Source organism: Lissotriton vulgaris, unplaced genomic scaffold (assembly GCF_964263255.1).
Source record: "Lissotriton vulgaris unplaced genomic scaffold, aLisVul1.2 SCAFFOLD_2582, whole genome shotgun sequence".
In the NCBI taxonomy this organism is placed as follows: Eukaryota; Metazoa; Chordata; class Amphibia; order Caudata; family Salamandridae; genus Lissotriton; species Lissotriton vulgaris.
The window spans coordinates 3502-75590 of record NW_028254948.1 but is presented as its reverse complement, the minus strand read 5'-3'; the positions used below and the strand labels follow the sequence as shown (position 1 = coordinate 75590).

General features: G+C 46.8%; 1 protein-coding gene across 1 annotated transcript; it reads right to left on the bottom strand.

The window, feature by feature from the left end:
• Positions 1 to 36164: 36164 nt before the first annotated feature.
• Positions 36165 to 65154, bottom strand: LOC147659364 (ferredoxin-fold anticodon-binding domain-containing protein 1-like). Its single transcript, XM_086951798.1, has 3 exons — positions 64944 to 65154; positions 38298 to 38456; positions 36165 to 37581 (listed from the first exon to the last, which is right to left on the bottom strand). The coding sequence occupies exons 1-3, from the start codon at positions 65027 to 65029 to the stop codon at positions 36369 to 36371; spliced, it is 1458 nt and encodes a 485-aa protein (XP_086807924.1). The 5' UTR covers positions 65030 to 65154; the 3' UTR covers positions 36165 to 36368.
• Between the last annotated feature and the right edge of the window lie 6935 nt (positions 65155 to 72089).

Genomic DNA, 72089 nt, shown 5'->3' with positions numbered 1-72089 from the left:
CACAAATTACAGGTAAGATAAGCGTTTGGATGGGAGGTAGTAAAATGCAGTATTAGGAGGAGAGGCGAGAGAGTGACAGTGGTACTACTAGTAAACTCCTAGGACTCTTGATTTAGGAAACTCTGTGACAGGCATTTAACTTTGGAAAACATTTGGCCAATTACAGGTTGCTTTTGCTTTGCAGAAAATCCACGCCGGGAAACTCCAATTGGGGCCCTGCTGCAGAACGCTTTAGGACACTGTGAATTCCAGGTGGAGACAGCCCTCAACAAACACAAATTACAGGTAAGATAAGCGTTTGGATGGGAGGTAGTAAAATGCAGTATTAGGAGGAGAGGCGAGAGAGTGACAGTGGTACTACTAGTAAACTCCTAGGACTCTTGATTTAGGAAACTCTGTGACAGGCATTTAACTTTGGAAAACATTTGGCCAATTACAGGTTGCTTTTGCTTTGCAGAAAATCCACGCCGGGAAACTCCAGTTGGGGCCCTGCTGCAGAACGCTTTAGGACACTGTGAATTCCAGGTGGAGACAGCCCTCAACAAACACAAATTACAGGTAAGATAAGCGTTTGGATGGGAGGTAGTAAAATGCAGTATTAGGAGGAGAGGCGAGAGAGTGACAGTGGTACTACTAGTAAACTCCTAGGACTCTTGATTTAGGAAACTCTGTGACAGGCATTTAACTTTGGAAAACATTTTGCCAATTACAGGTTGCTTTTGTTTTGCAGAAAATCCACGCCGGGAAACTCCAGTTGGGGCCCTGCGGCAGAACGCTTTAGGACACTGTGAATTCCAGGTGGAGACAGCACTCAAACACAAATTACAGGTAAGATAAGCGTTTGGATGGGAGGTAGTAAAATGCAGTATTCGGAGGAGAGGCGAGAGAGTGACAGTGGTACTACTAGTAAACTCCTAGGACTCTTGATTTAGGAAACTCTGTGACAGGCATTTACTTTGGAAAACATTTGGCCAATTACACGTGAATCAACACGATGACAGTGTTCCGTAAAACAAACTTACTGCAAAACCACCACCCACCAGGCTCAAAAGTAGTAAAAAACAGCTATGCTCAGATAAAGTTTGAAAAAGTATATTTTTATATCCCTAACAAAATAAACTCCCGCAAGACCCTCCCTAACGCCAACAAATAAATAGTCCATCAAAAGTCCCCAAAAACCCCAACTCCCAATTCCCACCCCCCAAAAGTCTCTAAAAAAGGGGCAAGGGACACTCTACGGATGCAGGTTGTTGAATTTGGCCTCCAGGGCATCAAACTTCTCCTGGATGATGGCTTGATCTAAACGGAGGCCCTCCACCAGATTATGATACTCCTTCCATCTCTGGACCTCCGCCTCTAGGTTGGACACTCTGCGGAGTGCAAGGCGCAAGCGAGCCTTTACAGTACTGTGAGGAGGTGCAGCCTTTGCTGCTCGGCGGTGGCGTCTTCCAGCACGGCTCCGGTTGGCTGGAGCACTGCGCTTACCGGCAGAACGTGGGGTCACGGAGGAGGATGCAGAAGATGTTACACTGGAGTGCGTGTCGTCCCCCTCCATTTCCACCAGCCGGCGATATTGCGCAACAGTGGCATCCAGCCTCCGTTGCCGGGCAAGTACAGCCCGCATACTCCTGCTCGGTTTTGATGTTTTAGTATTACCAACTATAAGAAGAAAGAAAAACATAATCTATAACGAATGCTCTTTAAGAATATGATTAACACAAAATGATTCAGCAGGAAGTTGTGTCACAGTACAACTAGCAACTAGCCAGCGCAGTACAAAACTATTGAGGCCAGTATCATGGGCGTCCGCATGGAGGGGCAAGGGGGGGCGCTTGAATCACCATTTCCCTTCCCACAACTCACTTGTATCCTTGGTTTGGTGCTCTTTCATATGAAAGAGATCTGGCAGAAGTGAGTGACTTTTCCTCTGAGCCGTTAACCACACCAGCAACCGTATCATCTGCACCAGGCCCAGGCGATATGTCTCTATCTCTCTCTCTGTCTCCCTCTTTCTGTCTCCCTGTGTCTCCCTCTACCTCGCTGTCTCTCTCTCTGTCTCCCTCCCTCACCCTCCCTCTGGCTCCCTCCCTCTCTCTCTCCTTCTGTCTTCCTCTCTCTCTGCCTCTATCTGTCTGTCGGTCCCAGCCTGCTGTAATTACCATATTGTAATTTGTCACTGGTCCAGCACTGGATACACATCAGATGCTATCTAAGAGTCAGATAGTACCATGATCCAGCTTACCTGTACTCCACACCACCGCTGCCTGCTTCCTCACAGTCTGATTGTCCACTTGCGCCGCATCCTCCCCAGAGTCGTCCTCAGACTCCGAGTCGATGACGATCACGTCCGAGCTGGCCCAGCCACCAGCTGTTCCACCTAAAAAATATATTTAAGACTGTTAGATTACACCACTCACTAGTATTTGGTCTAGGAATGAAGAAATTTGAAAACAGAAAAAATAATTGACTGTCTACTCTAGTCTAAAGTAAAAATGTCCCTCCTTCCAGGGAAGGCTGTTGTCTTGCTGCACTTTTTTGTCACAATTGATGAATGCTTGCTTAATTTTAACACACATCTTTTTTCTCTGAACAGACAGACGCTGGACTTCTACGGACAAGAGCAACATCAACAAAACCAGGTGAAAGCTCGGCTTGACCACAAGACATGTGTTCCATTACTCATCAACTCAGCACCAAGCACTTTTCCTTTTCCAGCTAACTTTATTTTAATATATGTGTTTACTTTTACTTTTTTTAATAAAGCTTTTAAACTTGAATAGACTCTGTGGTTTTTGGTCCTCCAAGCTAGAGTGACTGAGCGAAAGGTTTTGTAATTTTTGCAAGGAGGAGTCCGTGCCGCGGACACTACCAAGTTTATACTATAGTATACAGTGTGCCAAACACGCCACTCTGAAATATTATTACTCTGGTCTTTGGTGTCCATAGTAAGGTTTGTGGAGAATTGTCCCTGCAACAGTAGTATTATTGATTTTGCTCCTATCTAAACACTGTTTCGAAAAATTTAAATTAGGAACGCTTGGACAACAATAGGTCCTCTATATTTAAATGAAAACTTACTGGGGCCAGCAAAGGAGCACTCGCCGCCCTGGCCTGCATCATCCTCCTCCTTTGGAGCCACTGCATCCGCTGTTTCTGTCCGCTTGCCCCTGGGCGGACCTGACGTACAACATGAAAGAAAGAACAGAAAAAATTGATGATTGCTGCTTGTCGATGTCCTTGTCAACCAAATCAAACATTTAGAAAGAACAAGAACCAACTATTTTAGCCAAAAAGAGGGCTACAAAGGAAGGACTGCACCTGAGCCTCTACTCAGTCATTTAGGACAATGATGCGTCACTGAAACCCTGCGCTTGCATGAAGCAGGCTTACGGCTTGACGCAGCATTGCTGGAGCTGCGCCATCGTTGCAACGCAACTCCATCAATGAGCCGCCTTTACGGCACCGATGCGTAACGCTTCGGTGACGTTTTGGCACCATGGCGTGCCGCATTGAAAATACGGCGCACCATGGGTGGTGCTGGCGTGCCTCACACTTTGCAGGGATGCACAGGTAATTGCTAATCTGACACTTAGGGGCATACTTACGAGTTCTGGGCTGCACACCTCCAGAGGTGCACCAGAACAAAATGCGTAACTCAAAACTAACCTTGCGTCACGGCAGATGCGCCGCAATTACAATGCGGCAAACCCTGGCGCAAGGGTAGGCAGATGCGTGATGCATCTCGTGACGAAAGAGGGGCGCATCTCTAGAGTCGCGTCGCAGGCGCGATGCAACTATAGCAATGCTCAGGGATGCCCAATACTCAACATACCGCATCAGTCCTTACGCCTGCTTCAAGCAAGCAGGCATAAAGAATTGACGTAGCAGCGTCGCGGAAGTGCCTGCGTTAAATCTTGTAGATTTCACGCAGGCACTTTTGCGAGGCGCACATCTGCCTGACCGCCACCCCCCCCTCCCCCTGCGTGGGAACGCACCCATTGTGGCGCAGGCCCAGGTCTTAACGTGGCGCATCTCCTTAGAAGCATCACGTTGTACATGACTCGCAGGGATGCGCCACGTTTACGTCGCTGTGCGTCAGGTAAGGCAGCGTAAACGTGGCGCAAGGGGCTTGTAAATCTGCCCCTTTGTGTCTAGCATTACGCAGTTCTGTAAAGTACACTCATACATTACTCAGCCCAATTAAATGAACACAAAATAGAAAACAAATAAGCAGTGGCACCGCCACAGAGAAAGAGAGCAGTGCACCTGAAATGCACAGAAGATTTTGAAATATTAATTTAGCTCTCCTATCAATGTAATCAGCAGCATTATTGCTCTTTGTAAAAAAGTTAAAGCAAACATTTGCAATATTAACACACAGAGCAGGAGAAAAAACAGAGTAGTGAGTGATGAAAAAATTGCTACTACTACTCACCAAGCCCGGGGACCTCCACTCCCAGCAGATCGAGCAGGTCGTGCTCCCGCTCCAGAATATCGGTCCAGCGGTGGGTCACCTGATTATAGGTGCGCTGGACCCCCGTGATCTTAAAAAGGGCCCGGCACACCTGCCCCCCACCACTTCCGACGCTCCTGGCTGTTGGTATAACCGGCAGCAATCCTGCCGCCTGCTGCGATGGTCCTCGGGAGACTGCGCTGCACAAAATAAACGAGTGTGCCCACCTCCTCAGGGCTGAAGATCTCCCTGGGCACCACCATTTCCGCCCTCAAGCGGCCACACGGGAGCCGGGCACGGGCTGCGGTGCCCGGCTTGGGCAGCTTGACAGCTGTCTTCACCATGTTCTGGGCAGGTAAGGAGATAAAATGAAAAAGAATAGGAGTAGAGAAGAAGGAAATAAAAGTTTAAAAAGTACTTGAAAAGTAAACAAAAGTAGCCTAAAACACAAAAATATAGACCTAGAAAACAAGAGGGATAGAAAAAAAGTTTAATAGATCAAAAACAAAATAAAATAAGCAAAGGATGGCAGAGATATACAGAATGTTAATGTTAATGTAAGTTGGGATTTGTTAAGCGCTCGTACGCCCGGAGGCTTCATGGCGCTGTAGGAGGGACCAGGCAAGGCAGTCAAAGAATAAAGCAGTGCTATCAGTAGTAAGCTTGAGAAAACAGCCAGGTTTTCAGGGATTGTCTAAAGCTGAGGATGTTATCATTCTGCTTTATATGGAGAGGAAGAGAATTCCAAAGAACAGCAGCTTGGTGGTCGAAACAGCTACCTCCGAGGCGCTTCCTTTTGAATGGAGGTACAATCAGAAGTGATTTATAGGTGGATCGAAGGTGACGGGAGGGGCAGTATTTTTTGAATAGATCTCTGATAAATGAAGGGCCAGAGTCATTCAGGGACCTGAACAGAATACACCCAGCCTTGAAGGCCACACGTTGCTCAACTGGCAACCAATGTAGCTGGTTGAGGCCAGGTCTGATGGATTGCCTCCTGGATATATTCAGAAGGAGCCTGGCGGCTTGGTTCTGAACAAGCTGGAGACGTTTAAGCTCACCAATTTGGAGGCCGAGGTAAAGGCTGTTAGAGAAGTCCAGCCTGGACAGAACCAAGGAGAGGACGATCTGTGTGAGGGCTGCTGAAGAAAAGAAACGAGCAATTTTTTTTTTTTTTTTTTTTTTCTTTTTTCTTCAGTTGAAAGATGCTGGAAGATACCACCGCTCCAACCTGTCTTTTTAGCGAGAGATCCTCGCTGATGAAAATACCTAGGCTTTTAACCACGGAAGACTTAGTAGGAGGCGCTCCCATGTTAGTGGGCCAGAAGTTGGAATTCCAACTAAGTGGGCTCTGTCCGGGCAGGACCAGCTCGGTCTTGCCCGGGTTGAGCTTCAGATGATTGCAGCTCATCCAACTCAATATGTGGGACATAGTTCTTTGGAATTCGCCCACTGAGTCCATGGTGTTGAGAGGGAAGATGAGCTGCAAATCATCCGCGTAGTTAAAGATGGTTACATTAGCATTCCGCAGGGAGTGCAAGAGAGGGCGTAGGTAGACATTAAAAAGAAGGGGAGATAACGAGGAACCTTGTGGTACCCCGCAGGTGGTAGGTATAGTGGGAGCAGAGAAGGAGCCCAGTCTGACCGATTGTGTGCGGCCCGAGATGAAAGAGCGGATCCAGCTCAATGCGGGGCCCCTGAGACCTGCCTGCTCGACACGGTCGACCAAGATGGTGTGGTCGACCGTGTCGAACGCAGCAGAGAGGTCCAGTAGCACAAGCGCCTGATGGATTCCTGCATCTGCATTCCGCCTCAAAGTATTTAACACCGAGAGGATGACCGCCTCGGTGGAGTGGCAAGGACGGAACCCTGCTTGATTCGGTGCCAAATACTCAGATTTTTCCAAGAAGCTGGAGATAGTTTCACAAACATGTGACTCCAGCAGTTTGGCACAGTATGGCAGCAACGATATGGGTCTATAGTTGATGGGATCTAGCGGGTTAGCTCCTGCCTTTTTTATGAGGGGAACGAGAAGAGCTTTTTTCAGGTTGCATGGAACTTTGCCCTGTACGAGTGACCCATTCAATAAAGAAAGTAAGCACCCAGGGAGATTGGTGCCCACTTCTTTCAAGATGTGAGGGGGGCAAATGTCATCAGGGGAGCCAGTTTTAACTTTGGTTAATAGTTTAAGTAACTTGATATTATCTATGAGGGGGTAGGAATCTAAAGTGGCAGGGTTGTACCAAGTGTCAGCAAACAAAAGAGGGGGCTGAGTAGTAGGAATACTTTGCTTGATCATGCGAATTTTATCAAAGAAAAAAGAATTAAGTGTGTTGCAAAGCTCTTGGGTAGGAACCATAGGAAGAGAAGTTCTGTCGCTAGAGCTGAGATTTTCCACAATATTGAACAGCTCTTTTGACTTATTTTGGGCCTTAAGAATTTTATCCGAAAAATAATCAGTTTTGCATTTAAGGATGAGATTTTGGTATTCCCTGCGGGCCTTGCGAAAGTTGGCTCTGTCATGTTCTAAATAGGCTACGCGCCATTTGCGCTCCATTTGACGAACTTTAAGTTTAAGGGCTTTTAGGTGAGGTGTAAACCACCTGTGAGCATCATTGGGGCGAGAGCGGGAAAAGTTAACACAGGGGGCATGAACTTCAGCTGCCTGAAGTAGCCATTCGGAAAAAACCTCTTCTGATTTCTCTATGTCCAGATCGAATGAAGGGCAAGTAGAGGTTAGCAATTGGAGAAAGGCCGGAATGTCAACCTTCTTCCACATTCTTGCCTTCCCACCTTGTTGAGGCAGAGGTTTGCTATTTTTTGCAATGGTCATGGTGAAATTAATCAGAGAATGGTCCGACCAAATGCAAGGCAGGATGGAGTTAACTGCCAAAGAGATGTTTTGAGACCAAATTTGGTCAAGGCTATGACCTTTCTCGTGTGTGGGAAGGTGAATGTGTTGGATGAGATTAAGATCAGAGAGAGTGTCCTTCAATGTGGCTGCCTGAGAGTCAGACTCCACCGAATCCAGCCAGAGATTAAAATCACCCAGCAGTACAATTTTGTCATGGGAAATAATAAGGGGGGCAAGTTGTTCCGATAGGGATGCAGCAAAAGTAGGCATATTTTGAGGGGGGCGATAGATGAGGATCACGAGAAAAGATCCAGTGTCCACATCCATTTTAAAAATTACATTATCTGATCCTGTCAGATCAAAAGATGGTAGGAGAGAGACTTTAAGGTTTTTGCGAATAATCGCAGCGACCCCTCCGCCCCTCTTACCAGCTGGCCTATCGACATGCAGTATATAGTACTCAGCGGGAACTGCCGCCAAGATGTCAGGTAGGGATGCATCATTAAGCCAAGTCTCAGATAGGCATAGAAGGTCTGGTTGTTCGGCCTGAAGCAGAAGAAAGATGTCCAAGTGGTGTTTTACCATGGACCTAGTGTTTAAATATAAACATTTTAAAGTAGTCTGAGGCACATGTGGGGATAAGGGAGTTGACCGTGGTGAGGGCTTACAGGCTTTAGTGAGCATAAAATCAGGTTTTAGAATACCATACATGGCGGCGCGCTTTAAGATGTGAGCGGGCGGGGAGAAGGTAGCGCTGTCAGAGGGTCTTAATGACAGCAGCGATGCTGAGGAGTAAATATATATTTGACCAGGGGGTCTGGCCCCGAGCCCCGGTCTGCCGCGGACGGGCGCAGACGGGCTTGACTTATGCGCGACTTCGGCGCGCATTCGTCGCGCCCGCTGCGCTCGTCCGCTGCGCTCCTGAATACACATTGTTTATATGGCCTGCCTCCCGTGATAGCTAGACCGCTAAGTGTGGTCCGGCTACACCAAAGATGGCGGCACGTCTCACCCTCCACACAAACGGCACCAGCCGCGATGGAACGGGGCGGACAACAGAAAGAACAACAATTCAGGTAATTGGTAACCGCACAATGCTTGGATGATTTAAAAATGATTTAAAATGACAATAGCAATATTCCGTCGCGCTAGCACCTAAAATGCACTAGAGCGAGCAACCGCTTCTGAAGAGTGACTACGCTGCAGAGAATGGTCAGCAGGGTTCACGAGGGCCAGGCTGCTGCCACCAGCCGAGCGTTCTCGAATGGCCCTGGTTCAGGAAGTGTTTTATGGATTGCCTCCAGTGATAGCTAGACCGCTAAGTGTGGTCCGGCTACACCAAAGATGGCGGCACGTCTCACCCTCCACACAAACGGCACCAGCCGCGATGGAACAGGGCGGACAACAGAAAGAACAACAATTCAGGTAATTGGTAACCGCACAATGCTTGGATGATTTAAAAATGATTTAAAATGACAATAGCAATATTCCGTCGCGCTAGCACCTAAAATGCACTAGAGTGAGCAACCGCTTCTGAAGAGTGACTACGCTGCAGAGAATGGTCAGCAGGGTTCACGAGGGCCAGGCTGCTGCCACCAGCCGAGCGTTTCTAAACAGAGGATAGAAACACCATGCCCAGACACATAGGAATGAATGAAAAACAAGATGGCGGCCGATCACGTGAGCGTAAGTAAGTTCGCACGCGATTTCTCTCGCGAACTCGTGCAAACTTGTATTCGCAAGGCGCTCATCGCGCGAGATTACACATAGCGGGCGGAAACGGAAATACGTCACGCAAACAAAATGGCGGCGCCCGTAAACTTTGGGGTAACTCGCACGAGTTCGCGGCTTACACGATCGATTTCGCACGACGCCGCGCCTCGCGAATAGTGCGAAATTACCGAAAAACGAGTTTTGCAAAAGGAAAAGCTATGAGCAGGTGCAAAAGTTCAACCTCATCATTTGTAACCATTCCCTGTAGTGCTTCCTGAAGGGGCCCTCCAGAATTCGGTTAGGTTCCTGTTAAAAAAAAAATTACATTGCAACAAACAGGAAAAGGAAAGGAAAGGGAGCAGACAAGCAGGTGCCAGCCTTCATTAATGTCAGTTGGGGCAGGGCAGGTGTTGTTGTAATTTAATTATGCAAAACTTAAGGCACTTAGCAGGTGTGCTTTACTTTGCCACAATAATGTACACTCACTGGTCAACCAGAGGGTGCTGTGATGACACCGAGGGTGGCATGGGTGTGACAGCCAGCGGGTGGCATGGGTGAACCAGAGTGCCAGTGTTGACAGAAGATGGCAGTGCTTTGTTTGCCCCAATAATGTACACTGGTGAACCAGAGGGTGCTGTGATGACACAGAGGGTGACATGGGTGAGCCAGAGGGTGGCATGGGTGAACAAAGAGAGTGCCAGTGGTGACAGAGGGTGGCAGTGATGAAGAAAGGCTTGCAAACAGGCTGGGCACGTAGAAACAACAAGTTTGCAAAACTGGCGACCTGACAAGTAAGTTCGCAATTTGCGAAATTGCACAAAACCCTCGCGAACTTGCAGAAACCCGTGCGAACACCCAAAAAAAATCCGCAAAATCCGCGAGGATTTTGCGGATTTTCGCAATCCGCGGATTGCGAATCCGCAAAATCCGCCCATGCCTACTCCACATCTCCAACCCTCCCCTGTATCATTCCATTGAGCGGGAGTGGATGCACAATCCATTCTTCCGCAGCTATCTGTGGCATAAAAGGCGTGGGGTGTACCCAATAATATGCATATTGTGCCTGGGCGCTCAAGTAATATACCTCAAAGTCCGGGACATCAAACCCTCCTTTTCCATAAGGCTGCGTTAGGATGGACCACTTCAATCGTGGCTGTTTGCCTCCCCAGAATAATCTAAGGAGTTCCGACCTTAGTGGTTTGAAAAAGTAGGCGCCGGGGTGGTAGGGGACATTCTGAAATAGATACAAGAAGAGTGGGAGCACCACCATCTTCACCAGCGAGGCTCTGCCGGTCATGGAAAGCGGCAGGGACATCCACCGCGTAACATTATCAGCTAGTTTGGAGATGGCCACTCCATAATTGAGTCTAATCGTCTCTTCTCTATTAAGCGAAATCATTATGCCCAGATAGCGAAGATCAGTGTCGCACCACTCCAGGGGATAGTCCAGCTGGAATCTCTCAACAGCCGCCGTGAGTGGGAAGAATTGTGATTTCTTCCAGTTCATGTGCACACCCGATATTCTTCCAAAAACGAGAAGTTCTCGCAGGAGCGGGTTGAGATTCACCTGTGGGTCCTTCACATATAGGGTGATGTCTCCTATCTGCCGCTGAAAGCAATTGAACGCACTATGTTTATACAGCTGTCTAATTCGGCATGCCAGCGGCTCTATCGCTATGGCGAAGAGCAGCGGGGAGAGAGGACAGTCCTGTCTAGTACCCCTCGTTATAGGCATTTGAGGGGAAAGTGTTCCGTTGACAATCACTCTAGCTACTGGCTTGGTGTACAACAATTTCACCCATGCAATAAATATTTTGGGAAACCCCATTCTGCACAATATATCGATTAGGTAGTTCCATTCCACCGAATCAAATGCTTTTGTAGCATCCAGAAATGCTGCGGCAACAGGGAGCTCAGGAGCTATAGTTGGGATCAAGGAAAAAAGCGTGCTAAGGTTATGGGTAGTGGCCCGGCCCGGCACAAAGCCGGACTGGTCCGGAAGTACTATAGTGGGCATAATCAAAGACAACCGCGTCGCCAGCACCGTTGCTATTATTTTTGCGTCACAATTAAGCAGCGATAGGGGTCTGTATGAGTCTGTGTCTAGAGGGTCCTTACCAGGTTTCAGCAGAGACGTAATCGCCACCTCCCTCATTGATCCCGGCAAAATCCCCACCTCCAAAGACTCTTCGAACACCTCCTTAAGCACCGGGGCCATCGTAGCAACATAGCATTTATAGAACTCGACAGGGAGCCCGTCCAATCCCGTCGCCTTTCCATTACTCAAAGACATTATTGCATCTCGTATTTCGCCAACCTCCAGAGGCCCTCCGAGAAATGCTCTATGACCATCGGAAAGCCAGCACAATGCAATGTTGTCTAGAAAGCCCCCAAAGTGTACCTCCCCCGCCTGTTGCGTAGAGTATAACTGTTCATAGTGCTGTAGGAAAGCTTTCTGAATCCCTGTCGAGTCTTGGCATCGTCTACCCTCCTTCGTTTCAATTTCGAGAATACCAGTGCTGAAGCGCTGGTGTCTCGTGATGGCGGCAAGTATTTTACCCGGTCGCTCCCCTTCGCAATACTTCCTAGCCGTCCAGTATTTCCCCCTATATTTCACTTCTCTAGCAGCCTCCTCCTTAAATTCTGACAGTTTGTCTCTAAACTTTTGGCAAACCTCTGGGTCACCACCACTTATCATCTCTCTCTCCAATTCCTTTAATTCTATTTCCAATTTCGCTATGGTCCCAATGATTTCTCGCAGTATCCCACAGCTTTTAGAGATGGTAATCCCTCGAATTGTCACCTTAAACGCTTCCCATATCATCCCCACACTATCAACCGAACCCTTATTCCTGGGAAAGAATGCCTCTATCTCATCTCCCAGCTCCGTCTTGAAAACTGGATCCAATAGTACTGAAGGGAACAATCTCCATGGGGGTCGCATCCTATTGAGACCCGGGATTGTCACAACAACCAGAACCGGACAGTGGTCTGAGTAAGTCCTGGATAGATGTTCCACCTTGTGTAATCCCATGCTAAGTCCCAGCGATAGAAAACAATAATCCAAGCGTGCCCATGTTCGTGCATGTGCCGTAAAGTGTGTGCCTTCTCTACTCTCGGGGTGCGCAAACCTCCAGCTATCCACCAATCCAGCTTCCTCCAGTATGCCCTGCAATATGTCTCTCGCTTGCTTGTTATATTGCCTACTCCCGTCTGACCTATCCGCCCCAGGCCTCAGAGCTATGTTAAAGTCCCCGCCCCATATGATATGTGTGGCTTCTACTGCAAGGACGTGTCCCCAGAGTGTAGTAAAAAAAAACGGGAGTGTCAACATTGGGTGCATAACAGTTCACGATTACAACAGTATCTGACCCAAGCCTACCCCACAGTATCACATACCGCCCTGCAGGGTCCAGTTTCACCCCCAACTCCTGAAATTGAAGCGACTTTTTGACCAACACTGCAGTCCCTCTAGCGTACGACGAATATGATGAAAATTTCCTACCGAGGGCCCAATGACTAGCGAATTTAGGGTCCACCCGTGGGCGGAGATGCGTTTCTTGTAATAAAGCTATTTGCACCTGGTGTCTATCCAAGTATGCCAATACATTTCTACACTTTCTTGCATCGTTAAGACCCCGTACATTCCAGGACAAGATCGATATTTTATCCAGCGCAGTGTCAGCCATTATCCACATTGCAACCCATCATTTCCAACACACCCACGTGCATATCCCGCCGCTCAAGTGAAGTGTATCTCAGCCAAAATACATTATGTAACTGCATCCGCATCCAATCTACATCACAATCACACCCCGTGGTCCCTCCCTCCCCAAATTGACAACATCCAACCACAGCATACCGCCCCCAGTCTGTCCTAGAACGTAGGTCCATAAACAGGAATAGTACTAACAATGCAGGCCGTCTAACATTAGAGTTTACAGCATGCCAACTGCTGACCATCCAGCAGAGCCCCGCTATCCAGCAGAAGCAGGAATGCAGTTGAACGCGAGGCACAAGACCTCCATACGTTAAGACTAAACAAGCAAGGCCTGCTAAGGTACAGCCTCGCCAAAGCCCACGACCCAAATAGGCAGCCATGAGCACAGCAGTTAAAAAAACAAAGAAGCAAAGGAAAGCAGTTCCAAGGGACCATCGCACTTCAATACGAGTGCACCCACCCACCACCCACTGAAGCAACCCCAACCTGCCAGTAACCTCTTCCCCTCCCCCACCCTTAACAAAATCTAAACATCCCAACATTTGCATCAGTGGCAACAAGTTCAATGGAGTATACCCTTCGGGGTGTATCCTAGAAGTGCACATAACCACCCCCCACACCTCGCCTTTGACCTCTATTTCACACACTAGGCGCGGCCCAGGTAGTGGGGGGGGGGTGCATGGAGTACATTACCACCGTAGTCCAGCGTTCGTCCAATGACCTCTGGCAGCACACGATATGTCCATCTCTTAGGCCTCTGTGGGTGTGGCTCTGCACTCCTATGTTGGTTTGAATTTCCTTATTTCATCAATGTTTGATAATGTGGTGGGTGCTACATGCGATACTCCCTCTGAGCATGGGAGGTCCTATAGATACATACACGCGTTGCTTGAGCCCAAGCTTCACTCTCGCATAGCACTCGAGGTTCCTCTTCATACAATGTAAAATAATGTCTCTTCACATATGCTTGAAATGCATTGGGCATATATAATATAAGAAAAAGTCACATGAAAATGAGAAATAAAAAGAGGTTAATGATGAAATAATTAACCCAAAAAAGACAACCAAAGAGAAAAAATAAAGGAGATAAAAACATAAATGATATGTGAAGAGACATTATTTTACATTGTATGAAGAGGAACCTCGAGTGCTATGCGAGAGTGAAGCTTGGGCTCAAGCAACGCGTGTATGCATCTCTTAGGCCTCCTCAGTGGAACCAAAAACAAAAGAAAAGGAAAAAACAACGGGGCCTCGCAAGCACCAGATCAGACTCCATGCCCGCAGTGCTCAGCGTCATTCATCCTCATTGGCCGAGTGGAAATCGTCCTGTCTGCCTTCCCCATTACGCCGTCCCTCCGCACACTCCCTCTTCAGTTGTTTCACAAAATCCTCCACCTGCTGCAGATTGGTAAAGAAATGTTGCTTCGCTTGGTGTGTCACTCTTAATTTAGCTGGGTACAATAGTGCATAGTCTACTTGCAGCGCCCTAAGCTTCTTTTTGACATCGATGAACTTACGCCTCTGCTCCTGTACCACAGGGGTGAAGTCCGGATAAATGGAGAAGTTGACCCCCTCGCAGGATAGTGTGCGGTTGGTGCGAGCTGCCCTAAGAGCTGCGTCTCGATCTCGATAGTTTAGGAGTCGGGCGATGATGGGTCGCGGCGGAGCCCCAGGATTAGGCCTCGGTCCCAGTGACCTATGCGCCCTTTCTACTATATATTGCTTAGAGAATGCCTCCGGGCCGATCGCCGCTAACAGTATCTTCTCCACGTAGGTCTCCATTCGCCCCACATTGGTCGACTCCGGCACTCCCACCACGCGTATATTATTGCGACGACTTCTGGCTTCCAACTCCTCATTCTTCGCAGCTATGATCCGGAGCACATTGTCCATTCTCGCAATTTGCGTCGTGTGGGTGGCCGTCGTGTCATCATGGTCGGATATACGCTGCTCGGCCGCTGTAAGTCGTTCCTCACGGACATCCATTTTTTGCACCACTGCATCCATTCTCGACGACATCTTGTCCACTTTGTCCACTATGGTGGCGAACCCCTGCCTCATTTCTTGCATCATCTGCTGAAAGTCAGGAGCGACGGGTTGGGAGTCAGTGTCAGACACAGCGAGGGCACGGGATCCTCCTGCGTCCTGCGCATTTCGCAGCCCCCTCTTGGCCGCCATCGAGTCAAACGAGAGCTTGGGTTGTTTACTGTCCGGTTTGCCCATGATTGTTCATCAGAAGACTCCAAAAACAATCACTGGCAGACGTCTGCTGCAGTAAGCGATCACCAATCGAAGAATGTGATAGCACAAAAATGCCACCGTCCCCAAGTATTCCTATATGTAGAACGGATGATGGGTCATGCAGCATGCGGGCAACCCCCACGCCAGTAACAGAGCACACAGGGCGCAGTCCAGTTCAGGGGATATCCAGCAGGGAATAGGGTCATCAATACCAGCAGCTGACTCCCTTTCGTTCAGCCCCCACAGGCACTGAAGTAGCCCAGCAGCGCTGCAGCGAGTAAATAGGATCACCAAGATTACTGACTCCCCTCCAACAGCCGGTGCCTCCCGTGGGGACAATAGGGGCCGGCAGAGACACCAGGATAAGGCCACAAGCAGCTCCACAGCGCCTAGCAAACACAGCAGGCAGGAATAGTACCCCGCAGCACCGCCGCCTCACCTCAGGCCGGTAGCAAAGAGAGAGTAAAGAGGACTACCCCACCAGACGTCAGGAGCGACCTCTGCTAGTGCCACAGTTCTCAGGGTAAAGACAGCACTCTCCGCGGGCAGCTCCCCCGGTTTCGTGCACTCCGGAAGGGTCAGCTGTACCGGCACGTCACGGGTCCGTACGTGGGCAGAAGAATCGGCCGACACAACTGTCAGCGCCCGGGACACCAACCCCGGCAATCAAGCGCAGTCCAGTCAGCCTCCAGAAGCAGTGATCAGGGATTGCAGCAGATAGGGGTAAGAGCAGCCAAAACACTCTCTGTCATCCGCCGCGCATAACGGCCGCCATTCCTCACGGCCGCCGGAGTCCAGTCACCGTAGCGTTTCCCACTCGGCAATAGCCACTGCAAAGTACCTCAGCTGCCGCCCAGCACGTGAAGGCGGAAGCTCTGCCAGACGTCCCCCCGCCTCACCAGGGACTGTCCAGTGGCCAGCGCTGTTCCGAGAGGCTCCGCACGGAAGTCTGTGTTGAAGCCCACTCGCCTCGTGGTGCGCCGCGGACTCCCGTAGATCGTCCGTCCCACCAGCGGCACCAGTCACTCCCAGGCCATTCCTCGGTCGGATCTTCCAGCAGTCGTATCTCCGGTTAGGAGCGTCGTGGACGGTCGAGATTTGCACCGAGGGTGCACCAAGATAGGGTCAATCAAAGAGCGTCGTCAGAACGAGCACAGGTGGTGTAAAATCAGGATAAGTGTCGGATATCATCTCAAGGCTGCAGGAGCCTCACATCAGTGCGGCCATACTGCTAGTGCGCCCTTTAGCGCCCTCCAGGGTCGAGATTCCAGCTCTAAAGCCGGCCTGTAGGGTAGTCAATAGTTTTTGCTCCTCCATCCACCCCAGCAATCTGTCCAGGAGGACTCGGCCCATTAGCTTCTGCGAAGTATCCAAGAGACTAATCGGCCGGTAATTTGATGGCACTAAGGGGCAGCCCTTCTTGAAGATTGGGACAATCTCGGCTCCTGCCCAGGTGTCCGGTAACTTGGCTCCCCAAAGGACAGCATTAAATAGAACAGCCAAGTACGGCGCCCAGATTTTTGGCTGGGAGCGGAAGAGATCTCCTGGTAATCTGTCGAGGCCTGGGGCTTTGTTAGGTAGCTGCCTGATGATCGCCGATTCCACCTCTTTAACTGAGATACTCTCGGTGTCTCCAGGGCCCACCCTCGCCCTGGCGTCCCACTGACCTATCGGATAGCCCAAGTCCGAGGCCCCCCGCAGTCGATACTCATGCGGGGGGGCTGGGGTTCGGGACATCCAGAGGGCATCATCTGGCACCAATGTCTCTGCCCCATTTGAATGTTCACTAGTGTCGGTCTCAGGGCTAGTGTAAAGCGCAGCAAAGTGCGCCTCCCAAACTGACGGAGCAATGTTTGGTTGAAGAGCCTCCCCTCCCTCTTTTACACCAGAATTAACTATTGCCCAGAATAATTTGGCGTCTTTTGCTAGTAGGGCACATCTTAGCTCTTCCCACCTGGCTTCTTCCCACTCCCTCTTGCCCCTAGCGAGCTCCTTTTTATATAGCAGTCTGGTTGCCCTAATGTTCACCCTGTCCTTAGATTTGATTGCCGCAAGTAGCTCCTTTTTTTGTTTTTTGCATGCATCATCAAACCAGGGGTGAGATTTTGGGGCTCGCCTTTTAGTTCCACTTACAGGGTAGAACACGTCCCCCAATACCGTAACTACCTGCCTATGTGTCTCCACTGCCGGATACCTGCAAGATGGATCACCCATCTGGGTAATAAGTGGGATTGAAAATTGTTAAATTTTTGCTAGCCGGGATGGTGAATCTGCTAGGTGAGGCCATTTAACCCTTCTTCTATTATTAGACAACATGAGGGGAGGCATCATTGCCGCGGGTTTGGGTTCAGGATTAGTTAAACCAAAGGACCCCGGCTTAAGAGTTAAAACCAGGGCATTGTGGTCGCTATCATGTCTTTGTACGACCCTAAATTCCTTTAGCTTGCTCCAGTTTTTGGCAACCACCATAAGGTAGTCAATGATGGATGTTTGACCTACTCGGTTAAACGTAGCTATGGCTGGGCAATCAGGATCCAATCCCCCATTGCACGCCCGCAAGGATGTTTCAAGGGAGAAGGATTTTATTTGAAGAGCTAAAGGAGTCCATGCCCTAACCGGACTAATATTGGGCTCAGGAATATGCCAAAGTGCGTCAACCCCGTCTTCCTCACCCAGCTTCAGACTACCCAGTGGCTCGAATTGACAATTAAAGTCTCCCCCAAGAATTATTGACATAGAGGGGTCTAACCCCTGGATAAAAGAATTCAGGGCTTTGATTGTTTCCGACTCTTGTCCATTTCTGGATGGTCTGGAGTAAATGTTTATTATTGCTACTTTGGGTTTGCTTACGGGTTTTAATAAGACACACTGTATGTCCAAGGAGTTTGTTTGTATTTGGGTCGCTTGGATACCCAGGTGGGTACCTATCCAGATTGATAACCCACCCAATGGACGGACTCTGCCTGTAGACACTGCCAGGATGTCAAATGTTGCGAAAGATGAGCTGCTGCTCTCGTCCAGTGCCCAGGTCTCTTGCATAAGGCATATGTCATGTGTTGCCATAAAGGCCGCCCACTCTGGAGTTAGTAGCTTATTTTTTAACCCAGCTATATTCCATGAGATCAACTTTAGACATCCTTCTTGTGGATTTTCGGAGCCCTCTCCTTCCCCATTCCCACTGCCGCTAGTCCCCAGCCTCTCTGGAGAATCACTCGTTAAGTCCTCCCTGTCAGTAGATAGTAAAACATTGTCCTCTGTTACCCCAGCCCTTCTAGGAATTTCATCAGTAGCTTGTAGGGGAGGATTTCCCCTTAAACTGAGTCAATCCACCTCTTCCAGTACACTAAACCTATTCCAGTGTGGTTGCAATGGGAATAGGGGACCATATGGAGACATACCCTCCCTCAATACCCCTCCATATGGTGTTCTTTGTGGTGGAGGATTACATCCCCTATTGTAATGTACCCCTCTATGACGTGAAGGCTCCAGACTAGGGGTGGGGTAAAAGTATGAGAGATGCAGTGGGCATATTTGTGTATTTAGACTAGTGAATGGGGCATTGCAGATATACTCTACAGCTGAGGCATCCCTGAAGTTCAGGATTATAACATCCCATGCAATAGTTTTTTGGCCCCTCTCGATACATGCTACTCTTCTGGCCGACATGATTTCACCTGAAATATTCAATGGCAAGGGTCTATTAATTGTAAGCCATTGGATAAATTTGTTTTTTAATTCTGTCTCCCTTTTTCTTTTCCCTTCACTTAGGGGTGGTACTCCTGTAAGTGTGACCACATATGGTTGAGCTGATGTGAGTTACTGGGGTTTTCTCCACACCATTGAAGGCAGACTCTTGCGGCAATTAACGTCTGTTAATTCTGCCTGCTCAGTGGCCTCTCTTAGGCTTGAGTATGGCATGAGAAGTAGCTGGGTTCAGGGCTTGGCTGGGATAGTAAGATGGATTTTTTACCTAGCTAAATGTGAACCAGCCACATTAAGACACCTTATTCAAAGGGAATTATTGGGTCCTCTAAAAGAGTATTCTCCAATTATAAAAAACTTTAGAAAGGCGGTCTCGTTATTGCAATTGGAGGAATCTGCTCTTTTTTCGTTATCTATATATCAGTTAAAAGCCTCCTTAAAATTAGCAACGTGGAAGTTAAGCTTCTCGTTGGATAGGGACCAGATAAGGACAAAGAAAGGTGGTCTGCCGGTGATTAATTCTTATGCTTTTAAAACCATGCAACTTTATGTTTCTTGGAATCTTCCCCACGGCATTCGTCGTTTTTGGTTTTTAATAAGGCAAGATATGTTGCCTCTGAATAACCTTTTATCCAAGTGGTATGGTTCCTCTAACAAGTGTACTCTGTGTAATAGCTCGACCCAAGACCTTTCTCATGTCTTGTTTATTTGCCCGGCTTTGTCAAACTCCCGTCGTAAGTGGGTGAGACCAATTTGCTTAAATCTTGGTATTTTATCTGCTAGTGCCTTTTCTGAAGCTATCCTTAAGCCCCCCAATGAAATGTTTTGTTCAAGAATTTTTAACTTTTTTAAATGCTTTTTGGATCTGTATTAATATGTTTGCTATCTTTACTGTGTAATAATGGATTGTTATGCTGTTGTAAATTTTATGTGGACCTCTCACGAGTTCCAAAACATAAATAAAAAAAAAAACTTGAACTTGGCTGAGCTTCAGGGGGTAAGTGGATCGATGGTAACTGATTTGGGATAGTTCTTGGTGTTGCATTTCTATCTAGTGTTTCACTATTTTTGCTCCCTGTTTCGCCCTTTTTTGTTTTTGCTGTGGCTTTGTCTCTATCATTTACCGAATTTCCTGCTATTTGATGGATTTGGCTCTGAGAGTTAGAACTAGTCTTAGCCTGTGGTGTAACGTGTGTCGCCTTATGAGCGGTTGGTTTGGCTCCTGTAGTGGAGGTCTGTGCTGAAGGGTTTTTGTTTTCGGATACTCTAGCAGTATGATTGTTTTGAGGTAGGGCATCACTAGCAGGAGATATAAAAATGTTCGACTGTTTAGCACTCTCTATTGCTCCTACCCCCTTGGAGTTTATAGTAGAAATAAGTTTGTCAAGTTTTGACACCAAGGGTTTGAGTTGGGTAGCTATGGTCCGCTCCTGGGATGCTTGTAAATCAGCGACCATATTGGTGACCCAGCACGGTATTCCTGGTGTTGAACATGATGGATTAGTGGTCGGGGTCACCAAATCATGGTTAACTGGTTTATTATTACTAGTTTTTTTAAAGCTTGTATCTTTCTTCTTCTTGGGGCATGTTTTTCGTACCTCAGACCTTTTCTCCAGAGAGGAGGAAGTTAGAGTTATTGGGGGATCCTGAGCAGCAATAGAAATCTCCACAGGCATCTGGCTACAGGGCAAATCTACGTATGATGATGACAAGTGGGAACTAGCTTCTAATACATCAGTCACAGTAATAGGAGTGTTCCCTTCTTGGTTTGGAATACATAATGTTGGTGTAATAGATAGCCTCCTCTCCGTATTCTCAATGGCATTTACTACAACACCAATAGTTTGTTGCAGCATCTTGTCAATAGCAGTCTGAGTGGGTAGGGGCTGCGGTTCTGCAGCATGCGGTCTGGTGTGTCGGCGTGTGGCTGGTATCTTAACTCCCCCCCCCCCCCCCCCCCCCGATTATTCATTTTGCAGATAATTGGTATTTGATGTGAAGATGAGTAATGGGGTATACCAGAGTCCTGTGTACAGACGGTGAGTAGTTCCCCCTCGCGTTGGCCTAATGCTTTATTCTACCAATAACAGTAGTTTGACCAAAGGATGTATATCCAGGAGACCAAAAGACCAAAGTACCTTTCTGGATGATGTCTTGCCAGTTTCAATTCTTCGAGGGATGAAAGGGGGGTGGCCAGTCCACCACGGCTCGTCCCGCGAAGTGGGGCGCTGCTCTGCTTTTGTGCGCTTCCTGACGCTGGCGCGGTGTCAGCAGAGCGCGCCGCCTCTGAGGCAGCCGCGAATTGTAGTCCCGGGGCAGCGGCGCGGTTTGGCAGCGTTTGGGTGACTCCTGGCGGTGGCGGCGTCCTCTCCGGTAAGTAGTAGCCCTAAATGACTCCTGGCGGTGGCGGCGTCTTATCAGGTAAGTGGTAGCATTTTTAGGTTGTTTCCAATTGGTGAACTCCTAGCGTCATGACTCCTCCTGCGCTTCCTCGGCGTCAAAGAACGCCTTCTCGACGTCGACCGATAGCGCCTCCTCGACGTCGACCGGTGACGCCTCCTCGACGGCGAACGCCTCCTCGACGGCGAGGATCCCCTCGATGCCGATCTTCTTCTCTTCGCCGACGGCGAACGCCAGTGTCGCTTTGACGGAGAGCGCCGACGCCGGGCTTTTCCATGACGTCGATGACTCGACGATGACGTCGACGATGCTGTCGACAGTGGTCTGTTCAGCTCCTTCGACGTCGAACGTCAACGCCGCTTCTCCCCAGAGTCCCGGGGAGATGGGGAACAGACCGTTGTCCCCCTCGACGCCGCAGTCGACACTGGCAGAGAATGGGGACGCTTGCTGGACTTCCTGCCCCTGGGGAGCCCCCCAGAGGTCTCAGCATGGGCAGATGAAGCATGCCCTGACCCACCTTGTGCCTTCTGACGCCTTTCCTCGAGGCCTTGGAGCCTGATCTTCATCCTCTCTCTCAGGGTCCTGGCAGAGAGGGTCTTGCAGATTTCACACTCCTCTGGGAGGTGAGAAGAGGAGAGGCAGACGATGCACACTCCATGTGGGTCAGATTTGGCCTTTTTTCTGTCACACTCTGGGCAATTGTCAAATAAGCCAGGCATTTTGACAATATAGTGAAGAAAAAGGGCTTAGTACTTAAAAAACAAGCACTACACACAAGAAAAAGTGAAAAATAACCAATTAAACCCTCGAAAGGGAGAGCTCAATGCTCCTGGGTCTTGCTAGCAGGAGCCGGAAAAAAGAACTGAAAGTAAAAGGGACCTGCTGTGCAGTCTGGGATACTGAGAGAGTTCTGGAAAGTGTTCTTAAAGGCTCAGTATCCTGTTTGAGCCACATAATGGCAGCCTATGGGGCTTGTCTGTCCATACCTTCCTCTGTATCATTCCAGAGGCTTTTGCTGGTAGAGGCAAGTTTCTCTGTGGAGGAAACTGGGCAGGCTGTGCTGTTTGTGTGGTGTTTTTGGTGGAATTTCTAGTTGAAGTACTGGACAGTGTAGCCTGTGGATATAGGCTGCATTATCTGTCTTTAAATTCTCTCTTAAGTGTCTTTGCAGTTCTGCAATGTTTTGACAACTTAAGAGATTATTTTTGATTGCTCCGGGGCCCACGCACATGGGCGGGACTATTCACTAGATTATGACTATACACAGAGATCCCCTACTACAGAACCAACACTTTTCAGCATCAACTTAAACTTTGGAGGCGTTACATAGATGACATCTTGGTCATCTGGGAAGGTGACCAGGTATCTGTAGATGTCATCTCCAATTGGTTAAACTCTTGTGATATGAATCTCAAGTTCACTGGTGAAGCTAGTACCATGGCAGTCTCATATTTAGATCTGAGCCTGTATCCCAAGAAGGGTAAAACATATACAAAACTATATCAAAAACCTATGTCACGAAACTCATTGCTCAGCTATCACAGCTTTCATCCGCGTGCTCTATTGACTAACCTTCCGATAGGCCAATTTTTTAGACTGCGCAGAAAAAAAGGTCTTTAACAAATCTTGGCACATTCTGAACACAAGGGCTCTGACCTTGGAGAAGCCACTTTTTGCCCTGAAACGGAGTAGCAACCTCCAGGACTTACTGGTACACACAAGACCGAGAACAACACAACCTCGAGTAAGGCAGAGCATGCTGTGGGGAATACCCCCAGTGAAGGGGAATTTTCCATGTGGCTCATGCTCTGTCTGTCCATTTACCGAACATGTGACCCAACTAGATATGGGCTTAAAAACACCTAGGCACCTCAATACACATACCAACTGTAATACTAGTGGACTGATCTAAATGATCACATGCCCATGTTCATTAAAGTACATTGGGATGGGGCGGAGCTAGCCCGAAACCGAGATGGCTGCTTGAGCCGAGAGCTCCCTCGCTTCTACCACTATCCTGTTAATTATCCTGTCCATAGCAGTGGTCTAAGTGAACCGTTTCCCCGGATTCGTGCCTCGGACTGCCTGGGGCTGCTGCAGCACCTCCAGCCTCTTACTTTGCCTGGAGGTGCTGCGGCGGACCGTTGGGCCTAGACGCGATGGAATCGGTGGCGCGGCGCGGCCTGTTTTGAGCTGCAGGACGAACTGCGAGCCCCCGGGTGGTGCTACAACTAAGCCGCGTCCTTGATTATCTGGAGTGCCCCTGGAGTGATCTGCGACTGCCGTGGGGGACGGGCAGCCCTCGAGCTGAGAGCGGCGGAAAGGCGGGGAGAGTGTGGTGTGCCGCTTGGTGCCTCCGACCGCGCCCGCACTACCCTACGCGAGCGCCCGGCTTCACTTGGGCCTGCGGGACAGCTGCGCGAGATCGGAGCCTGGCGGCCGGCACTGCTGGCTTTGGTGCGTGGCGCCGCCCCCCTGGCGGCTCTATTACATCTCCCGAGCACCCGGGTGACTCTTCGCGGCTATTGACTCCTTGGCTCTGCGAGAATTGACACCCGGTGCTGCTGCCTTGCTACGGCCGGGACGTGGGCGGTGACTGTGAGGAAGGGGGCCCCCTCTGCGTCCCCGCACGAGAGAACTGCGGTGCCGCCCTGACAACCTGGCCCCGGCTACTACGGAGCCACGCTTTGCCATCTGAGCTGCGTCGCTGGCTGACGAGCGTGGTGCATTTCCTCAGGCCACGAGTGGCCTCTGAGTTTTCTGTGACTCTCGCTTGGTGGCGGACGGGAGCCGCGGTGCCGCCATGGGGCGCCCAGATAAAAATCAGCCTTAATTGACCTTTCACAGCAAAAGGTCCAAATCCAGTGACCCCTCATCTGGGACGGAGAAGAGCGGTGATGAGTCAGCTGCGGAGAGCGACCCGCAGATACCGGACATTCGCAGTATATTGCTGGCCATGGAAAAGAACCTGCAAGGCGGGATCACCTCCTTGGGTACAAAGATGGACGCCCTCACGTACAGCATGGATCGGATGGCGGAGCGGTTGGACAAACACGCTGAACGCCTTGACATGCCGCACAGGAGAGGTGGAAGAGGCACAAACCACTCTCGACTCAGAACATAAGCAGCTCAGCAAAGTGTTCCAACTTTTGCAGGATAAATCTGAAGATTTGGAGGCGCGGTCTCGCCGATGTAATATACGCATTTCGGGACTGCCGGAAAGTACGCAGACAGGAAACCTGGAGCTGTTTGTTGAGCCCCTTTTGAAAAAACTGTTGGGGGAGACAGTCTTCTCGGACATGTTTGTGGTTGAGAGGGCACACCGTACCCTGGGCCCGAGACCTAAACCCGGGGCCCACCCGCGTCCCATTATAGCCAAACTCCTTAACTACAGAGACCGCGACATGGCGCTGAGGCTTGCCAGAGAGAAGCAGTCAATGGCCTATGAGGGCTCCATGCTCTCCCTCTTTCCTGATTTCACTGCGAGGGTACAGGAGGCGAGGAGACAGTTTGTGCCAATGAAGCGTCAACTCCGCGAACTGGGTGCTGATTATGCTATGCTATACCCAGCCAAGCTACGAGTCAATCGCCAGGGGAAGTCAATGATCTTCACAGACCAGAGAGCGCTCCAGATGGCCCTGAAAGACTGGCGCAGAGAAACGTGACATTCACCAGAGAGCAGCCGTCCTGAAGACTTAGTGGAAGGCTCCCTGGATGAACAAGAGTGAGGTTAGGGACTGCGACTCGAAGGGGTCTTTAATCTGTCCTGGAACACTGTGTAAGAGTGTAGAGCAGCTCATAGTGCCTGATGTTGAGGTTTATGGTTTTTGCTGCTGGTACTGATGGCCATCCTCCCACTATGCAGCTATGGCGCTCTGGGATTGTAGCAGCACGGGGTGGGTGGGGGGTATGTAATTTGCAGGTAGATAAGTTGCTAGAGTTACCTTATATGCCATTGCGGCCTCAGAGTTACTGTACACACAAAATGTTTAACTGAGACTAGCGGCCTTGCGCAGACACGACCGCTCCAGACCCTACACAAAGCGACAGGTTCCCTACCTGAGCATGGTTGCCTGGGGCCTGATTGAGGAGCTGGACAATTGATCGAGTGGGAGGGCGGCACTGTTGGATATAGTGTTTTGAAGTTCTCTATTGTTTGTGGAGCATTGCTGTGATATATGCGACCACTTGCTATAGCCTGTTATCCTTTTTGTTTTTGTAGTGGCGGAGGGGCGGGACGCTGCAGCGAGGTAATCAGTGGGACAGTGGTTCAGATTTGCTGTTAGCGGCCTACCTACGCCCCAGCGTGTTGCACACCTTTCTAAGTGAGGCTCCTCTATTTGGGGGGTTCCTCTCTCTTTTTCCCTTTCTTTCTGTCTTGTTTCCAGGTTGGGGGGGGTGGGCGGGGGGATCTGGAGCTATGACAGGGGTTGCTGCGGGGTTCAGGGCGGGTGGGGAGGAGGGTCACAGCCAAGTTGGGGTTGGGCAGGCGTGGGAGGGGAGAGGGGTGGATCTACTGGGTTTTTTCCTAGAGCTGAATGCGAAAGGGGGGGAATTGTTTGTTAGTTTATATTTCGGAAGGGAGTCTTGCTGGCATAGGCATGAAATGGCAGATGCACTGGACAAGGGCAAGGACAGCAACACCTGGTAATTTACATTCCACATAACCCCGTAATGACGCAGCAGAAACATAACACGGACACTATTACATTGCTGACTTGGAACATCCGATGCTCAGACGTGGGTCCCAGGCACTCCACACCACTGGAGTCAAGCTAGCCGGGCTGATGAGAGGTGTTACCTCGAAACCGGTCCGGTCCTCGGATGCTTGATTCCGTTCTGGGAAGGACATGGCTTTTGTAGTTCGGACTGGACTGTTCCCATGGGGCACAGGGTCAGAGCTGATTTGCATATCGCCATTGTCTAACCCAGGGTGGTGTGGAGTGCAAAAAAACGATGGATTTGGGCCCAGATCTTTGGACTGGGGTGAATGTGTGACATTGATCCACATTCTGTCCATCACCTGTTTTGTTTTCAGTTCCTCTTTAGGCATGCGATAGACATAGCACTGCTTCAGGAGACCCACCTGCGCCTCGATAGCTCGACTCTAAATTACAGGGGTTTATCTAATAACATACATGCTACTGGTTTCACTTCTCATGCCAGAGGCGTCTTGACCTGGGTGAACCCTAAGGCTTCATTCACTTTGACCCTGATAGATACTGACGCGAGGGGCGCTACGTAATCACCGGAAAGGGAATGACGTTACACATAGTCAATTCTTATGGCCCCAACTTTGACTGCCCTAACTTCTATCTGAGATTGGCCTCTAGGGTGCGTGACCTCTGTGGCGAACATGTCTTATGGGGGGGCAATTTTAACATGGTTAGACAGCCTGCGCTGGATAGGTCTGACGGCCCTGACCGACGCCCTTCGGCCTCTGCCAGAGTTCTGGAGGCTGAGATGACACAACTGGGACTGCAGGACGTGTGGCGCGCTAGGTACCCGTCTCAGGGGGGATACACGCACTATTCGGCTTCGCATTATATCCATACTCGCATAGACTATTGGTTGGCCACATCGCACCTCATCTCTATGGTACAGACGTGCACAACGCTGCCCCGTACCTATTCTGACCACTCACCGGTCCTGGTTACCCTCCGCGCTCAGGCGGGACGACCCCCTCTTTTTTCCTGGCGGCTCCCTCCTTACTCGCTCTTAGACAACATCTTACGGGAAGAGTTAGCTACTGCAATAGAGGAATTCTTTGACAAGAACGTCGGCTCTGTGGACTCGATGCGGGAAGCAATTATAGTTGCTATTCTTAAGCCCGGGAAGCCCCCAGAGGACTGCGCCTCATATTGGCCGCTATCGTTGCTTAATGTCGATGCGAAGATCTTCGCGAAAATTATTGCCAACCGTCTAAGTCCGCTAGTCCCAAAAATTGTTGCTCCAGAACAGGCAGGCTTTGTCCCTAACCGCAACCTTACATACAACTTGAGGACTGTGTTTGCGGCATTTCAGCATACGCACCAGGATGTCCCCGCAGGAGCCGTTTTCCTGGACATGGAAAAAGCCTTTGATTCTGTCGAGTGGCCTTTGCTTAATCTGGTGCTACGCCGCATGGGAGTGGGTGACCTTTTCCTACAATTACTGAACACGCTCTATGCTTCCCCCTCGGCCAGGGTCCGCGTAGGCTTGCTTACGACTGAGTCTTTCAACATCGGCTGTGGCACTAGGCAGGGCTGTCCCCTTTCCCCATTCTGTACGCCATAGCTGCGGAGCCCCTAGCGCGAATACCACAGCCACCGCGGTATACGGATCCCCACGTACAACTTGATCGTGTCTACGTACGCGGATGACACTCTACTATATGTGTGACACCCAGAGGACAACCTTTCGACGGTACTACGTGAGGTGGTACTGTTTAGTTCGTTACCGGGAATACACGTGAACTGGAGCAAGACGCTGATGTTTCCGCTTACACCTGCCACTAAGAGAGTTGACTCGGACTATCCAATCCAGTGGACCACAGATTCGGTTCGCTACTTAGGAATTAGGCTACATACGGACTCGGAGGTTGTCCTCAGGGAAAACTACGAGGTAGCGATTTCTAAGTTGGAAGATAATGTGAACAAATGGATAAACCTCCCCTTGTCATTGATGGGCCACATATCCTTGCTGAAAATGATCGTGCTTCCTTGCTTCTTATTCTTATTCAGCAACATACCCATGGTCCTATCAGGGACATTCTTTTGACAGCTACATTCCCTGATGCTACGGCTGACATGGGCTGGGAAACAGCCTAGAGTGGCATGGGACATTCTCGTACGTCCCTTTGCGGAGGGAGGCCTGAACGCTCCGGACTTGGAGCTATATTACCGCGCCGCACAAGGCGCGCATGCGTATGGCTGGATCCATGGCCCGGCTAATGCGCCGCATTTGCGCATAGAAGCGATAGTCGCTGACCCGACCCCTCTACCGGCGCTGATGTCCCGACCTAGGGATCGACGGACGGGCATTCTCGATTCTTTGAATGCCATGACACATGCATGGCACCACTTGATGGATGCTCAGGCCTGCTCGCTGCTATACGCCCCAGAGACGCAACTGGCCTGGTGCTCGACCCCTGCAAAGATAGAGGTGTGGTGTCTGCCCTGGCTGAAATGGACGTTGCCCACGCGGGCGACCTATTCGCGGAGGGCTGGGCTCGCACCTGGGAGGAAATAGACCCGGAGGGCGCTCCTGGAACTCTTCTTCTCCCCTGTTTTCAGTTCCACAGAGTCCGGCACGCTTTGAAGGGGCGGCTGGGTGAGGATATGGCTGAACCTCAGGTAGTTTTGGCATATGATTTTGTGGTAAACGCTAAGACGCCGACCAAATTGATCACAAACTTGTACCGCATTACACTTACGGAGCGGTCAGCAAACTATACCAAGCCTCGCCTGGCATGGCAAGCTGACCTGGCGGCCGACCTCCCTGAGGAAAAATTGAGATATTGCTGCGCCAATGTTAAGAGGGTGTCCCTGAACGGTCGCCACCGTTTGACGCATTTTACATTTTTAAATAGGATTTACCACACCCCCGAGCGGTTGTTTCGATACGGGCTGAGGGATAGTTCTAGTTGTGAACGATGCAGGGAACAGACTGCCGATTTTTTGCACCTCGCCTGGCACTGCCCGAAAGTCTCAGATTTTTGGTGCGCGGTATACGGTGAAGTGAACAGTCACTGGGTTGACACTGACCCCTAATCTCCTATTGGCCCTTCTGGGGTATTCTAAAGTATATTGCCTGACTGACGGCGGCTTGTTGATATGGCCTTCTTGATTGCTAAAAGATGCGTCGCGCTGACTTGGATACGCGGGCCGACCCAGACGCTAGCTAAATGGTCTAGCGATATGTTGTACTGTTGCACGCAAACGGAGCTATTTAGCGAACTACTTCCACCCCGCAATCGCCCCAAGAAATACTGGGCACTGTATTTGGAGAGGAGGAGTACACAGGAGGCCCATGACCTGAACGAGGAACACTTAGCTCTGGAGTTGGAGGGACCGAGGGAGGACACAACATAGCACACTGAAGGCCATTAAATAGGAGACACTAGCTGTGGTCTCTAATCTCGGGTATTGAGTGGGCGCTGTGAGGACGGTGGAAGTCTACGGTGGGGAGGAGTACTGTACAAGTGTCAGCACTGTTGACTGCGTGGGGGACTATTATCCAAACAAGTAATATAGGAGAATATTGAGGAACATATAATGACATATGGATTGGATTGGATTGGTTTGGATTTAGTTTTTGTATAGCACGATAGCTACCAACAGGCGTCCTAGCGCTTAAAGAAAAAGACAGGTGCGTGTGGCAGGGGCTAAGTTATCTACTGAAGAGGAGAGTTTTTAGTTTTTTCCGGAAAAGCAGAATATTAGGTTCTGATCGGAAAGAGATTGGAAGAGAGTTCCAGAGCTTTGCCGCTTTTACTGAAAACATTCTGCCTCCGCTCCTTTCTCTTTTGATCCTGGGATTGATGGCTTGGAAGGTGTGGGCCGACCTAAGCTGTCTGTTGGGATGGTAGGGGGTAATCAGGGTGTGATTCAGAGTTGCTCCTTTCCTGCAATAGGCACGGTGGGCAATACACATGCTTTTAAAATCGGTTCTTTCCCTCACTGGCAGTGGAGATCTTTTAGTTCAGATCTCACGGATTGGCGGCGGGGGATGCGCAAGAGTGCGGGCAGCGCAGTTTTGGATCACCTGGAGTTTTCTCAGGGTTAGTTGGGGGGCTCCTAGATAGAGGGCATTCCCGAAATCCAGCCGGGAGATGATTAGGCCCTGGACCATGATCTGTCTGGCCTTGAATGGGAGGAGCGGAAGGATTTTCCGGATGAGTCTCAGAATGCCCATGCAGGTGGCAGATAATTTGGTTGCCTGGTAGCTGAGTGTCAGTGTATTGTCCAACCAGATTGCTAGGCTCTTAGTGGTGTCCTTGGCTAAGGGTGCCGGGCCCAGTGCTGGTGGCCACAAGGCATCAATGGATTTCTGAGGGGGGTTACCCAGTACCATTAGCTCGGTCTTATCTTCGTTTAGTTTTAGGTAAGACTGGGTCATCCAGGTCCATACTGCTTCCATACAGCCCCTTAGATCACTTGGATGAGAGGAGGGGTGATTCAGAGTTACCACCAGCTGAGTGTCATCAGCATAAGACACAATTTGAACGCCAAAAGGGCGAACTATTTCAGCAAGGGGACGCATGTATATGTTAAACAGTGTGGGGCTCAGGGAGGAGCCCTGAGGAACCCCACAACGGAGTGGTTTACTGGGCGAGGTGACATTGCCCTCACAAACTCGGAATGAGTGCTCTGATAGGAATGATTGGAGCCAGGCCGCTGCTTTAGAGGTGATTCCTAGTTCTGAGATTCTGTGCAGCAAGATATCATGATTCACGGTGTCGAAGGCGGCACTGACATATGATATGTCTATGTGAATTAATTCTGGTTCTTGATTTTTACACATGATTTTCACACATGCACACTTCTAGATTCTCGAGATCCGCGTGTAAAGGACCCGCTGAAGGTGAAGGCAGACGAGGTGTCTGGAATTGGTGAGATTGTGTAGAATACACAAATAAGTTTGTCACGTGTGCAATAAGGTGGAATGTAAACTGGTGTTTTGGTTGTTTTTGTGGGATTAATGATAAATAACTGACATGATTAACTCTATTTTTACAGAATACGGACCGGACTGCAGCTGGTTTCATGGTCATTCCTATAGAATTAAGTATGGTAATTTTTATGTTTCTTCACAAATGATAGAGTGACGAGATCTGGTCCTGAAGAATGCCGCAAAGCTTTGGTCATCAAGGCAGAAACATGTTGACCTAATCTAATAGGGAACATCTATATCCACAAAGTCAGAATTTAAAGCATTACGCAGTGGTTGCCTTTGGTAATAAGACTTTCGTACTTGAGTAGGCCAACTGGCTGCATGAAAGGGGGTCCCACCAAAGAGAAGTTCTGCAAGGTGCAGATGGAGGGTCCTTCTCTTGAGGGCATACACGGCAGGCGGAGGCCCAGGCAGCTGGTGACACCTCTGGTGATCATGTGATTTACTAGGAGAATGATCTGTAGCAAGGCTAAGGTTCCTAAGTCTGGTGCAACACTTGTGTTGGTAGTCCCCATTGCTAAAGGGCATTCCTACTAGAGGTGGCTTGTGATTTGTCCCTGGCAGGCCATCTTGGGCAAGACATGACAGGCTTCTCGCCCACTTTGAGTGGCCTCAAATGAAGAGGACCTCAGATGCTTTCTGCAGGTCCTATCCTACCTGCCAGGCCAGTGAGGAAGCGCAAGGCTCACCTGCAACCTTTTCATGTCATTGGCACCCCCTTTGAAAGGGTGGATATCGACATTATTGCACCTCTGGACCGCTAGACAGCAATGGGCAACAGGTTCATCCTGTCTTGGTGGTCAATGCCATCCGGAGGCTATCCCTCAAAGGACAGTGACTGTGCCTAGAGTAGCCTGGGCAATGATGGGCATATTTACCGATGCGGGGTTTCCCAAGGAGGTGGGGTCAGACCATGGTACTAACTTCATGTCAGCGTACATGAAGGCCATGTGGAAGGAGTGTAGGGTAACCTAAAAGTTCTCCATTCCTTACCATCCTCAAACCAATGGGCTTGTTGAGAGGTAAAACAAGACCCTCAAAGGAATGATGATGGGCCTGTCAGAGACCTTGAGGTGGAAGTGGGACGTCCTCTTGCCATTCTTGTTGTTTGCATACTGGCAGGTGCCCCAGGAGGAGGTAGGCTTAAGCCTCTTTGATCTCCTGTATAAGCATCCAGTGTGAGGACCTTTCAGTCTGATCAACAAGGGATGGGTGCAAGCTCTCAGAAAGGCCCCCAAGGATGTGGTCAGCTACATGCTGGCACTCCGTACACAGATGAAGCGCATCTGGAAGCAAGCAGAGGCAAATCTAGAAGCCAACCAGCCAGGAAGTCATGAAACAGTAGTATGACCAGAAGGCCATGCTGGTCGAGTTTTAGCCAGGCCACAAATTGTGGTTTATGGAACCTTTGGAGCCCACGCCCCCACAAGACCGTTAGTCTGGGCCCTATGAGGTGAACAAATGCAAGAGTGAGGTCACCTACCTGGTGTACCTCAAGACTCTCAGGAAACCTTTAAGGATTTTGCACGTCAATTGCCTCAAACCCCACTTCGAGATGAATGCGGGAAGGAGCTGCCTGTTGTGGGTGTTGAGCAGCAGTTAAGAACGAATATGATCCTGAGGTTGGGCTGGATATTAAACTTCACATAGCTATTACGAGAGATGCTACTTCTCCTTATTATATTTTTCTGTCTGGCAGATTAATGAATTCTGTATGTCGATTTCTAGATATTGCCAAGCCGAAGGGAAGATGATTGTTTACATAAAATGACAGTTTGTTTAATAATAAAAAAAACACTTCAAGAGTTCTGAGTTAACCATGCTCTTGGCCATGAATGATGGAGTGGAGGAGGAGAGTGAACCTATCCCCGACCTTCTTTCTTCCAAGGAGTAGGATGGGCCAGTGGCCTCTCCCCTACACTGACCTTGAACAACAGAGAGACTGCCGCCAGTTGTTGGGGCAGTTTACCTTGTTATTCTCCCTTACTCTTGGACTCACTACATGGTATACACATGAAGTGACCCTGGTGACAGCACACCTATGAAAAGCAAGATTTACAGGTTGTCTGATCAGGTGAAAGCCAGCATTAAGGAGTTCCAGAAGATGGTGGACTTAGGGATTATCAAGCCTTCAAACAGCCTGTGGTTCAGCCCAGGGGTGCTGGTCCCCAAGGCTGCACCCTCCAGGTGTCACCCCTAAACTCTGGTTCTGTGAGGATTAATGGGGTCTTAATGCAGTCGCCAAGACAGACGCACACCCTATCCCCAGAGCTGATGAGCTCATAGATTTGTTGGGAGCTGCCAAGTTCCTCAGCAAGTATGGTTTAATGTCTGAGTACTGGAAGATCGCCTTAACCAAGGGGGCAAAAGAGAGGTCAGGTGATCGAGACAGAGGGGTGCCAGAAGGCTTTTGATACACTGAAGGAGGCCATGTGAGCAACATCAGTGCTCAAAGCCCCAGATTTCTCCAAGGAGTTCATTGTACAGACAGACGCATCAGAGCATTGCTGAGGGGCCATGCTCTCACAGCTAAATGAAGAGGGCCTGCTTCAACCTGTAACCTTCATCAGTAGGAGGTGGAGTGTAATAAAGAGGGAATGCTTCACGGTTGTCTGGGCACTAAAGAAGCTGAGACCATACCTGTTTGGTGTTCACTTCCAGGTTCAGAAAGACCATAGATGCAGATCAGGGGTGAGATCCCAGACTGTTGAGGGTACCCATCTACCTACAGGAAATGGACTTTACTGTTGAACACCGTCCTGGAATAGACCATGCTGATGGTCTCTCCAGGTACTTCCGCCTTAGAACTCCCAAGGGGTTGGGTAATTGTCCACACTTTCAGCTGGGGACACCCGTTAGACCTGGCATTCTTAGCATGGTACCTTCCCTATTTTTTTGCCTTCAGGCCTCCCCTATTTGCAGGCGTAGTTTTTGGTGGCATTAAGATTCTGCACACTTGACCACTGCTAACCAATGCTAAAATGCTTGTGCTCCCTCCTCCAAGTATGGTAATTTTTGCTCATACCCAACTGGCATATTTAATTTACTTATAAGTCCCTAGTAAAGCAGTATTACACATACCCAGGTCATGTAAATTAAATGCTACTAGTGGGCCTCAAGCAATGATTGTGCCACCCACCTAAGTAGCACTTTAAACATATCGCAGGCCTGTCATTGCAGCCTGTATGTGTAGTTTTAAATTGCCATTTCGACCTGGGAAAGTAAACCTTTTGCCAGGCCCAAACCTTCCTTTTTAATACATACAAGTCACCCCTAGTGTAAGCCATGGCAACCCAGAAGGCAGAGTGCAATATATTTAAAAAGTAGGACATGTACGTTTACGTTTTACATGTCCTGGTATTGAAAAACTCATAAAATAAATGTTTCACTACTGCAAGGCATACCTCTTCCATACAATAACATTGGAGTTACCTTATTACATTTTAGAATTGTAATTTTCAAATGGTAACCCCTTCATGTTTCATGTCTATGGAATTGTAGTTTCAAATAATAATGTATGGTAAAGTCGGATTTTAAATTACAGTATTGAAAATGGCACTTTTAGAACATTTACATTTTTATTGTCTTAGCCATTTGGTGCCTGCAGACTGTCTCTGGGTCACATGACTGGGTGTGGGTGACAGTTGGGCATTGTGCACTCCTCCTAGACACCAAAAATCCAATGAGGATATTGGGTGTGACTGGATGCGCTATCACTTGCAGGGTGGGAGGGAGGAGCTGGGCTCAGCCCCACTTACACCTGAATAGGCTGTGTCTGATCTCCCCAGAAAGGGCTGCATGCCCCCATAGTTAGTCTGGAGCCCGGAAGGCAGGGCATCTGTGCACTTCTAAGGCAAGCCTCTAGAAGCTTCTCCCCCTGTCAAAGACACAACTATGTATAAATACTGGAACTCCAAAACAAACTCTAAAGTACACTTCAGGACCTGTGGATACTCTGCCAGGAAGGACTGCCACTTTGCTGGACTCCTAACCTCTTGCCGGGGTCAGAAGAAGTAGACCTACATCTCTTGAACCTACAACCCAGGATGATTTGAAGGATTAGTTGGCTGATCTCCTCATCTGAAGACTTAGGCCACAACAGGCTTCTATTAACCTTACATCTGCAACTGGGCTTTGCCATCTGTGAGTCTACCCTGCCTAGTGGTACCAACCTACTCTTGCACCCTTGGAAGTGGTTCAAGGTGTCTGCCAACCCCTGAGGACCCAGCGGAACCGACACAGCTCCTCTGCTGCATATGGCAACCCGAAGCAGAACAGATGCAGCTCTGCTGATGCATGGATTAACTCCAGATCGCAGCTCTATGGATCTGACGCATTGCCCGGACTGTGCACCCCATCCTCAACGGCGAACTTCACATTGCAAGCCCCATTGACGGGATCCTCAACAAGGACGCTGGCCTTCATATTTCAGCCTCGCCACAACTCGGTACCGATGCACCACTTCGGTTGCACAACACATTTTTAATGCTGATCCTAGCAATGCTCGGCAAACCAGGATTTAAGGTTCTTTGTTCAGCAGGTCCCTGGAGCCGGCCCACCCTCCATCGAAGTCGGCCTGAACATGTGGCTTTGTCCCGGTCCAGCATGACCAGATATGCAAAGTTGGTGCTTTGTGGCACCATCTTTACTAAAATCTTTAAACGTGAATAGCTTTGGTTCTACTAATTGGAATTCTGTTGTTTTGGTCTTGTTTTATTTATTAATAATAACTCTATTTTTCTAACTGGGTGCGGAATCCCTTTTTTGTGGTGTTTGCACTCAAATACTGACAAGGACTGTGGTTGCTGCTTGATCAGGGATCATACCCCAGTTACCAACAACCCAATTTCTCACAAGTGGCATTCATGATCAACCCTTACTGCATCTTAATTTCTCAACAAAGAACCCAGTGAGATAATAACAAAGTTCTTTGGAGTGAGGGTCTCCCTGTTTGCAGTAAGGGGTATTTGTGGCAGCATTAATTGCGTGAAACAAGTCGATGGATTGATCACAAGATGTATTATTAGTCTGTGACAGGAATGTTTTTGTGAAAAGAATAGCATTTTCATATTGTTTCTGTAGGAACTGCTATTTGATCTTAACCACAGGACATGTGTTTCCCGCATGTGGAAACCATAGGCTAACTAACTTGCTTCATATGCTTTAAAATAAATCTAGGCTTTAACAATATGCCACATTGCACTCCGTTCTTAATAACCTCCAGGTGATATTAGAATCAAGGAGAATTCCCAGATATGAATAAAAGGCAAAATCCTACTTACAGTGAAGTTACTCGGTTTTCCTGGTAAACAAGACTTCCGTAAAACATATTCTGAAGAACAAAAACTATTTTAAACACCTTAAAAAACATAGCACCTTCTGTTCCATTTTGTAATATAGAGACATACATAAAATGCATTTCAGAGGCCCTTGCAAATCGCTTGTCTATTTTCAGAGGACACATTTTTTTGTGAACTTATGCAAAGCAGTCTTCAATACATGTGTATGATAAAGATGCTACAACAGTATAAAAGATAGTGAGTTTTTAAATGGGCTTTACAAAACGTATCGCCATAGACATTGGTACAATCCTAAAGATGGTATTAGTCTGTAGCTAGATATACAGAAATCTACCTTAGAGTGACATGCAGGAGCATCTGCAGCTCCTGTCTGAGCTGCAGCTGCATGGCGGATGCCTGCACATCAGACAGGGCTTTGTCACAGGACTGGTATATTAATCTGTAACAGAGACTGACCATCCCAGTTTGGTGATGCTGAAAGCGGTCAAGTAACTGGATGTCTGTAACACATTCCTTTGAGACCCGTCTGACAAGGGTGTGGAATTCTACCTCATCGAACTGCTCTTCATCATTCACCCAGAAGCTAATATCATGAACATAGGAAGGGGGGTACATGGAGAAGCTACTGAAAAGTTTGAGCTTCCCATATGGGAACTGACTTATAAAACGTCCATCATACGTCCACAGCATGCGCCAGTCTGGCACTCCCAATATCCGTATTACCAATGCATCCAGATTTAACACAGCTAGCAAGACCTCAGAGTCACAGGGCAGCTGTTCTGGCGGAACGGTCGTAATAAATCCTACACACAGATCATTCTCACCAGCCTCTAAAGATCTGCTTTCCAGGCAAATGGAATAATAACCTTTCTTAAACTGCTGATGGAAAGAAATAAAGGGAGGACTATAATGTATTTCCCGCTCATCTTGATTGTCTTTTGTCTCTTTGGAGATGGAGTCCGTAACAGATTTAATGGAGGCCGAAATGGTATCCATAAAAAGCTCAACTGAAAAGACTCCGGGGCCGTTTCTCAAACCACACAAGAAGAGAATTTCATGGTAAACTGGCATCGTCCATGTAGAAATCAGACATCTCCTAAAAACTGGTCCACTCAGTACATAGATCTTCTCTGGAACAAAGTCTGGTCTTTGACAGAGATCTTGGACACAAACTGTAAGAGAGGGTCTCAGGCAAAATCTGGCCTTAGAGCAGTTTTGGCTTGAAATGAATGCTGGATCATCAGTGCCACAAACTTCACAGACAAAATGGCTGTAATGGAAGGCAGGAGCAGGAAAACCTCTGTCCGTCTCATTCTTGGCATGTTCTAAGCACATGCTCCGTTCTTTGGCAACTGAGAGCCAAAACAAGCTAGAGTCAGAGACACTTGTGCTCCAGGAGAGGGCTGACTTGAATTTGTCTGATTCGATGCAAGTAGTATTAGGAAGTTCAACCTTCTGCAGAGGGAAGGCACTGCTGATTGCCGTGATGAGTTGTTCACTGAATGTCCTTACTGGGTGATGAGAACTAATGTCCAGAAAATTCCTGTAAAAAACCAAAGGACGCATTGAATTGTTTAAGCAAGTTTTTATGTATTAACATTGTTAGCAAAAAAACTACTGAAACAAATATCAGTTAGCAGCAAACAACATGCAGAGGAGGCCAGGACATAAAAAGTATAAATGGAAGGATTCAAGCTATTAACTCCCATGGCAACAATACAACCAAGCTACTGCCTGTAAAAAAACATTTCAGCTCAATTTAAGGTGTAGGGGCATTGGACGCATGACACAGACCTATGTGACTGCCCCCCTTCCCTTGCATAGTTTCTTTCACTGAATTTGTTTGTAGCATGTTGTACATAGTTACCAGCACGGACCTGAAGGTTTTTATAGTTATATTCCATTAGTGCTTTAAATGGGGCGGTACTGTCCGATACATAGTACCGATACTTTTTTTATTTTGAGGGAGAGTGTACCGGCACTTCTCAAGAGTGACGTAATACTTTTAATTAGAGAGTACCGGCACTTCTCAGAAACAAGCAGATAGTACCTGGACTTCTATTTTTCCATTTCAAGAACTGGGCAAAACACATCAGAATATAAGCTCTGAATGTTACGTTTTATAAAATGAAAATACATAATTTGAAAAGTTAATACGCAGATTTATTCACGGTAGCTTTGATAAGCAGACCTTAGCTCACCAATCACCATGCATCTCAAATAAGTCAGAAACAACATGTCTTTTGAAAACAGCCTCACCTGCTAATTCTATCAAGTAGCACATCTGGCAGGAGGAAGGGAACCTCCCTATTTATTAGTTTCCCAGCACCATTGGCAGGTTCAGAGCCCTCAAGAGGCAAACTCCGGGTGAAAATGTGAACTAAAGCATCTTCAACGTGAAAAGGTTTTTCTTGGCTTCTGGCAAAAAAAAAATGAAACAATTTTGAAAAGTCACTCCCCTGCTGCGCACTGAATATCACACAATTAAGGTTAAAGCCCTTGCAAAGACATGTATCACCAGCATAACTCTTCACCAGGTTTCCAGTAACTTCAACGAGAGAAAAAAGTAGCCATCGGTGGCGATTTTAGATTGAGCATCACATTTTTATGTCTGAAGTATTTCAGGTCAGCGGTCAATGAAAAATCAATATTATCTAATGTTCCCACGTTTTAAACAAAACATTCTATGCAGTGATCTCTCTTTTCTGAGCTATCTAGCACTGCTTTCATTTGTCTGAATATGGATTATGTTACTTACTCTTATTCAAGCAAGCCTGGCCGAAGAAGGCTGAAATGCCAGAAACCGGTCCCCGGTAGCTTGTCTCCTTTCTGGTGAAGAATTGGCTTGGTAGTTTAGTCTGCCCTGTTCCCATGATGCACTGGGCCAGGGACAGACTGATTTGCATATAGCCAGGTTCTGAGCTGGGATGGGGCAGTGAGATAAATAACGGTGATGGATCAAGCCCTGATCTTTGGACTGGGTAAGAGTGGTCTGTTTAACTCAGACACTCTGTTCATCACCACCCCCTTTTCTAAATCGTTTTTGGCCACTATAGGTGTGGCAGGGTATGCTCCGACATGAGTCCCTTTCTCACTGCTCCATCAGGATTCAAGCAAGCCGGGCCGAAGACGGCTGTAATGCCAGAAACCGGTCCCCGGGAGCTTGTTTCCTTCCCAGTGTAAGAATTGGCTTTTGTAGTTTGGTTTGCCCTGTTCCCATCATGCACTGGGACAGGAACAGACTAATTTGCATACAGCCAGGTTCTGAAACTGGGATGGTGCAGTGAGCTAAAAAACGGTGTTGGATCTAGCCCTGATCTCTTGACTGGGTGAGAGCTTTCTGCTTAATTCAGAGACTCTGTCCCTCACCACCCTTGTTGTAAATATTTTGTAGCTAGGCAGAAACTGCAGCAAGATGTAACCGGATGGATGTGAAAGCGAGCCCAGCTAGCTGAAAATGCTGTAGGTAACCAATAATGTTTTGTACCGTGGCATTGAAGGGATTGGTTGTTTAGCATGACGATAAAAAACAAATCTTTTCCATTTAGCTGCCTAACATGTCCTTGTGGTAGGCCTACATACTTCTTTGAGATTGGACATACATTCTGGTGGGAGATTGAGGTAGCTAAATTCGATGACCTCAGGAGTCAGATTGTCAGGCTGAGTGCCTTAGGATCGGGGTGCTTTATTTCTCCATGGTTCTGAATGAGATGGCCCGGCCTGATGGGGAGCTTCTGTTGGAGGAACTACTGAGAGGTCTAGCAGGGTTGTGAAAGAGTGCTGACAGGCCCACGTGGGAGCTACTACTATGAGTGTGAGATGTTTGCCTGAATTTCCCAACCAGAAACGGAAGGAGAGGGAGAAGCAGAGAAGTGATGGCAAGTATCCCAGACCAATTCATCCATAGAGTATAGCCCTTGGATAGTTGTTGTGGGACTCTGGAGACAATGTTTGGGCATTTTGTGTTGTTTGTGGTTGAGAACAGATCTATGTGAGGCAATCCTCACTTGTGGACTTAAGGTAGGAGGACTTGGGTGGAGTACCCATTCATGTACTTGTTGCCGCATCCTGCTGAGGTCGGCAAAATAGCTGTTTGTTCACGGAAGGTATTCCACTAACAAATAATTGCTGTCATGTAGCGCCCAGCACCAAATGGTTTGAGAAAGGTGCGAGAGCTGAAGAGTTCCCCCCCCCTTTTCCGTCGGTAGTACATGGCTGCCAAATTGTCCGTCCGGAATAGGACCTTGCCTATTAGTTGAGGTAGGAATGCTTTCAATCCTAGGTGAACAGCATGAAGCTCTAGGTAGTTGATGTGGAGAGTCTAGTGCCTGGCGTCCCAGAGACCCTGTACTGTGAGATCCTCAAAGTGTGCACTCCAGCCTGTTAGTGAGGTGTCCATTGTCAGAATGATGTGGGAAAAAGGGTCGAGAAAAAGCTGCCCCTTTAAGAGGTTGTTTTTGTTCCAAAACTGCAAAGAGTGATGTGTACAGCGGTTTATCAAAACTAGATCTTCTAACTGACCCTGTGACTGAGACCATTGTTGCATTAGGCACTCCTGTAACGGACACATGTGTCATCAAGCATGGGGTACTATGGCAATGCAGGAAGCCGTCATGCCTAGCAGCCGCATGACTGTTCTTACTGTGAGTTGTTGATTGGTTTGAAAACGTGGTGTCATCGTCTGAAAATGTTGGTATCTTGCAGTACTGGTATAGGCTAATGCTACTTGTTTAGGATGGCTCCTAAATACTGTTGAATTTTTAGAGGTTGAAGGTGAGATTTGGCGATATTGATGCTGAAGTGTAAGCGATGGAGCAGCTCTATGGTGGCTTGAGCATGTTGCTGGCATTTATGAGTACTGGCTTTGATAAGCCAGTTATACAGATAAGGGAATACATAAATGTTTTGTCTGTGTAGATGTGCTGCTACCGCTCCTAGGCATTTGAGGAATACCCGAGGTGCAGTAGGGATCCCAAAAGGGATGACTTTGAATTGGTAATGTTTTCCTCCTATCCCAAATCTTAAGTATTTGTGATGCGTTGGGTGTATTGAAATGGAAAATAGGTGTCGTTTAGATTGAGTGCTGCCAGAAATTTGCCTTTTTGGAGAAGTGGGATCACGTCTTGGAGCGTGAGTACACGAAAGTGCTCAGACCGGATGTAGTTGTTTAGGGGCCTTAGGTCTAGAGTTTGCAATGAAGATCTGCCCTTTTTTTAGGGATTATGAAGTATAGCGAGTATACCCCTGACCCTTGATGGTGTATAGGGACTGGTTCTATAGCTCCTTTGAAAGTATGAACTTGAACTTCTTGTTTGAGGAGTGTTTGATGTTCCAGTGATAACCTGTGGGTGCGCGGTGACAATAGCCATGTTGGATAATGTCCAACACCCTCTGGTCTGATGTTATTGATTGCCATGTGGGTAGAAAGTCCTGTAAACGACCCTGACAGGTGTAATATGGTCAGGGGGATGCGATGGAAGTCATTGTTTGGTGGTGGGTGTTCCATCAAGTATCGAAGCACCCTTGCCTCTACCTTAGGCATTTTTGCCCCTGTAGGAGCCTCTAAAGTAACCTATTGGAGAGGATTTTTGGCTGTGACTACGCTTGTATGAGGTGGAAGTTTCTGAAGTGGTAGTTTTGGACCCTCCACCATAGTTGGAGTGGCGAAAGGAGCCACAGTAGTAGCTGTTTGAAGACCTACCATTGATTTTGCCACCTCTGTGTCTAGAGGTTCAACTTGGGGACCAAAGAAATGCTCTTTGGCAAAGGGTAAGTTATGTAGACTCTGATGTACTTTTGGTTTGAACCCAGAAATGCACAGCCATGTGTGGCATTGACGCAAGATGCTTGTATTGATGCTTTTTTTGTTTAAATGTTTAAAAAGGTGTTTATTGTATTTGGTCAATTGTACACAGCTGCCTACAACCCTGGGGCCGGCAGTGTGGAATGTCATCAAATTATAGGTAAATACACAGCTTAAACGTCGACATCCCGGGGGCCCGGCAGCGAATGTGAAACAAAGCAAAATCTATATAAATGCCTCTTTATCAGCATCAGCAAAACAAGTGACCAAAAATAGCGACCAGTTCAGTCCTTCAAATGTCAACCTTTGAGAAACTGGTGAACTTGTATACAACTCCCTCCCCTCACCCCATCTGCTAACAGCACGATCAGTCTGTCCATTTCCAGTGCCACACAGCCTGTCTGGCTACCTCTGATAGACAACTTTCATAACTGGTACCTGCAACAACATCCCCCATCCCGTGTCTAGGGGTGATATCCAGAAATCTCTTTCATCTAACTCTCTGGCAGTCTCCACACTTAGGTCAATGCCAAGTTATGCACATCACATGACAACGTCTGAACAATGACCAACACCCCCCCGACTCCAACCATATAACGTATGGTTCCCAAATATCTACCGGCCTGGAGCGGCTGGGCATCAGCTCCCAATACCGGGTCGAATGATCTTTACAGTAAGTTACTGCATGTAACCAACCAGCGACTGCGGGTGGTCGCGATCCCTTCCAGTGTATTCCCACTTGGCGTTTAGCCAGCAACAGCAGCATTGCCACCAGTTTTCAAGATACTTTTGGGACCTCCTGGACATATCCCAATAACACTACCAGTGGTGTGAGTGGAACCTGAACAGTAGTAATATCCCCATTGTGCCTCGCTATCTCCAACCAAAACTGCGCTACCGGTCCACATGTCCATGCCAAATGTATGAACGTTGCATCTTGCCGTCCACATCTCCAGCATGCAGTGTCAGCGTACAGGCCCATTCGGCACAGCTGTACCGGTGTGCGGTGCACCCTATGTAGAAAGTTGAAGTGTATTAATCGGAATCTGTAATTTGGTGATAAACGCTCCAGCTGCGAGCAGCTATATTCCCACTGTTTGTCTGTGATTGCTATTGCAATGTCTCGTTCACAAGCTACCCTTGAAGTGTGTGCCGTTATTGGAGATGTACTTTGTGTGGTACTATAGATGCGTGTGATCAGTTTCTTTGGAGAGGAGTTAGACAAGATATTTTCTAGCGACGGAAGAACCTGTGGTTCTCAGGGGTATTCAGTATAGCGTGCCTTGCAAGCTGCTCTAATTTGGTAATATAGTAATGTGTCCGAAACTGAAGGTGTCTGCTCTCTGCACATGTGTTGCAGTGTTAAAAAAGTGGTATCTGGATATAAATCGCTGCCCTTTACCAACTGGTGTGCCTCTGCCCGCAGGGTAGTTGCCTTATCCGTCAACGGAGATAACAGCAGTTTGCCCCCTATGGGAATAGATGGTGCAAATAATTATTTGACTCCTCCCCTTTTTGCTATACCACACCATGCCCATCGCGTCGCTTCAACAGTGTCAATTTCATGATGAGGTCGTTTGTAGCTTTTGTACACCGCCACATTCAGTGGAGTCAGAGCGACTCCATCTCGATCGCTAAATGTGGTTGATACGGTGTTGGGTGCTGCCAAAAGTGTAGAAACTGTGCCTGCGCACTATATTTATATAGTTCAAAATCAGGGGCACACAGCCCCCCTTGTTCAAAGGGCAGCGTCAGCAAGTTCCAGGAGACGCAAGGTTGTTTGCCCGCCCATACAAGCTCAAGTACCACTGTCCTGAGTCGTCTGAGGAAGTGCACAGTGAGTGGCATTGGAATATTTACGAATAAGTATAGTAGTTTTGGTAATATGATCATTTTTACAATTGCTATACGCCCCAGTAGCGAGAGCGGCAGTCATTTTCATCTCTGCACTTTGGTTTCGATCCAGTCTATGACCCTCCCGTAGTTTGCCGTCCACAGTTCCTGCATAGTTCTACTTATGACAATACCGAGGTATCGTGTCTCAGATTCTACCCACTGTATGGAATAGTCAGTATCACATGTATCAGTCCCATCCGTGAGTGCTAGTATCGTGGATTTTGCCCAGTTGATCTGGATCCCTGTAAGGCCGCCATATTGAATCAATTCCCTCATTATTACGTTAAAGTTGTCTTTGGGGTTAACCATATATATAGTCATGTCGTCTGCGTACATTAAGATTAAAAGCCCTCTGGATGTGAAACCCATGCTCCTGTGTGTGTGATGCTGGCTAGGTCTCGCCGCCAAGGGTTCGGTAGCAATGGCGAAGAGGGGGTAACCTTGCCTTGTGCCACATGAAATATTAAAGAGTTCCGATACCTGACCATTAATCCTCACTCTCGCCGTGGGGTTTACGTATAAAATTTGAATTTGTTCGATGAAAGCCGGGCCAACAATACAAACAGGAATTTCCATTCCAATGAATTGAAGGCCTTGGTGGCGTCCAGCAATGCCGCCAAAACCTGCACATGAGGGCCAAGTAGTGTAGGGTTCCGAATAGAGTGCGTAGATTGAGAGCAGTCGACCTCCCCGGTATGAATCCGGATTGTTCTGGAAGCGCAATCTGCGGGAGCATCGGCTGTAACCTATTTGCCAGGAGCTTTGCATATATCTTAGCGTCGAGATTTATCAATGACAACGGCCTATATGAGTCAGGGGAAGTGGGATCTTTATCGGGTTTCAACAAGGCTATAATCGTTGCCTCTCTTAGGGTAGGGGGGAGTATGCCCGTGTCCATCGCTCCTTGGTACACATGTAATAGACAGGGGCGAGCAAATCAACATACTCCTTGTAAAAGGCAGCCGCTAAGCCGTCTGCTCCAGGAGCCTTACCCGTCGGCATGCTACTAATGTCTTGGCGTATGTCCTCCACCGTGACCGGTAAGTCCATGTATTCGCAGGCCCCAATATTGAACCACGCAAGTGCTACTGTGTCTAAATAATTTGTTATGCTTTCCTCCAATGGTTTCGTATTAGATGTATATAGCCAGCGGTAGTAGCTGGACATAGTGGTCAGAATATCTTGCGGCGCCTGGCCATCTCTCCGTCAGTTGTCTTCAGTTCTGTGATGTACTCGGCACCTCTCGGAGTGCGCAAAAGGCCTGCCAGCGTCTTCCCTGCCCTGTCTCCCTCACCATACCGCCTAGCCTGGGTATATTTATGTATGTAGGCCATTTCCCTCTCAGCCTCCTCCTGAAATTTTGTCTATGTTGACCTGATCAGGTCATTTGTGGAAGGGAAGGGGTTTGTCTGGAAGTCCCTCTCTAATTTCCCGATTTCTTGCTCCAGCCATCCCAGGGTATTACGAATGTCCCTTAGGACCCCAGTTTTTAACGCTATGCATCTCCCTCTGATCACCACCTTGAAAGCCTCCCAGCGCACTCCTGGCGAGTCTACCGGCCCCTCATTTAGCGTAAAATATTCCTCTATTTTCTCCATTAGGTCCTCCCTAAAGACCTGGTCCAGCAGTGCTCCCGATGGAAACTTCCAGGCAAACGCTGTATATATGGCTCAGGGATTTTCAACATCAGCACCGCAGGCGTGTGATCAGAGAAAGTGCGTGGGTAATGTGTGGCATCTAAGAACCAAGTATGAATATCCTTCGACACTAGCCAAAAATCTAATCTCGACCATGATCCCCTGTAATGTGTCACGCATGTGCCTTCCCTCACAGTTGGATGTATTGCCCTACAAGAGTCAATCAAATGGAGGTCTAGTATAATATCTGACAATGTCTGTGCGGGTCTAGGATGATGCTCTCAGGACACCCCTTGTCTGTCTAGCGTGGTTGATAATACTACTCGAAATCTCCAGCCCAAAGGATCGCCACCAATCCTAGCGACTGTATCTTCTGACAAACATGTTGGAAGAATTCCGGCCTGTCCGTGTTTGGGCCATATATGTTCACTATCAACATCTGGGTATTGTATAACGTGCTCTGTAAAAGGGTTTATCTACCCTCATTATCTGCAACCATATGGTGTGTTTTCCACTGTATGCTCTTGCGTATAAAAATGGCCACTCCCCTAGAGTAGGTCAAATAGCCCGCTACCACTATCTCACCCCATCTGGTATTCCTGAGAGTGCTTGCCGCCGTCGCCGGTAGATGTGTCTCTTGTAGTAGACATATATCAACCCGTGTCTCAATAGATAGAATTGGACCAATCTCACTTTTCTACGATCATTTAGCACTCTGATATTCCAGGATATGCATTTAAGTGATTTTAGGTGGGTATTCGGTGCGCTAGAGCCCATGGCATCAGGATATGGTTGTATGCATGTAGTACCTACGGTTTGACCTATTTGACCAGGTGGTTGCACTTGTGTCACACATTTTGAATACATTTAGACTGTTCAATGCAATATGTAGCAGATTCAACTTGTAAAACGTAACACCCCAGCCCCCCCACCCACACCAACCCCCCAATCAGGTTGTGACTTCACCCTCCCCATCCCCAAAAACCTTAACCTATCAGTCCACAGTTGTGAACACATGGGACTCATTCTGTGGGGGTGTGCATGAGTTCCCCGGCAATTCTCCCCTACTCTTTTGGTAGGGTGGCCGAAAATAGGACGTGCGGTCCTAGCCATCCGCACTACAATTGAAGCACTTCCAGCTAACATGGCAGTATATAGCCCTTCCTGCTTATCATTGGGTAGGACGCCCTTCGATAGATATATTGGGCTACAACAGTCACGGAAATACTTAACCGTTTAACACATCATGGAGAACTATATACACACATATCTGCATTTCTATCGATCATGTCCTTCTCTTCAGTCATTATCACTCAAAGTTCTTTCAGTGTGTGATTCAGCCGCTGTTGCTTGTTGTCTGTGCGCCATCTGCTTTGCGTACGACAGGGTGGCTTTAGCGTATGTGAAAAAGGTGGGTTTTCTGGGACTCTGAACTCTCAATTTGGCCAGATAGTTTAGGGCATATCTGGTGAAAATCTGTTGGAATATTTTCTTTGCCGGTAAAAACTCTCTGCGAGCGGCTTGCACCTGCAGCGTGAAGTCCGGATATAACGCTATGTTGTTGCCTTTGTACTGAATAGCGCCTCTCTCCCTAGCGAGCAGCAAGATCGTATCTCTATCTCTGTAATATAGTATTCTCGCCAGGATCGGTCGCGCCGGAGCTCCAGGTTTCGGTCGCAGACCCAACGTACAGTGTGCACATTCAATTAGGAACATGGCGGAGAGGTCCTGTCCAAAAAGATCTTGCATCATCTCCTCTATATACCTCTCCATGTTTTGGATGTCCGTAGTTTCCGCAACCCCAGTAATACGGACATTGTTCCTCCTCGATCTCGCTTCTAAATCTTCGTTCTTTTGTTTTATTAGTTGCAGCACCCCATCCATCCCCCACAGCTTCTTGTCCATCTCCGTCTGGCCTTCCTCTGTTTCCGTGATCCTAGTCTCCAGCACGCTCACACAATCTTCTTGTTTTTCTACACGATGGGTGATTCTGTCCATTCTTTCAGCCAAGGAATCCATTTTGGAATCTATCCCCTGAAGGCTGGTTTTCAGTTCTTTAAACTTTGTTCTATCATCTTCAGGCGGGGGGTCGTTGTAGTTCCTGCGGGCTGTTCCTGCTGTCCGATGTCGGTGACCGCTGCTTTGTTGGCTCTCTTATCAAAGTTGAGCTTAGGCTGGCGTGTGTCAGGATTCCCCATGACGGTTCCGCACACACGCTGGGGTGCGCTTTATAATGATGGTGGCGGAGTTAATGTAGTCAGTGACTTCTCGCCCTGTGCAGCAACGATTGCGCTATAGGAGTAATAGTTCCAGTGCAGTCACCAAAGTCTTAGCTACCTATGACTACCTTTGTGGGTCCTGTTACTCACTTATGGGGTTGCACCTCAAGCATGCATTTCTGGAAAATGACAGTTAGTTTGATTTGTGCACTGCTGTTACTGCTTTTGCAGCCTCAGATCGCCACCCAACAGGTTACAGGCTTGTGACTATGCAGCTTGATCCTAGCTAGGTATAGGCTACCAGGTTTGTGCTTGCACAACAGTGGTGGCTGTGATATTGAATCGAGGTCTCTCCACTCTCTTTGAAGGGGGGGGTCTTCGGCCCCTACTCACCATCAGCATGCCCTCCTCGCTCAGATCTCGACATACACCTCGCTTATCCAGAGAGAAGAGGTGAACGTAGCCAGCTCTTGCGGCACACAGCCTATGGCCACAGCATCCCCCACTGTGCATCGGGATTTCCAGGCTCTCACCACCATATGCCACCCAGTCAGGGAGGCCCCCACCACCAGTCAGGCATGTCGCGTGAGTCTCGGCTGCTCCACACAAAATGGCGGCTGGGAGGGTATCCCTCCGATTCCCCCGCCAATGATGATCGGAGCGCGGGAACCCGCCGCGCCAGCAGTCACAGGCGACAGGGCGCTCCTGCTCCGATCGTTGTTGTTCGCGACAGCGTCTCTCTCGTCGACCGCGTCTGCCGCACTTCAGTCACGGCGGCGCGCGAGACGAACCTTAAGGTCTCCGCGCACCGCACCAGCGCCCTGGTCCAGCAGCTCCACTATCAGCCCACTCACATCAGATTAGGGCCCCCGGCCCCCGCCTACCGTCTCCCACAGCCTCGGTCAGCGCTAGTGTCCGGATCTGAACCCGCCGATGCCGCTCCTCACCTCCAGCGCAACCTAGGCACCTGCCCGCCAGCGCCCCAGTCACGCCCTCTGGGGGCAGTCACAAATCCAGGTCCCGGCTTCAAATGTGCAGATGGGGCAGGAGGCCGCGTCTCAGCAGCGCCGCTGCGCTCGTCTTTGTTGCGGCAAGTATTATTTATTTACTGGCTCAATACGTTAGCTGGTCATTGTCCACAGCATCTCCGCAGCACAGGGTCAAGATCTAGCACGTCATGTAGGATAATGATGGATTTATACTGCTTCAGCCGGCGGAGCTGCTCTAACAAGCAGCCATTCCGCAGCTCGGCAAAACCACGCTCCTTGTATTGATGCCTTTAGCTGCAGTGTCAGCAGAGCCTAGGGCCCAACGGATAGATGGACGTATTTGAAATTAACTTGCCCTCTGAGACAAGTTCTTGCACTCATTTTCTATGCTCATCTAGGATATAGTGGAGGAGCTCCTCCATTTCGTCCCAGTACGTATGGTCATAGCGAGCAAGTAAACCCATTGAATTGGCAATATGCCAATGGTTTGCAGATTGTGCTGCAACCCTTTTCCTTGCTGCATCAATCCGCTTGCTGTATTTGTAAGGTCGTCGCCGCTAGCTTGTGAATTTGCACGCTTATGAGCAGTGATGAACACTAGTGAGTCTGGTGGTGCTTGTCTTCTAACGCATATGGGATCTGATGGAGAGGCCTTACATTTTTTTATCAACCCATTGTTTTATTATTCTAGCTCTAACAGGATCTTTGAAAATATCCTCAAAGCGGCGTAACATGCCTTTTAGCATGGGCAAGTACTGAGGGGCACTATGGGTAGATGAGAGGGTCTCAATGAGAAAATGGAGGGTTCCTTGTGGAGCTGGACGTCATGAAAGGTAGCAGCCCTATATATTAGATCCAGATAAGTAGTGGAATCATCAGGAGGGGATGGAAAGAATATAAATCAGGGTCAGTGTCTCCTGGAGGGTGTTAAGCGTACCAGGGGTCATTGTGTGGTGGTGTCCCAAAGGTGTCATCCCCAGCAAAGTGTCCACTTATACCATTAGCAGGGAATGCCTGATTTCAGATATCTAGGAGAACTTCAAAAGAGTGCGGTGGAGATGGTGAGTCTGGTGGTGGTGATGGTGTTGAAGGTGGTGGAAGAGACAAAAGACTAATGGCTTTATCAATTTTCTTCTTTTTAAGTGGTGTGGGTGAGTCAAGTGCCTCTTGGAAAGACAGCTGTATTTTTGATAGTGGCAGAATCGAAGCTGAAGGCTTTGTTAGGATTTGTCCGTGCGAGGCTGAATGTGGATCTATTTCTGTCGAGCATCCAGCTTTTCTTGTAATTTATGGAGGATAAGCTCCACCGAGTTGCTGGTACGTGGTTTCGGAGCAGGCTTAGAAGCTTTTGAATCCAAGCTGTGATTGAGTTTCGGCGCCGAAGTTTCACTCAGCGTCGAAGCAGTGGATGTCGACGAGTGGCTAGGCACCGGTGGGCAGCTGGTCGCCGGGGCGGTTGGCACCGAAGGCTTCGGCTTCAGTTGGTGTTTTAGCGCAGAGCCGGACAGCGAGGCATCTGAACCAGTTGAGTGATGCAAACCATGGCCAAGAGGCAGTGGTGGTTCAAGGGCTTCTTGATCAATAGGGGCTGTGTGTTTTTTCAAATGTTTAAGACAGGGTAGAGGGATGGGGATATCGTACTCACGGACTGAGGAGCCAGTGTCCCATCCGCCATCTTGAAGTAGACTTCAGGTACGGAATCGAACTGCCCCAACGGAGAATGCCTCTTCTGCTACGGAAACTATAGGGTATTGTTTTTCCTCTTAACCAAAGTCTTCATGGGCAAAGATGTCAGGAGTGTCCTCAATGTTCCAACAGTGCATTTCGAGCTGACATGCTTGATGGTCTCAGAGTGTTTTCTTCAAGTGGAGGGAGCTACATGCCTCACAATCTGCTTTTTTGTGTTCCGGTGACAAACACAGATTAAATACCTGATGTGAGTTGGTCTGTGGATATTTCACGTTTCAGTGGGGTCAGTAACAGACGGGCGTTTGTTCCATCACTAGCAGGGCATTCACTGGAGAAACTGGTGTAGAGCGAATATGATTGCCCAGAAGGACGAGGCCCTGTTGGGGCCGCGATGGAAGCGTGTGGAATTGATGAGCGATTAAGCTTACTCGATAAGCAGTGTGGCAAAGCGCTATCGAAACAATACTGATGTAAAACAAACTGAAACAAGCACACTAATGTCTCGGCTCGGATTGCAAGCACACAAGTCCAAACCTGACAGCAAAAAGAAAACAATCTAACGATGGAGGCGATGCCCATGCGCATTATCACCAAGAGCAGGAGTCACTCCAAGTTGTGACTCGAAAAGTTTCTTCGAAGAAAAACAACTTTCACACATCTGGATCCAGCACTAAATGGCAGGAGTATTCAAAGTAGGTATATCTACAGCTACACATGCCTCAAACATATTACTTCTTCCCTAATTACACTCCGAACTCCCTGACATTAAAAATATACAAACATTATAAACAATACGGACAGTTTGTTGGCTTGATCAGTGGCACATCTCGTATTTTACAAACCAAAAATTAAAAAAACCGCATTCTACAGTATTTCAGCCATACCTTTTGATTAGGATAAAAATGATTAACACACCATTTCATATGGGATATATAAATCTAATAAAATTCCTTGTTTGTTGCTCATCTCTCAACAGGTGTATTAGCACAAAGGTTTTTTCTTTATTTTGAGACCTTGGTTGTACTTAACTGAACTGTACACCAATGTTTTCTTATTGTGACATCTGAAATATTAAAATAGAAGTATATTGCACAAGTATATTTTGCCAAATTTGACCAAACTAGGGGACTAAAATCTTTCAAACCATTTTCCTTTAATTTCTGTGGGTTATGCAGCTTCTTTTTAAGTGCTACTCTAGTGAAAATCATACTTCTATGCAGGGAACATCAGTCATCTTAAGGATTTAAGTGACACAGTATCTTCATCAAACAGGAGCTATTACCTAAGTTAGACTTTAGTTTTTTTCCATAGATTGACAAATACATTGTTAACCCCCCCCCCCCATTTTCATCTTCCATCAACATGTTGCATATAGTTTCTTGCTGAATTCATCCCTCGATGCCAATCTGTTCAATGTTTATCCTTTCTTTCTATTTAACAGACCTTATCTCTGAAATGTCTGTATTTTTTGTGAGCTGCAGAAGATGGTCAGATAGTATTTCAAATCAGTGGAAAACGCACTGCAATCCCTGAGCCTTTGTATTTTAGTGTTGTTATCATTCAAGAATGGACAAAGTCTCTGTTCATAAAGACTGCATAACAGAGATTAAGGTTTTTGGGAGTAATAACATACTTGCCGTTTGGATACCGACTTGACCCGTTCTCCCACGGGGGTTTACAAGACCTTGAACCTGGGAGTTTGTTCAATAAATTTCATTTAATGGCCTAATTGGGGTAGTGTTAAACGTTTTCATCCATATTTGTGCACTACTTTCACTCTCAGACTGCCAACTACAGTTTGGTTGTACACGCCCCTGGTATCTTTACATAAGGGCTGCAAGGTTACAACTCTGAAAAACAAGGGGAGCATTTGTAGCCGACTGGCTAAGTTGAATATTTGGATCCTAATGGTCTGGTCTGGGTTCTAATCCCACCTTTGGCACTTAACTGTAATTTCTGTGATTTTGGGCATATCGCTTAATGGCCCTGATCCTAAAAATGTAGCTACGTACAAAAAGTAATGCATTTGTAAATATGTGAAATATCATAATGTGAATGGCAAATGATGAAAATCACTACTTTATGTACTGTGCTCCGTTACTATCCAGCAAGGTTTGCACCATATAAATACAAACACCTTTTCTAGTCTTTAGTTGGGCCAAACAACCTGCTCAACACTTTCAACACTTGTCCAGATGGAACCAGACATACTCATGACACAGTACAAGTCTCCAGTTTTTTCTCAAGTAAAGTGAAAAAAATGCTCAATCTCAAATTGCTTTGAATTGTTCACTTGGCTACACAGTACTATCTTGTCACTCTTGGCAGTTAGGTCCCTGGGATAATTATAATGGCAGGCTTATTAGTACATCTGATTGGCTATTAAACGTCCACAGATTGCAGAAGTTCCAAGTGGGTGGGAGTGCCATTTAGTTCTGGCCCACACAGTTCTATACACGAGAATCTAATGAAAACTTAGAACCATCTCCAACTCAGCAAGAAAACAAAGGCCTTTCTCGTCACCACTTTTATTTCTATATCTCCTGAATTGATCCCATTACCAAACATTTGGAGAGTGGGGAAGTATTTAAGAAGACATTACATAACACTGGTCAGTAGAACTGGAAGAAAAAACAAGTAAATCACCTCTTTAAAAAAAAATAATGTTTTGTGAAACTCTAGACATCACTGCTGAACAAAACAGCAAAAACTGTACATAGTGGCAGACTTTCACCTACTTCTGTTGAGTTCTGGAATTCTCAACCTAATCACCAAAGCAAAATAGATTCAAAGGGTCCCTTGAGACCATACTTGTCCTGCACTATTCATTAGTCATCGGCACTCGTCCGATTCCAAGAACTGTGAAGAAGTTCCATTTGCAGGTGAACACCTGAGCAACTTAATCAACAAGCATTGACATAGCCAATCGGTCTCGCCTTTGGGCCCTTATAAGTGTTTAGTTATGCAGCACAATATCCTTGGTGCAACAACATCAAATGTTGCATGGCTACGCACTTATAAGGTCCCCAAATGCAAGACCTAGTGGTAGGGAGAAGAAGTAGGTGAAGAGAAGTACGGGGAATGGTAGGAAAGAGAAAACAAGAGCTGACCCTGAAGCCGGAATTAAAGGAAGAACAGTGGGGGAAGAAACGCAAGAGAAGCCCGGGAGTTGTGTGCGAAAGTGAAAGTGATCGCGATCGTGATGCACTTAATGAGGCCAGCAGAGTGACGAGATCTGTGGTGGGGGAGGGAAATGAAGCGCGAGAGAGGCACGCAAAGCGCGCGCCCGTGCACATGCACTCAAGCTCTAGGCCGGCCATGGCAGCATCTGGTAGCACTTTTTTTTACCCCTTTACTAAAAGTCGAGCAAGCAGCACATGCGCTGCTCTAGGCTCGACCTAAAAATGGAAAACACTCCAAGGTAGTTAATAACAGGAGGTATGGAAGCCAGAGGACTTGAGATGCAGCCAAAGGCAATACTGCATCCTGGTCAATATCTTAATAATTACTTGGGAGAGCCCTGCGCTTAGATGCTATTGCCAATTTAAACAAGCATTTACAATGCAATAGGTCTCGCAGCATTAAAGTTTGAGCTATTGGCATTGTATATGACAATGTGTTGCATTAATTTGTTAGCAAACTCTGAATTGGTGTATAACGATGATTTGCAAACTGTCAAATGTTGCTGAATAGTAAGCAACGTTGTGAATAATATTGTTTGCTAGTCATCCTTGGGTACCAGAGTACTTCACTTGAGGCAGAGGTATTATCTTTAGACTACAGGTGCTGGTGCCGCTTGAGCTAGAAACAGGGCCAGCCTTAGCAGTGGTGCTGCCCGGTGCAACATACTTTTTTGACACCCCCGTGTCCCCCTTCCCCCACCTCCTCCTCTGATTCCATCATTACCACCGGGTAAAAAGTGGACCTCAGCTTCCCTTAGGCCCTCTCTCACATACATTTCATTTTCTTTATAGTGCTGGTAAAGGCTGGCTTTATGAATTCGCTCAGATATCCACCCAAACACCGATCTGTTCTTTGCACTACTTTATGGTGAGTCAAACCTGCTACTAGACAAACCTCTGATCTCTCTCTATCAGGAACATTAATCACAAGTTATCATGACATTTTTATTGCTGCCTGAAACCTGGATTTACAAGGAACTCTGCAGGAGGTGCTTTTAAATTGCATGTTACTGTTTTAGTAAAGTTAGAGCTTCTTTGTAATGAAAAAAATAAGAAAATCCGCTGAGTTTCATGGAAACAATTTAAAAAATGAATGAAGACCCCTAGAAAACTCCAACATGTTTAATCTCAGAGCACTTACGCCGGGAAAAAAAAAACACATGCATCCAATGCCAACAATATGAGTAAGAAATTCAGAAAACCCTTCTCAAGCAGTTAAGGTACTACAAAAAAACTTAACATCAGTAGAACATATAAAGATCTAAATACTGAAAATCAGGTTGGCGTAAAATTCATATTCGGCCCTACACAGGCAGCCATGCTTCAGCTACTCAGTACCAATAGACGCAGGCGCACTAAAAAAACTACAAGTGACCGCTTTTGTTGACATAAGAACCCAGGATAACAATGTACTGGGAATAGGGATATTTATCAGGTGTAATAAAAAAAACTGTGTGGAGGTTGAGACAGTCAACAAAAAAACTGAACTGTCGGGGTAAACCTGGGACGTGTGGTGACCCTACTTTCAACAAATGTAATTGCTAAAACTATACAACTCACTACAACCACATTCTGAAGTATTTTATGTTTTTATTATTATTATTATACTAAGCTACATGCTCAGCCGCACAATTAACAATATACACTCTACTGGCTAAAAAAACAACTAATGTAACTGAGTGAAAGGCATTACAATAAACATAAATAGGCAGTTACAAAAAGTAACTTGTACCAACTAAGCATTCTTAATAGTAGTTATTTGGGTAAACAATTCCATACGTGATCAACTGCACCCGTGAGACACTTCACTTCACAAGCCACCGGCAACGGATTCACAGGCATTTCAACTGTACTTGGAAAAGTGACAAATGCCGACTGAAAAGGGATTAGTTGCAGTCTCCTTCTACTATTGACAATTTACATGTGTGCATTGTGTCAGTTGTTGCACAGGAAACACACGCACATAGACAAGGTAAGTGAAATTGTTGTATTTGGAAGAAACGTAGGCAAAAAAAAAAACAGTCCGAGTGTGCAAAGCAGGCACATTTAGGCACGCCCACGGCGAAAGCCAGACATGTCGGGACATAAAACACTGAACGTTTTCCCTTACCGTCAAAGGCAGCTGCCTCCTCTAAGGGAAAGTCCAGAGGAACTTTCAGCTCAGCCTTCCTCATTAGTTTGTTGTCCCGTTGCTCAGCAGTGAAATGGTCAGCAGAAGACGACCCTGCACCGGCATCTCCGCAATTCATCGCGCTCTGCGAGCAGCTTTCCCACGGCAAAAAACCACCCTTAAAGCTGCTCTCCTGAAGCCGCCCGCTCAGCAGTCCCACCACCACATGGAGCAGCGACAGTTGCAACAACATGTGAGTGAAACCGAAACCTTCCATGGGGCGGGACTTCCGTCTTCGGAAGCCCGCGCACGCGCCCATGGAGTGCCACAGAGAGAAGCAGTGCTGGTGACGTGGGGCTCCCATGCCCGAGGGAGAGCCCCGCAGTGGCGGCTGAAGTCCGGAGTGGCGGTAAGTGGGCCTTACTTGTGTGGGGGTGGGGGGGAGCACTTGTGTGTGTGTGTACACGCTCGTGTGTGCGGCGGGGGGGGGTCTCTGTATGTTTGTGTGCGTGCGCTCGTGTGTGTGTCTCTGTGTGTGTGCAGCGGGGGGTGGGCGGGGGTCTCTGTATGTGTGTGTGCATGCGTGCGTGTGTGTAGGTGCGCTCGTGTGTGTGTCTCTGTTTGTGCGCATGCGTAAGCAGGGGGAGGTGTGGCTGTGTGGTACAGCTTTCCAGGAGAGGAGACAGGAGCTGGCCACAGCGAGCGCGTTCACGTGCGCGTGGCCCGCTGAATTCCGAGCGCGCGGCCAGCTCCTGTCTCCTCTCCTGGAAAGAAGACTCGCTGACTATAGGTCTCTGGCGAGACCGCGCTTCGCGCGGCTAACGCCTAAGAGACCTAAAAAGTGAGACATGTCGAGTGAAACAAACTTTCCACAGCAGCAGCTGTCTGTTAATTGATTCCCCAGTGTTCTACAGCAGCTTCACTACAGCTTTCTAGAGCGTCCTCTGTCCTCTAAAGTGCAAATGGTGCACATGCATACTATAGGTAAGAGGTATTTTGTAAGGTGGCAGCTTGTGAGATACAACCAGAATCCAATGATAGTGACCCCGATCTCATTTCTTTTCCCCACAGTTGTGAGGTCCTGATGAGAACCCCCGCACCTAATAGGGGTTCGAAACACGTAGACCGTTTATGCACACCATAAGGACTCTATTCACTAAACAGTTGTTTTATAACAGACCAAAACACTAAATTAAGCAAACATTTGCCCTTGGTGTTTATAAAAATTGCTTTCTGTGAATTTCTAATCATGTTTGCATGTATGTATGGTATGGTTGGTGAGAGAGAGTGAGATTCGTATGTGAGATTTTTTTTGATTGTTATTCTTTTCACTGTTGTCCACCATTTCTTGTAAATACCGATTTTATGTGAATTGTATTTGTAATGCTTGTCTTTCGACAAATTGTTTAATGTTTGGTGAATTATAACCAACAAATTGCTCTTAAAAACAGTGTGATAAATAAAGAAGATTTATTGTTGACAAAACTGTCCCCCCGTGCACTCAGTTCAGCTCTTTGTGTCGAGTGACTCCTCTTGAAATAATTTTCAGTATTGGCTTCCATGTTGTTGTTTGATGTTTAGGAGGCTTGGCCTTACTGTGGGAAGCCCACACCCAGTGTTGTTTTCTTAATGATATTAAAGCAGCTTCCTGCAACATTCCTGACATGTTGGTCGAAGGATAATTCGGCGTCAAATAGAACGCCAAGATTCCTCGCTGATGCAACTACTTGCGGTGGCGCAGGGATGTTCTCGGGCCACCATTTGCTGGGACAGAATTGGGGATTTTAACCCATGGGCAGGAATTCCGTCTTACTGGTGTTGCATTTAAGATGGTTTTGCTCCATCCAGCAGAAGACATCTTTTAAACACGACTCAGCATCTGTAGAATTGTTCTCCAAGGGAACAATAAGCTGAGTGTCATCGGCATATGATGTTACTAATATGCCGTATGACTCAATTAAAGAGATGAGAGGGACCATATATATATTGAACAATAAAGGGCTCAATATTGAGCCCTGAGGGACTCCAGAATGTACCTTCTTCTCTTTAGAAAGAAAAGTGCCCAGAGAGATGGTCTGGGACCTGTCTGTCAGGAAGGAGATTATCCAATCCAATGCAACATCCATGATTCCTATATCCCTAAGTCTATTAATCAGTAGGGAATGGGAGATGGTATCGAACGCCGCCGTAAGATCTAATAAGATCAGGACGGCGTTCTTCCCCTGATCTTGTAATAGCTTTATTGAATCAGTGAGTTCAATCAGGGCAGATTCCGTAGAATGGTATTAACGGAAACCCGATTGCTGAGGATGAAGGATATGATGTGTGTCTACATAATTTTTTTATTCTTTATGGACCATTTGTTCAGTGATCTTACCCAGAACGGGGAGGAGTGAAATCGGGCGTAAGTTAGCAAGGTCTGTAGGGGATTTATTTGCTTTTTTCATGAGGGGTCTCACGATTGCATGCTTCCATTCGCCAGTTCTCAGGGAAGCATTAAAAATCTCATTTATGATGGGATTGACAACCTCAATTAATTGGTGGAGGATTCTAGGTGGACATGAATCCGAGGGGGCACCCGATTTACATGACATGATTGCCTCCCGGGTCTGGAGGAGCGTGACCGGGGTGAAAGTTCTAAGACAGCCCTTCAGGTTCTTTCCACAGTCCGGTGGAGTAGCAAACAAGACGTGACAAGGAGCTTGGAAGTCCTTTTGTATTAGTGAGATTTTTTCTTCAAAGAAATCCGCAATCTGATTGCAGAATTCTAAGGAAGGTGGGATTTCTGGTTGTAGGGCTCTAGGATGGGTAAAAGACTTGACAATGGAGAATAACTTTTTTTGCTTTTGTTTGGCTGTATTAATAGCATTGATATAAAAGTTCTTCTTGGCTATTTTGATCGCCGTGAGGTAAATTTTTCTCTGCTGAATATACAGGCTTCTTTCTGTCAGGTCATAGGTTTTTCGCCAACTACGTTCTTTTTTTCTGCACAATAGATGAATTTTTGCTAGTTCAGATGTGAACCAAGGGGCATTAATCTTCCCTTTTTTTCCCTTTGCCTTGAGGGCGATTCTGTGGAACTCTGTCCTTAATCTCCTGTCGCATCCATGTATGAAAGCATTTGGAGCCCTGGACAGCATCACCAGGCATGGTGGGAATAAGTGCGGCAACGATAGGATTAAGCTTCAAGTTAGCCTCTACTCGCGTCCAATTAACATGGTTCCCTGAATTATGAGTCAGTTTGACTAGAGGTTGGGGCTGTGAGAGCTTAATGTGAAAGGGGGCCAAAAAGTGGTCTGACCAAATCTGCGGGACAGGGGGCTGGGTCTCTAAGAGGGGAAAATTAGTGCATATTCCGTCCAAGGTGTGGCCGGCTTGATGGGTGGGCTGTGTGACTGTTTGTTGAAGGTCGAAAATCTCCAAGGTTTGGAGGAAATTCAGTACCTGTGTGTCAGATGTAGATTCCAAATGTAAATTAAAATCACCCAAAAATGTAAAATGTGGATAGTGAATTAAGAATTGTCCTAAAGAGTCACTTAGTGAGTCTAAAAATGCCAAGGCACTACCTGGAGGGCGATAAATCAAGCTGCCTGAAAAGGAAGATGAATCATTTAGCTTGATAGAAAAGCCCAAACCTTCAACCCCTTTTAGGGGAGCTAAAGTAAAGGTGTGACATTTGATATGGCTTTTGAGCACCACCGCTACTCCTCCTCCTTTACCTTTCATTCTATCCTGTCGGAAGATAGTGTAGCCAGGTGGAAGGGCAGCTGCTACATCCGGGTTGCTGGACTCTGTCTGCCATGTCTCGGTTATGAAGAGACAGTCTAAGTTTGATTCTACAATAAGATCATTTAGATCTTGACTGTGGCAGCCCATGGAGCGAGAATTTATTAGCCCCCCTTTAAAATGTGGCGTAGTCGCAGTAGTATTATTTGGGGGGGGGGGGACTGTGTCTTAACTGGAGCCCAGGGTAAGGACCACTGACAGGATCTACACAAGAATTGTCCTCTGATTTTAGCCATGTCAATCCTACAAGGACAACCTATGGGCATAGTGAAGTTCGTAAGCTCGCTTACCTGGTAGGGACAGGCAGATTGCAGTTGAGCAGCCCCTCCTGCGCCTGTCGCTGATTTGGCGCGGACGGGCGCAGACAGCTTTCCTTTGGCGCGCCTTCGGCGCGCCCGCTGCGCGGACAGGACCTGTTGTTATTCATATACTGGTGGGAGTGAATGAGAGTTTCCTACTTAATTTCAGCAACCCTTTTCCAAATATGTTTTTTCAGATATCTGTCCTCTATGACATTTAATACCGTTTTATTTTAAATAGTAACACTTGGGTAAACATTGAAGCTTTTTTAAACTTTCCATTTAAATGCATATAAATAGATGTTTAGAGATGCACAAAGCTATTTCTAGACAGATTTCACATTTAAAATCAATTGATGTGCGCTCCCAAGGAAAAATGGGGCCCTGTTTTTGTGTGGTTTTTAAAATGAATACAAACCAAAGGAGTGCAAGCATCACACACATCAGCATTAACATAAAACAATATGAAGCTATGATAATGATGTCAGTGTGCCATCCCTCCATAAATCAATCCAACAAAACCTGCCTTCCACCACACACTCACTCATGAGCACGGCTCACACCAGGCTTATAAGTAATCCTAAATCAGAGAACATACATCCTATATCTAGGAGAGAGTGCTAGGACTGGGAGGTCCTCTGACAGGTACTCAACTAGGAGTTTCCACTGTATTTCAAAAGCAGCGTGTGTGCCTGCCATTTTACTTGCTAATCTTTCCATAGGCAACATTTCCCACAGTGCATGGTGCCACTGTGCAATGAAGGGCAGTTAATATTCTTCAATTGCAATCTAATAGCCATGTTAGCAACTCCTAGACATTACAAGCACGAATACCACTCCCCTGTAGACATTTGTTTAATATTGTTCGGTTTCAGAACTACCATCATTACTTGTAGAATTAAAGGCAATGGGAAGCCCAACACATTGAGTAAAGTGGATGAAACCTATGTTCAGAATGGTGATAACTTTGAGCACCTCCAACAATATCCACTTCTCCACACTCCACCCAACATAGGCCAAAAACCTTTGGGGACATCTTGTGTATCTTGTGGGAGTGTAAAGCATTTGTACATTGTCTTGTAGTGGATCTTCCTACTTTTCAAGCTACTGGAGCATGTATAGCCTTCCTCAGTAGGCACCATTTATGTTATGCTATAGTAAGGTCAATGTATTTTCCTTAGTTTTCTTCTGAGAGCAGTCCTCAGATGGGTGCTAAGAAAAAGTAGAAGAGTAATAAGCATAAATATTCTAAAGTTAGGATACCAACCAAAACAGTGGGCGCACAACCCTTATTATCAGGGTACAAAATTCTGAACAGATTACAATAATAAACTGGTGCCTCTAGAGAAATGATGCGTATCCTACATCACTAGCTCGCAAAAGGGAGTGACAATATATACAATATCCTCTGAGCACACACCTACAGTTCCCGTTTGTAATTCAAGCAAATATCTGGCAAGTAACTCTTATCTTCAAGAGTGGAATTTGTATGTACAATGTCCCAAAGTCAATATCAAACAGTCAAAATTCCAGAGTAAATAGTCTTTGTAGTTTTATTTCTTGCTTTTTCTTCGTATATCATCAGATATTCAAAGTTGATAACAACAGCCAACACGTGTTTCGTCGTGTACAGTATAATACCTCGACTTCTTCAGGGCTCTAAATTTTACAGTTGCCTCATGCTTCAATAAGGTCGTCCCAACATAAATAAATTATCAGTCTTCGTAATCTTGTCTAATCCAATTCAACACTAGCAGAACATGTCCAATTCTTCAATCCTCTATCAGCATCCACCAGTGTCTATTATCTGGGCTGTTTGCGCAATCATATTTTAAGTTTCTCTTATCCTCATCCCACACATCCTCATTACACTACGTCCGTAGGTCTGTCACAAAATATCCAAATAAAAGGGAAGGTTCCTACGTTGACGGTCTGTCTATGCATATCCTCCGACGTCTCCCAATACAAGACGCCAGTACTGGGAGACGTCGGAGGATATTGGACGCACTTCGACTGCGCGGAATATAGGAGGTCGTGGAACAGAATATGATACAGATTTTGCCGTTACTAGATAATTTGAGACAATAACGACCCCGAGCCGAGATTGTTACTAAAAGACCGTGGAAAGTGAATTAGTTGGATGGATTGCGTTGAGAGAGAAATTGTGCATAGACAGACCGTCAACGTAGGAACCTTCCCTTTTATTTGGATATTTTGTGACAGACCTACGGACGTAGTGTAATGAGGATGTGTGGGATGAGGATAAGAGAAACTTAAAATACGATTGCGCAAACAGCCCAGATAATAGACACTGGTGGATGCTGATAGAGGATTGAAGAATTGGACATGTTCTGCTAGTGTTGAATTGGATTAGACAAGATTACGAAGACTGATAATTTATTTATGTTGGGACGACCTGCGTGAGGCAACTGTAAAATTTAGAGCGCTGAAGAAGTTGAGGTATTATACTGTACACGACGAAACACGTGTTGACTGTTGTAATCAACTTTGAATATCTGATGATATACGAAGAAAAAGCAAGAAATAAAACTACAAAGACTATTTACTCTGGAATTTTGACTGTTTGATATTGACTTTGGGAAATTGTACATACAAATTCCACTCTTGAAGATAAGAGTTACTTGCCAGATATTTGCTTGAATTACAAACGGGAACTGTAGGTGTGTGCTCAGAGGATATTGTATAATGAGCATAAATAGCTTGTCTATTGCTTTTTCAAAGTGATATTCCCTCGCTTGGCTCCATCCTTGACTGTGGAGTAAACTACCTAGTGGCAGACCTGAGCATAAAGCAATCTTTACATTTTCAGCCAACTGAAATTACGGGTTGCACTGTTCAAATTCTGCCTCGAATATGAATGTTAAAGCTGGAAAAAGGTTTGGAGCTCTAGGAAGGATATTCATATTTATGGTGTTTATGAGCCCCATCCAAGACAGGAATAAGTTGGACCACGAGGTAAAGTCTGTTCAAAAGGATTCTAACAGCAAGGGGAAGTTAGCTTTATAAAGCTGGAGGGTCCGTGGCATATTCTTGATTCCCAAACATCAGATTGTATGAAAGTGGCTCTGTTTCTATGATCACTTCCTCCCCCCAAATATTTTGGACTGATGCAGCTGGATTTCAACTCTGAAGTGTACTGGGCCCTGCTGACCATGCCCAGTATATGTGATCTGACCTCTAAGAGTGAAACTGGCTGATCCCTGATTGCATATACAGCTTCACTATAAGATTCGGTTGTTCTTTATGTGGCCTTGAACTTCTTCCTAGTCACTAAAATAGTGCAATTTGACTAAAATATCTCTTGCCCACTAAGTTGATCAGGAGTTCTTTGAACCTACCCTGTGTGCTCTATCAAGATATATTTCTGCAAGTTGTTCACCCAAGAGATTTGCAGAGGCTTGATATGAAGGAGGGAATATCGGCTCCCTCTGCAAGACCCTTCACTCTTAAATTTACTCTACAGGATAGGATATGTTTTCCATGACTTCAGTGTGAGGGCAATGTCTAGATGCTGCTGGGTAATCTCTAATTTTGTTTTTTGGTAATTTTAAAGGCTTCCAGCACACGTCCATTCTCTCCTCTACATCCAGGATTCTAGTTCCAATGGAAAAAACATCTCTGCAAAGCACATCAAGTTTCGAGCCCAGAGTGGATGTCCGCTTTTGTTTACTTTTGTCCATTTCCAGTTTAAGATTTCCCCTTAGATCACGTCTTGAGCCCTGACAGAGGCCTACAAATCTTCCTTAGTGATTACCATGTCCTGAGGTAATACTGAAACCTGCAAGGAAAATTCTGTTGTCACAGACGCCTTTGTCCCTGTTGGTTTATGAGAGCAGCACAAGTATTGTGCTAGGTCCTTATGTGTGCTCTTTTTTGGTAGCATTTGCAGATGGGTGCCACAAAGTCAAGTTAATAGCCACCACAATTGTATGCAAGATTTGTATTTGCTAGTCTAGACATCGGGACCTTGAATCTATTGTTGATGGGGCACTCTGGTAATCTTGAGACTTGCATCTGATTGCGCATGTTCAGTCCTCTGCCCATCTCCCACTTTGGGAGGTTCCAAGATTTGCATGGCAGGATTCCCCAGTGTATAGTGCTATGGGGGACTCAACTCCTCTTCCTCTTAGGACACTACAGCTCACCCCTGCATCCTTATTGGTGTCCAATATGCAGTTTAAATCACCACAACCTCTACAATCTCATCTAAGATGCCTGGCTTTTGGGAGAGGCAGTAGGCTCCAGGATTGTCATGAAATGTTTCAAAAAGATGCATATTTTTGCCTAGTATGTGCATGAACGTTTCGGGGTGAAACGTCAAGCGGGGGCTCAGAAAAAAGAAGGGGTTCCAAAACGCAAAATCCCCATGCAGTTCCCAAAAGACTTCGTAAAGAGCTCTACAGCAAAAAATGCTGAACGGAATACACCATATTTGGCAGGAAGCTAGATCATGGTCTGCAGATTTTGCTTTTGTGATCTGGTGTAAATCCGCTCAGTAGTTTTTGAGAAATTAAGTTTACAAATATTTGTATATAACAGGACAGTTGGGTCAGTGAAAGTCTTGTGGGAGGGCCAATTTCAAAATGGTGTTCAGATTGGCCCCTGGAGCTTTTTTTACCCTTGGGTCATGTCAGACTCCCTCAGGAGCAAGCACTCGGATTGGCTGCCAGTAACATGAGAAAAATGTTGCTGGCAGCTATTACAGGACTCTGAGACTTAGTCCCATTCTCCTGAATTTAAAAAATATTGATATAATGGGGCAAGGTAGGGATACCCTGCCCCTCTAAGCCCCATGGGGATGATGATGTAATTGGAGATGTAGTCAGTGATGTCATAGAATATGTCATGTGTGAGGTCAATAAGAAGTGCATGGCAGGGCGCAATTATAGTTACCTCTGCTAACTATAACTGGTGAATTTATGTGGTATTTTGGGTTCACTACGTTAACTTTGTGACTAACATATTCACCCAATTATAATGTCAATTTAACCTTTTGTTTTTTTCAGTGAATATATGCCATAATTAACAAAACCCGCTTGCAATTTACAACTATCTTAAAACTGGAAATTAGTTTAAATGACACCTGGTATTCATTTTCTGTGTTGTCAATTTCAGACTGGGGAATTGTTCATTATTTAAAATGTCTACATTTGAAGAGTATTGTTTACATACATAATTTTCTTACACAATCTGATCTAAAAGGTGCCAGTGGTGAATTACATAAAAAAGAAGTGACTTTCCTTCAATGCCAGTCATGTGACCACTTCAAAATACCTGTAGCCGGTGCATTTATATTCAATGTAGCAATCTGGGTTGAAAGGCTTCACGCTGCTTAGAATAAATCCGGAGCGGGCTGCCATGGCAGCAACCTGCCAACTGTTGTGCCATTCTCTGATGGGATGGTCTGCTGGGGTCCCACCCTGTCCCCTGCACAAAGATACATGGACTTCACCATCATCTGTCAGGACCCCTGCACAGCTATGAAGAAAACAAGATGAAAAAGAGTGAAGCTCCAGACGGATAGCAAAAAACAAATTATGTAAGAATGTTAGCTAAATGTGCGACTGACAAACCTCATACATGCCAGACACTAGATCTGTTGTCCGCTCCAGCTGTGCTGACAAAACCATAATGCCAGAAAACATAACTCTGCCCACTGAAGTGTAAAATAGAATAGGGTAACCAAATAGTAAAGGCAACTCAGTAAGTATATGGAACAAACAACAATGGTTCAATAAAATAACGTGCTACTCAAACTAGTGCATTCTCTATTGCTAGTATGGAATGAGTGCAAAAATTAATTACAGAAACAACAACTGTATGAAATATAAATAGGACAAAATCAAAATCTGTGTACTCAAATAATAGAGCAGCAAATGTTGCTCTATGCACAAATGAAAAGTGCAGGAATTCTTTTTAGGAAAATTATTTTCATGCCCAAAAGTTATAGGCAACTCGAGTGTGCCAAAATGTTACCTTTATGCTAGTAGCAGACACAGACTTTTATGAATCATCCCTTCGTGATCATGCACCATTTTTGTTTCCACTGTGCCCCTAAAATTATTTCACCAGTGGTCTTTTGGCATGAAATAATTTTTCATGTAAGAATTATCCCTGCATTATTGGTGTCTGGCCACACCTTTGCATTGAAGGCTCCTCGTTGGGATTTCCCTAGTACATTGATACTGAATAGATGTACAGTAGCAGATAACACACGGAACGTCACACTATTTTGTTTGGCTTCATGATCTGAGAGGATGTATGACTAATCACCCAACCTATGTAGAGTACGGCCGCAGCTTCCTGAGAACGCAAGGAATTTCGATGGATGGGATGGAACACATACTGGCAATGAAAGGTCCACTTCAGATGAAATGCATATCCCAATACTCCTTGCAGTAGAACAGTGTCGCTCTACTACGTGGCAAAAAAGGTCGACTAAAGGGGTGTCCCAGAGGGTGAAGAAGAAATGAAAGCCACTAACTATCGACAAGGTGGTGCAGACTTACGAGGCCTGTACCTTCAGGGAGCACAACAGGTGGCTCACGGCCATCATGAACTTAAATTCAAGACCACAGACCCAGGGCCCTCACACATACATCAACCTCTTGTTGGTGTACCACATTGTGGTTGAGTTGCCATCAGCACCTGTACTAGTCGACTGCGGATGGGAGAGCAGGAAAGTCTTGAGAACCAGGCAGATACTGAGACAATCATTTTTCACTTTTTTTCTTGGGAACAAGAAAATATAAGTAGCAGCACCCCTTCTCCATCTAGTTCTCATGAACCAGTTCAACGGCCGCTTTTCTCTACAGAGCCAGAATCTCCAGTTGCAACATACTGCATGGCATTTGAGGGGACAAAGGGAACCGGGGCAGGGTATGGGTGAGAAACAGGGGGAATGGAAGGAGTCAGGTTCTGGAAAGGAAGGACCGCAGTCAAACCAAATCCCCTTTAGGAATGTTTAAAAACACAGCGTTGACACACTCTTCACATTCAAACTATCACCAGAACAAAGCACCCTCAAAGGCCAAAGAGTCCACAGTAAAAAATACAATTTATTTAAAACACATCAGTTATTCAAGGGCAAAAATTCCTTTAAAAACAATAAAAGCCCAATCATAATAATTAACACAATTAATGAAAGGGAGAATACGCCAGATAGGATACTTTCTAATCTTTTTACAAACACAATCTGTAGGGGGTCGGTAAATATTTCGCTTGGACCCTCTTCTCTATTTGGAATTATGTATAGTACTTTCTAATATTTCTAATCTTAACAAAGGCCTTTTTGGAGATTCTGAGGAGATACCCGCTATTTGTAGGTCCCTTTTCGGTTTGAGCAGTAGTAACGTTGGTAGTGCTACGGTGTATGATATTATTCATTAGGTTGGAAGTTGAGCCATCTTACGCGTTAAGATCCAGATAGTGTGATAGCCCTAGGTTCGGCAGGGGAGTTAAAGCATACTGGGGGATTTTTTAGTACCACGCTTAGTTAGGGGCTAACACTACGCTGAGTAATGGCATAATTACTTTCCCCACATTGAATAATGAAGAGTAGGTTTACATGTTGCTATCTTTTCCAACAATTATGAAGGATTTTGGTATTTTTTTGCAGAAACATTGCACTGGTACAAGAGTGATAATATCTTGTGACACTGAATCAATGATTTTATGACCATTACGGAAACAACGTCCCTCATATTTTATGGACTGGGCTCATTAATGATCGACCAATAAGTAATAACTGAGATCTACAGGTAACATGTTAACTGAAAGGTTAATAATCTCAAATTTAGGTTGGATACTTATTTATATAAAAAATAAAATGTCTCCCCCTCTCTCTTTGCAGGGATAGGGAACTCAATTTATCTGAAGGCCAGTTTACCTTTTTAAATTGGAGCCTTATCTTTGGAACACACATGAGTGTGCTATAAGGTATGTTCAGCTCAAGAATAAATATGTAGTATATGACTCATAGAGTTGATTACCTTAGTAAAAATGGCTTTTAATTTTCTACAGAGTTATCCCTACATTTAAAAGGGATTCCGTTGAGGTGAGATCTGTTGATCCTCCTTTCGTAGTCTGCAAATAACTCGTTCTGAAGTGAATCGTAGAGGGATATGTGTCCTGAAATCGTGACAGGTACATACAGACTATAAGCCTCTCTACTATCTGATTCACCCCTAGAATACCTATGAGATAAAGAATGTTTAGGTCAGCATATACATCCCGTATTTATAGGGGTGGTGATATGACATTGGAAATTTAGAATAAAAAGAATGTCAGCAACATGAATACAACATCCTTAGGATGTATGTGTATGTGTGTAGCTGTGGAGTATGATTGGGGGATGGAAACACTGGAGTTGTTTTATTTGTATTACTATGTATAGATATCTCAAAGGCTAATTTAATGATTTGTGTATTTTCTTTTTAAGAATATATGTATAGATTCGTAAATTCTTTGGGGAGTGAATATATTTTGTCCTGAGGAAGGTGGCTTTTCGAATCATTGGTCCACCGAAACGCGTCGACGCATACAAAAGAAAAGGCACACTATAGACTGTATTGACATTTGTGAGATCACCAATATTTAATGTATAAAGACTGTTCATGATGCACAATGATTTTGGTCTAGTGTGTAGGCCTTTGTTAAGATTAGAAAGTATCCTTTCTAGCGTATTCTCCCTTTGATTAATTGTGTTAATTATTATGATTGGGCTTTTATTGTTGTTGTTGAATCACTAGGTGGTGTAAAAGAGTTAATTTTAAGCTCTTCGCTTTTCCTGAAGCATTTACTTCGTGTCCACTTGTCGCGGTAGCTTGCAACAGTGTAACCATCAGTGTTGTCAGGGTTACAGAAGAGACAGCAAGCAAGGAGGGACTATTCCGTTCATGAACAACGGGTGCTCAGACGGGACGCGATTGCTCTGAATTCGTGTTGTACCGTCATAGAGACATTGCGATATCATGGAGACCGATAAAGGTCTCAGAGACGTCGCGAAGTCATGGAGACCACAAAGGCTTCTTTGCAAGCGCTGGTTGTTATGGAGACCGGTAAGACCTCAAAAAATGCTAATTGAGATGTGCTGCGATGGGGATGCCGATGCCAGTAATCTCAAGGGGAAACGAAAAACGCTTTATTTTAAGGGGATGCAGGTATAACATTTGGCATAAATTAGTGCAATAGTTAAACCACTCAGCAGTGTAAACGTAGCAATCACTATAGAAACAGGTTGATTGCCCTAGATTAACGTGTTAAACAATAGTGGTTGTGCTAAACAATATCTAAGCCAATCGTAAATTGGAAGGCAAACGCGACAAAAGTAAGTACGCTTGAAAAATTGATATTTTTTAAAATTCTTTTTATTGTAATTTTGTGAAAAACAACATGCAATTGTCTTCCATATGTATCTCACAGTGCAATATCCTATTGGTCCAAATGTCCAGTACATTAGTTCTCAATATAACACGAACATGGCATATGTGCAGTTCAATCATCATATCACAGTAGTGGAGTAATCGCCTATGGGCTTCAGCTCCCCCCCCCCCGCCCTCCCCCCCCCTCATCCACCCCTACATCTTCTGAAATAGACAATGGCTCAGCAGGTAGAAACGTACAAGGCCGTCGAAGATTGATAACCATCCCCCCCACCGCACCAAACCCAAACCTCAACAACCTGTCGGTGGTAACAAATCAGAAGGCTTCAAAGTCTGTAGAGTCAAAGAACCTCACCTCCTACCACTCATACGCATGCACCCTCAAATTCTCATTACTCCACATCTATGGCAATCAACTCTTCGTTGCCCAATTCAGCAGATTCTCTAGCAATGAGATAACATGTGAGGGGGGCCCAGATGTCATTCGGCCTGGAAGCCTCCGGCAGCAGTTCGCCATGCGTGGCAAGACGTTCCTGACAGGTAATTAAATCATCAAGCCATGTCTTAAATTTGGGTGCCCGGCCCCTCCCCCATCTGCAGGCCACCGTCCGTTTTGCCATGAGAAGAGCCATGGCTACAAACCGCCTGTGCTCTGCCTTTACCGGGGTAACAAACCCCAAGAGCGCCATTAAGGGGTCTGGCAGCAGTGTCTCACCTATCATGTGTTGTAATGCCTCAAAATCCTCACTCCAAAATTCCCGAATACTCGGACAGTCCCATGCCAGATGTAAAAAATCCACCCCGGGGGCGCGACATCTGTCACAGTGATCGTCCTCCCTCAGCTGAAATCTGTGCATCTTAGCAGGTGTATAATATAATCTATGAGGAACTTATAATGTATGATGCAGAGTCTGCTGCTCGCTGAAACCCTCTCAGTGTGCAGGCAGCAGGTCTCCCATTCTGAGTCAGTCAACGGTCTCCCTAATCCTGCATCCCATTTCAGCCGCGCCTGAGCTGCAGGTCTCTCTGTTTGTACATGTACCATGTTGTAGATCAGTGAAACTAGACGCATGGGTTTGGGTCTTTCCAGCAACACATGCAATGGCGTCAGCCGTGCTAGTTCGTCCAGAAACGTTAGGGTGATAGCCTTCACCCCCTGCCGTAATCTAATATATAGAAACACATCTAACGGTGTCTACATCTCTTCCGGGCACATTTGTATTAGAGCGCGGAACACACTATCCTGGTACATATCCCCCCAATTAATCAGTCCATATTTGCTCCTGAATTTCCTAAACACCTCCTCTTGCAATAGCGGGATATTCGGGTGATAGGTGAGGGGCATCAGTGGTGAGTATGCCAGTGGCACCTTCAATAACTCCATGATCTTGTGCCATGCCTTAACCGAACTGTAAAGTGCGTCCGGCTGTCTGTCTCTGGGACCTATCTTGCTGTATATTGCCCCCTCTAGTGGGACTGGGTGGGCCAGCCAGTGTTCAGCCGCTGCTTGTGGCATGTAGAGAGGTTGATTAATCCAAAACCACACCAAGTGTGCCAGCGCCGCTATAAAGTATAGCTCCAAATCCGGTATCCAAAGCCTCCCTGAGAATAAGGTCTAGTTAACACTTCCCACGGTAGCCGAGGCTGTTTACCTCCCCACACTAGAAGTATTAATTCAGATTTCAGGGTTTTGAAGAAGTAAGAGCCCGGGTAGTAGGGTATGTTCAGAAATAAATAGAGTACTTGCGGGAGTATAATTATTTTAATTAATGAAGCTCATCCTGCCATAGACAGGGGAAGCGCCACCCACCTCGTCACACAGTCTCCAATCTTGGATATAACAGTCCCATAATTTTCCCTCATTAATTCCTCTCTATTCCTTGTGACCTTGACTCCCAAATATTTGAGCTCATCTTCGCACCATTCCAAAGGGTAGTCCATGTCAAACCGTTCCACCGCCGGCGTGAGTGGGAAGAAACTAGATTTGGTCCAGTTAATCTGTATACCGGATATGTTTCCAAAGACTATGAATTCCCGGAGTACTGGGTTCAAATTCTGACATGGGTCGCAGATATATAAAGTAATATCATCCGCATACAGTGACATGAGTATCTGGCACTGGAAGCGCCTCAAGGCCTTATCATTGTGCGTCTGCCTCAATTTTGCCGAAAGAGGTTCCATCGCCAGTGCAAATAGCAGTGGCGACAGAGCACACCCCTGCCTTGTCCCCCTTGTTATCTCAATCGTTTGGGATTTGTGCCCATTAATCGAAACCATGGCCATTGGTTTTGTATAAAGTAGTTCAATCCAGGCTAGAAACAAGGGCGGGAAGCCCATCCGCTTCCATCACCCCGAAGAGGTATCCCCATTCCAGTGAATCAAACGCCTTAGTAGCGTCCAAAAAATTGAAGCTATAGGGAGGTCAGGGGAGATGGTGTTTAGGATCGCGAATAGCGACCTTGAGTTATGAGAGGTGGCCCTACCTGGCACAAACCCCGACTGGTCCGGGAGGACCAACTGTTCCATCAGCAGACTTAATCTTGTTGCTATCAGCTTGGCTAAAATTTTCACATCACAGTTGAGCATCGAAAGTGGCCTATAGGAGTCACAAAGGTCAAGGGGTTTGCCGGGCTTTGGCAACTATATTATCAGCGCCTCCCTCATTGACCGCGGCAAGAGCCCCACCTCTAACGCGTCCTCATAAACTTCCCAAAGCACGGGGCCATGATGTCTATATATGTTTTATAGAATTCCACTGGAATTCCATCGTGCCTGTGGCCTTGCCCGTCTGCATGCTCATGATGGCTTCCCGTACCTCATCCAGCTAGAAGGGCGCACATAAGAAAGCCCTCTGCGTGTCGCTCAGCCAACCAAATGTCACCTCCCCATGGAAGCCATCCAGCCGTTCAACCGAGGCTCCTGTTGTGGGTGTGTTACCGCTACAACGCATCTTTTACAACGTAATGCTGTTACAACGCAGCTATTACATCGCAAATACCATTACAATGCATGCCATTACAACGCATGGCATTACATA

Excerpts from the sequence above, each read along its gene's own strand:
- LOC147659364 (XM_086951798.1), bottom strand. The coding sequence starts at position 65,029 with ATGGCAGCCCGCTCCGGATTTATTCTAAGCAGCGTGAAGCCTTTCAAC. Across the intron at positions 38,457-64,943 it reads TATAAATGCACCGGCTACAG|AAGCCAAGAAAAACCTTTTC; the intron begins GTATTTTGAAGT and ends TTTTTTTGCCAG. Across the intron at positions 37,582-38,297 it reads CTACTTGATAGAATTAGCAG|GAATTTTCTGGACATTAGTT; the intron begins GTGAGGCTGTTT and ends GGTTTTTTACAG.